At 32.0% G+C, this 55,351-nt stretch overlaps 1 protein-coding gene across 3 annotated transcripts; it reads right to left on the reverse strand.

Annotated features, from left to right (window-relative positions):
• Positions 1-11,035: 11,035 nt before the first annotated feature.
• On the reverse strand, positions 11,036-39,032 carry LOC111312207 (uncharacterized). 3 transcript variants are annotated; one of them, XM_022912271.2, is made up of 8 exons: positions 38,388-39,032; positions 14,801-14,879; positions 14,059-14,210; positions 13,904-13,936; positions 13,034-13,157; positions 12,751-12,936; positions 12,503-12,574; positions 11,036-12,386 (listed from the first exon to the last, which is right to left on the reverse strand). In XM_022912271.2, exons 1-8 carry the CDS (start codon positions 38,780-38,782, stop codon positions 11,559-11,561), a joined length of 1,869 nt encoding a protein of 622 aa, XP_022768006.1. In that variant the 5' UTR covers positions 38,783-39,032; the 3' UTR covers positions 11,036-11,558. The 3 variants fall into 3 exon arrangements, with proteins under 3 accessions (XP_022768006.1, XP_089620004.1, XP_022768007.1); XM_089763878.1 differs by having other exon boundaries at positions 26,922-39,032; XM_022912272.2 differs by lacking the exon at positions 13,904-13,936.
• Between the last annotated feature and the right edge of the window lie 16,319 nt (positions 39,033-55,351).

Raw genomic sequence — 55,351 nt, forward strand, 5'->3', positions numbered from 1 at the left:
AATCCTTGCATCTTATAGAGAAATGTAAAGCCTTGGCATCGCCTCTACCACTAGGTGGAATCTCATTATCACTAAATGATATAAAATTTTCCACTATGATGTTTTCTCGATGAGACCAAGTTTTTTTATTAATATATTATTAGGTGCATAAGCCTCGTTGAGTACTTTAAGTAAGGTATTTCTATGATGCTCAAAATTTAACCATAATGAGAGCATAGAAATTTGAGCTAGTAAGTGATTTAATTGCTCCACCACACTATATTCACTGTGTTTGATAAGTTTCAAGAACTCACAAGCTTTTTTTTTCATAACTGAATTCTTATGTTGTGGTCTAGGATTAGGGTTGGGTGAGTTTTTTAATTGTTGGGTAGTCTATCTTCTTTTTCTAAGCTCATTTCCTTTTTTTTTTTTTTTTTGTGTTCTTGCAAGTGCTTATGGGGTACAACACTGCCTAATTTGAGTCATGTCCTCTGCACTAGTTATGTTTGTTGTACTTGTATCACATAAGCCAGATTGAAGGGATCCATTGTCTAAACCTTATGATATGATATTACAATTATATTTTCAAGGAATTACCTTATCAGTTTTGCACAAGAATGGGCTAGCGACCTCAATTATCTCCTTTGGCATAATTGTACAAATTGGTTTATCAATTTTAACACTCAATTTTTCATCATAAAAGATGGTGACAAGTTCAAAATTCATATAAACTGGTTTTGAAACTTAACTTTTTGTTTCTCTTCATAAAAGATGGTAATAGGCTTGAAATTCACTCGGTAATACCTGCTTTTGGATTAATCTTTAGTCACAATATTCACTGAATTGTCTTGATGTTCCTTGTAAAATTTAACCAAGAAACAATTCGTCATCCTCTATAATTTTTGTTTAAAGGCTTCACAATCCTGAAGCGAATGACCAACCACCCTTATTTGGAATTCACAAGTGTGATCAAGATTATATGTGAAATTCTTATAATTTGAGTTTCCAGGTATTGGATGAATTATATTAACTTTTACTAGGATAGCAAATATTTGATCCATAAGGGTTCTAATCTCCTTTACTTCTCTTTCAATATTTCAAGTTATCTCACTACTTAAAACATTTACTGATCCCCCACCATGATTGATAATGGATTAGCTTCCATACTTAGTCTGACCTTTATTGTGAAATTCAAAATTTTATTATCAATCAAGCTTTACACCTTACGTTTGACAGTTATATAATTTTCTAGAAAGGCATTAAATCCCTTAATGATAGTCATAGGAAGCTTCTGGATCATTCCACTTCGAATATGAAGGTTTTAAAGGCTCTATTGGTTGTTGAGCCACTAAGTGTTTTTAAAATAACTGAGGGACTAGTTTCGTGTAAGTCATAGGAAGTTGATCAAATTGTTGTTGCTCTTGATTATTTTGAGGTTCTTTTCAATTAAAGTTTATGGTACTTGATTGAGAAAAAAGTCGTAGTGGAGGTACTCGATGACAAAAATTAGTTTGGAAGGTAAGTATATGGGTTTACACTAGCTGGTAATGGTATGGGTTTTGAGAAATGTTGGAAATGGTTGGGTAGGAAGGTTGGTATACAAGATATGAATGGTATAGAGTCAAAAGTCTTGGTTTTGGTGTTTCAGTGGTGATAACTTGCACTTTTGCTTCTTTCTTCTTAGGTAGTCCTTCTTTCTTTGATCGAGAAATATCCACCCTTCAATTTTTCCATTCTTAATGACATCTTCAATAATCTCACCTGTAATCACCATATCAATAAAATTTTTCCTGGCATGACTAATAAGCCTATCATAGTACAAGGCTTGAAGGGTATTGATAAGTAGAATAGTTGTGTTTTTCTTGGTGAGAGAAGGCTAAACTTGGTAACAATATTCTTAAAGTTTTTGTTAACTTTCTTTTCCATGTTTTGCAAATACAATCTATTTGGAGCCATACTTGTGACATGCTTTTATTGATTAATAAATTTTTTAGCTAGATCTTTCCATGAATGAATATGGCTCATATATAATTGAATATACCATCTGGCAGCTGACCTGGTAAGACTATCCTAAAAATAATGGATAAGCAACTTGTCATTGTTTGTATACCCGATCATTTTTTGGCTAAACATGGTGATATGTGCCAGAATGCATTTGATTCCATCATTTTTTTCAAATTATGGTATTTTAAACTTTGGTGGAATTATCATATTTGAAACCAAACTGAGTTCACTCGCATCAATTTTTTAAAAAATATTCACACCTTCAATAGTTCATAGCCTTTCTTCCAAAAGATTTAACTTCTGTTGTACCTTTATATTCATAAATTGTTCTGACATGATTTTATTTAGTTTATCTTGTTCTCTTGGATCATCTAAATCTAGGACCATAGTAGGCTCCACATGACTTGCCCCAATGTTCAGAGCAACGTGTCCTTGACTCTATGATTGAACCATGAAGAAAGGTAAATTAAACTGAGCATGTGGCTACCTTTCAGGCTGTGTCATTTATGGATGCACTTGATGAGAGGCTTGAACACAAGGTGGGGTGAACCTTGATAGATACAATGGATCTTTTCTATTACTGGTGTTTTTTTAGGCTTGGGGCTCTTTCTCGGTAGTCAGTTCTTCAACTACCCCTTTTTTGTAGGTCATTTTCCTTATTATGTCCATCATTGCAGCCATTTCTTTTCGAGTCTCTTCTTAAGACCTAGTCATTTGTTCTATCAACTTCTATTGAGACCTAATCATCTGTTCTGCATCTCAAATTGAGTTTTCTCTATTCTTTCCATTCTAGATGCTTGTTTATTTTTTATGATTTTGATTTGTAAGCGAGTGTTGTAATGATGACGAATGGTCTGATCTATGTTTCTTGATGGCCTAACTATCTTTGCACCTGATTGAGTTAAGGGAAACTTTTTTAGATTTGTTATTTCGAGGCCCATTACTTTTAGTCATGATTTTTTTTTTAAATTTAGCATTTAATGAAACACACGTATGATACATGAATGCATGAATGCAAAGGATGTGCTTGATATATATCTAATATTTGCAAAAGATTTTAAGTCTAAACTTGAACCACCACATCATAACATCGCATTATTCTTATTGAAGACTTCTTACACTATAATATTAAAATTTTCAAAAGAACATACTTGTACTGTTTATAAGCATTATCTAGGAAATTGGTCAAATGTTGACTATGCTGTTATAGGTAAAGTTCTTCCTTTACTTATTTAGCTTCTTAGGCCATGTCTCTTGCTTTGAAGCTGACTTTTCTTATTTATTCTACCAGGCGAGTGGCTTTAGATTCTTTTGGCAGACATTTTTAATTCCAATATTGGGCTTCATTGGTTTTAAGTTTGAATTGATCTCATTCTTCTTTCAAGACTTGAATGGCTTTACATTGATAGTGTATTTGCTGCTTCAAGTCATCCACGAGACTTTATAGTATTTTTTTTCTCTATAAACTGGCTAAGCTTTTCTTTTTTAAACAACAAATTGGATTGAAGCTATTATGCATTCTTTCTGAATTTTTTAAGCTCGATGGTCATCAAAATGATGGATTTATGCAAGCTTTCAGACACATTTTCTTGTTCTCTTTCAAGTTTTTAAAATTTTGTTTCACTATCCTCAATTTTATTTTTCCACTCATTAATCTCATACCAAAGCCTCTTTTTTTCAAGCTCTCATATTTCTTTTTCTTCTTCAAATTTGTGCTTCATAATCTTTATGTCTTTAGAAATCTCTTAATAATGGGCATCTTTTTGGTGGCACAGTCTCTCATCTATGAGACCAATTTTGCTTGTGATACGTTGACTCATCCATATCAGATATTCAACTATGGCTTTGTTTGTATACACCCTTACAATCCACTCTTTGGGTCTACTTTCATTCTTTGATAATCTCTTTCACTTTTTCAAGAAATCATGGCTCCTTAAAAGAGAATTCTAATTCTCAAAACCCATGAGTCATCGAAATGAATTGCTGTGATCCCAATTGTCAATGAACCATTGTCGCAGCATAGCTTATACCTTCTTATGGCTCTAAGAGTGGAACCTATTGCTTGTCACCACACTTGTACAACATGGCTTCTCGTGGCATCCATGGAGCCCTCCATATAACCTGAGCATTGGTGAGATTTTGCAATATCGATATCCAATCTTCTTGGACTTTAATTTTAGCCACTCAATATTATAGAATTCTTTAATTGGCCTACTTTTATTACTATAAATGGGATGAAATTTATCCATAATATGCTGAAGATGACTTTTTGCCTAAATGTAGAGCAATTATGCAGACCCTATGAAATGTCCTTCTTTTGTTCGATAATGATTCAATGATTTAAAAGTTTTTACCAGTGTACAAGAAATATGATTGATTTTGTTGTCCACCTACTTGAAAAATTCAATCACTGATACCTCAATGTGCCCTAGGACCTTCGAGAAAATGATCAAGCCATAAATTGCCAAAGCTATCAATCTCATGCCTCGCTAATCTTTTAAATGTTTGACGATGTAATCGTGCAAAATTTCTCATGGGATATAATCACTTTTGCCTTTTGTTTGGATATATGAGTTCGTATTTTCAGTGGGAACCTTTATCATACAAGCAAGTTTCTTTCAAGATCCAAGTTGTTAACCTTGTTAATAGATTTTATCTAGATTTGAAAGATGCAGCCATAGCAATGTAGTAGACTCTTCGATCATCGGGGTCATACATATCTTGTTGAATATGAAACATTTATAAGCAGGGTCCTAAAACTAAACTAAAGCTTTTATTAACTAATTTTCTATAGGCATTTTAAGGAGTAAAGCAATATGAACATACTTTTTCTCGAAAGCTATCTTCCTAAGAGTTGTTACATGGTGCCAGATCTCGACCAATTTAGAGATGTCATTTTGTTAAAGCCCCAGTTTGATTTCTACAAGCACAATTTCCTATTCAAATTCTTTTAGACTTTTTTTTATTCCACTTTAGGCTTTTAACATAGAGTTATTACCACATTAGTCTCTTCACACATGGTGAGCTTTGAAGTTGAGAACATCATGATGGTATTTCTGAAGTAAGACTAAAAACCTTTTAACTGATATTGGCACATTAACAAGAACATCTCATATGTAATATTTATGATGATGCATGATCATGAAACAAAAAGAAACTAAAACAAATCAGGGTTAGTAATTGTATTACAATAAATATTCCCTTATGTGTTCTAATTTAGGGGGTAATCTACAAATATGATATGGCTCTATCTAAGGTTAGTTTCTTAAGGTTCAATATATGTAGGGTTTGGTATTTAATAAAGGCTAAAAAGGTTTCCACATTAATCTTCATTTTTGTCCACTTTGGACTAGTAAAGCCTTTGATCCTCACCCATAATGGGTTGCCGATGGAAAGGGTTTAACTTGAGTGGAAGTATTTTGCTAGCCCAAGTGAAAACATTATAACCTCACAAAAGTGTAAGTATTCTACTCTGTCCTAAAAAATGATAGATTTGGTAGCCCAAATATAGAGCTTGTGCATGAATGTAAATGTGCACATGTGCGAAGGAACGTAACAATTATTAATTGAAATAAAATTAACAATAAAATTAGCAACAATATAAAACAAGTAAATAACATAACAAAACTAAATGAAACCATCAAATTTTTACCTTTTTATTTTTATTTTTATTTTTATTCTAAGATGAGACAAGAAATTAAAATTAAATATAAAAAAGACTCTAAAATCAAAGTTTTGATGACATATGTTTAATTTTTGGCTTTATTAGCATTTCCCTAATAGAGTTACCAAGCTATCATAATGATTTTTTGTTCGAAGGGACTCGATTGCTAGACTTGATAAAAATTTTCAAAGTCACCACCAATCTCCTTTTTGTAGGGTGTGATTGGACACCTAAAAATATCATCTTTTAATAAAATCTTAAAATTAATTAAGATTTACTTAAAAGGCGTTTAGGTTTGCAAAAACAAGGTTGAGTGCGAAAGTATGGTTACAAATGAAAAAGGTATTAGCATCATCATGTTGTCTATTCGAAGAACAGTATCAATTAAACAAGTGTAATCCTTTAATTTTGATGATATGGTCTTCTTTATATTTAAATTTAATTTTTTAAAATTTATTTATGACAAAAAATATTTTTTTATACAATTAGAATTATTATTATTTTTGTATTCTATAAAATCTCCAATGCTTTGGAAGAATTTATGAAAAATCTTTATTTAGAAAAAAATTAAAAAATTGATCATTCATAAAATTCTCGAAATTTCATCATAAGATATTTTATTCATTTATTAATTTTATTACACTGATTTTAGAATTCTCTCGATTCTTTGGTAAAGTCCTAAAATTTTAAATAGATTTTAAGATTATCCCAACCTTCTTATAAGATCCTAAGTAAAATCATTTTTTATTGATGATAATGAAGAGATTTAATTAAATATTTAATTAATTTTTATTGTTATTATTTTTTCCTCGTTATTTAAATAAATCTTTATTTAGTAAAATAATTTTTTTTAATTATCCCAACTCATTGGTAAATACAAGAATATATTTTTTGTAATAATTAAGAAATTTATTTGAAGAAATATTTTTATTATTATTATTATTATTATTATTATTTAATAAATATTTATTTAGTGAAAAATAATTTTTAGATTATCCCTACTCATCGACGAAATCTAAAAATATTTTTTATTTTTTTTACTTGCATTAATTAAAGAAAATTGACTCTTTCAATTTTCTTTAAAAATTACATTTTTCAAAGATTTATTCAAATAAATAAATGTTATTAGTATTTTTATTTTTTAGCAAAAATAATTTCTTGAATTATTCCAACACCTTGGCGAAGTTTAAGTAATATTTTTACTTATAAAATTATGGAAAATAAAACTCATTTTATATTTTGTTAATGATATTATTATTTTGTTTATCCTTTTATTTTTAAATTAACATATTGGTATTTATTTATTGTTTATTGTTATTGATAATTATTTATTTTTAGTAAAAAATATATAGTATTATAAATCATAAATTGTAAAAAAAACTTAAACAAATAACAAAAATAAAATAGAAAAGGAAAAACTTACAAACAGGTTGAGTCCTTAGTGGGTGGAGGCGCGGGTTTACGCAGGTTGCTCCATAGGTCAAGATGCCAAAACAGCGTCGTTTTGGTGCACCTAGAAAAGGCCCTTTTTTATTTTTATTTTTTTCGTTTCCCTTTCTCTCTTTAAACTTTAGAGCTTCTCTTTCTAAACCTTATCCCTTCTTTGTTGGTTACTACAGCTAGAAAATTCAATCGACATCAGAAAACTTAAACTTTTTCTAGATTATGGCAAGTTTCCTAGATTTTGGTGGGCGAAAAATTCAATGATCATTAAAATTTTCAAAGGTTTCTCAGAATTTGACAACCCAAAAAAGTTTTCAAAAACTTTTCAAAAATTACCAAAATATTGCTTTTAACCTCCTAAACCCCTTTCCCAAAATAGATTTTTTCAAAAAAATTCCAACCCTCACAGATCGAGAATTTCATTCTTATTTTTTTGTTGTGTTTTAGATTTTTTTTTTTTTTTGTTGATGGTTCCTCCTCTAAGATGACTGTGGTGTGTGTTTTTTAGTGTTTATTTGTCTTTTTCTCTCTTTTTTTTGGTAGAACCCCAATAGCTGCCAAAAAAATCTCTCTATTTGTATATATTTTTATGGCAATATTCTTCGCTTTAGGTTTTTCCTTCCTTTTTGCTTTGCAAAAATTGGCTCTATTTACAAAGTTATTTAGAATTCAAAATCTTAGATTTTTTGGGATTGAGATCCCAAATTTTTAAGATTATGCTTTTTTTTTTTCCAAAGCCCTAAGGACTTTAAAACGCCATTGAAGACTTCTTAGTTCTTTTTTTTTTTTTGCAAAATTAGGTAGTGACAAGATTTTCAGTGCATTAAATACACTGACTTTAGGGAAAAGATGAAGAAAACAAAGAAAAAATGTCAGAAAGAAAAGAAAAATGTGTCAAAAAAGGAAATGAAAAATATATAATAATAATAATAATAATAATAATAATAATTTTATGAGACTAGGTAAAATGGTATCGGCAATATGAATAAATCATAAATAATTACATAATAAAACCATCAAAGTAAGGCTTAAGATAATATATAAGTAACTAATAGCTTGACTCTCTAATGTCTCCAGTGGAGTCATCAAACTGTCATAACGTATAAATTGGAGAATCTAAGCATTAGACACAAAAAATCATGGAGTTATCATTAATTTTTTTTATCTAGGTATGATTGGCTATCTATGTGAATATATCCTTTTTAAGGTTATCCTAAATTTAAAATAAAGGTCCTTAAAAAGAATAAGTTCTGACAACAGAACTAAGATTTGAGAGTCGATTGCGTGCAGGGAAGGTTTAAGCACCCCATTTCTAAGTCTTAATCAAAGATGATTTTTATCATGCAAATAAATAAATTCCAATCCTTTTATTTATTTACACAATATTGTCAAACAAAAACTTTATCAAAACACCATGCAATCATGTAATCATGCAAATATCAAAACAAATATCATGCTAATATAACAAACATGCAAAAAAACCATGTAAAAAATTCATGCAATAAATATAAAAAACACTAAGCAATCATGCAAAATAATAAATAAACATGCAATGATATAAAATATCATGCAAAAAATTATCATGCAACAATCATTCCAAAAATGTTATACTAAATCATGTAAAAATAGTCATGCAAAAATACTATGCAAATAACAAATCATGCAAATAATAATGAACCTTACAAATATATTATTAGTCATGCAAGCAAATATATTATTAGTCATACAAATAATAAATAATCATAATTATTCATGCAAAAATAAAAATCAAACAAAAAACATAAAAATTAATATTAAGCATTTTTTTTTCTTTTTCTTTTTCCCCATCACAGTTAGCTTAATTACAACTAAACAAGAAAATAAGAAATAAGAAATAAAAAAATAAAAGCAAAAAGTAAAAATCAAAAAATAGAAAATCAAAATTAAAATCAAAATCAAAAAAGAAAATAAAAAAAGAAAAACCAAAACTTGTGATCAGGTTAGGTCCAAGGCAAGTCAATGCATGGGTCACATGTGAGTTTGAGTTGTAAAAAATGATGTCGTTTGCTTCCTGGTATAAAAGCCAAAAGTTAGCTTTGTTCTTCATATTATCTTTCTTTTTTCTCTCTCTAGCCTTTATGTTCTCTGACTTCTCTCTAAACTCCCAACAAAAAATTCAACCGACTAAAAAATTTAAAATTTTTCAAAAAATCAAAGAACTCAAAAATCGACCATCGTGAAATCCTTTTGGCAATTGTGTACCTTGTTGAAAAACTTAAACTTCATCGAAAAAATCAATTCAAACTTAAAAATTTACAGAATTCAATTAGAACTTAAAAAATTTTTAGCTAATTTTCAAAAATTCAAATGAAAATTTCAAAAGTGTAAAAACCTAGATTTCTAAAACTTCTTCAGAATCTTTCAATAATTCCATAAATCCAAACAAAATTCCCTAAAAACCCTAGAAATCTAAACCCAAAATTGTTTTCAAAACACCAAGAATTGAATTCTAGCATTGATTTCCAAAACGCCTAGAATTGAAAGCCCAGAATAAAAAACTAAGAACCCAAAAAATTTTAACAACTCTAATTGCTTAATTGCTTTTGTATACTGCTTGATTGCATGTTTTTCTCTTGAATTACTTTGTATTGCAAGAGATTGCTTCTTTGTTGAATTGCTGGTGATTTGCTGAAAACTATTTCTATGCTAAATGATCTTTGATATTGCCGAATTCCTCGCACCCCACTTATGATAATAGATCGAAAGCCTTTTATAGGGATAAAATCCCAATTCAATTAAAAAACCTTTAATTTCACTAGATCTAGGAAAAATCTTCAAAATCTAATTTTCTATAATTTTTTCCAATGAATTGATGTTCAAAAATTTTCATAAGCATTTTTAGAATCCAAAAAATTAAATTCAAGATCGAATCTAAAACTGAATCTAAGATTTTCTGTATATTTTCAAATAGCATGTTCAACCATTTTTTTGACTTCTTTTTACTTTTTTGACTTTTTTTTCTCTTTTGACTTTTTTCTTTTTTGACTTTTTTTTTGACTAAAAATGAAATTAGATCAAAAATAAAATTAAATTAAATTAAAGTCAAAATAAAAATTAGCATTAAAGTTAAAATTCAAATCAAAATAAAAAATTTTGGCTTTTAATGTTTGGGCCTAAAATTCATTTTTTAAGTGAAGATTGAATTTCAAATCAAAATTCAAAACTCAATAAATTTCAAAAAAAAAAATTGAATAAAATTGAATATTTACAAATTGCACCTAAAACCTTAAAGAAAGAGAGTGTGCATAAAATAACCTAAAGAAAAAATAAGACTTAAATATGCCAATTCATGCCATGTTGGCTGATCCAAGTTCTTTTTTCTCTTCATTTCTTCTCGACTTCATAATTTTATATACTATATAATTACACGATACAAACAAAATATAAAATAAAATCATATTTGAATTTAATATAATCATATTTCATGTTTTAATCATTTCAACAAGTTAAGACAACAATTTTTATGTTTTAAACATTTTAAACATGCTTTACAATTTTACAATACAATTAACACATTTAATTAATTCATTTATATTACCGTCACCGCATGTAATATATGGCATGTTTGATATTGATAGATTTATTTAAAGATTGTTAACATGTTTTATGGATACTATTATTTTGTTGCAGTTGTTTTAAAATTTGAACAATAAGAATTATATTCTTTTTATATATGTTATTAAATTATTAATAAAAATTAATTTTTGACAAATAAAAAATTATAAATAAATAAATAATTGTGTTAGCTCTAATTAATTGTGATAAAATCGTGTCATATCACAAAATTTAAATCAACTTATTTTAAACATGTTAGTTATGTCACACATATAGATACAACATGATTACTATATGGAAAATATGAATTGAGGGATTTAATTTTCTCCTTTAATTTCGAGCCTAAAAAACAGAAAAAATGAGTTTTCACTGAACTCATTCTTTATTAATAATTTATATATGTGTATATATAAAAGTACGTCGCCAAGAATGTTTCTATTCGTAATATTGATCTCAAAAACTTAATCAACTGGACCAAAGTGAAGAGCTTACCGGAAAAAATTGCGGCAAGAATACTTGATTCTAACATTTCCCCGCTGAAATGCTTCCCTCACAAGCAGCAAATGCAAAGCCGAGGGAATGCCCATTTGATCGACGAAAGGAATGAGATGATCCTTTTCTCTCGTTATTTAACAATTAACATATGAAAATTGAATTAGAATGGCAAATACACAACAGAACCTGAAACGTTGAAAACCAGGAAAACAACCTCTTCTCATTGGCCAAAGTTGTGACCAAGCCAGCAGGGTTTACCACAGCTTTTTCTTTCTTTCTTCTTACTTTCATTTTTCTATTTTTTTCTTAAAATTTTTTTGTTCCGCCATGTTCCCCAACACCGGGAACACAAAGGATCCCTGAGATCATTAATATACGTTCAGACTATACTAGGAGGGTCTCCCACCCAATTACAAACAGCACGATGCCAGCGTGTTCTAATGCAGTCCACCAATGGTGCATGCTGAGGAGGAGGTTCAGGCTTAGGCACTTCAGTGTCTTTCCCACTTGATTCACTCCCCGCGGAACCAGGGGGAACCACTAAATTTGCCATGAACTCCTCTGGGCTCCACCTAGGGGGTACTGAAACCCTCAATTTCGTAAGCCTGGGTCTTTGTACTGGAGTCTCACCTCCAGGCGTAGCTTGACTGCCATTCAAATCTGATTTTGCAATCCCATTAAAATGGTAAAGTTCAAATATCTTTCTACCCATCTGTCCAGATGAATCCTTAAGACCTCCCAAGCTCTTGTCTAAGTCTAAAATAACCTGCCAGAACTCACTCCATACAATAAAGCCCGAGCTGCAAAGTCTATCAAGTTTCTCAGATGGAAGTCTGATATTTGTCTCCCTGAGGACATGATGGAAACCTTCCACGCTAATAAAGCCACCACCTCCACTCTGATCTTGGGCATCAAAAGCTTTCCGGATCTGTGATTCCCTTTCTTCCAGTTCATTCTCATCTTGAACAGCTGTATCCAGAGCAAATAGGACCGTATAATGGGACTCACTTCCAACAACCCATATGGGCCATTTTGGGCATTTTAGATTTTGACCAACCTTACAGAAATTAAGGGATTCTAGAAGAGTGAGGAATCCAACTTCCACACTTGTAGATATACCCTTCAGAAACATGCCACCACCTAAATCCATCCTCCCATCAAATACATTTGGAACAGCTTGCCCACAGAGCAATAGGTTCACAATTTCCTGAAATAATTTTGTATGAAATGCAATTACAATGCAAGAATGTCTCAAGGAGAGCAGTACCAATTTGAAGATATTGGAGCCCCATCCACCCAATGGATATAAACAATGTTATGTACCTGAGAAGCATGGCCAAATGGTGCAGTTACTAGAGGTAGGCTGGGATCATCCCGGTCTGCTTGAACACAGTCCTAAACAATTAAGGAAGTACAGATAAAGTTACATCCCCATGCAAACAAAATCTTAAGTTAACTATCTGGACTTACAGGTACATGCTTCCTATGAATTTTCTTTTCTTAAAGGTATAGCTACAAGAATATTGATGAAGATGAAGATAAAAAGGGAGTATTCAAGCCAACAAACTTACCAATCCGCGAGAAAGTAACGCAGAGATGAGGAATAGCAGTGCTCCCATGCGACTTTGAAAAACAGGAATCATTGCTTCAAGCCTCTTAAAGGCACTTGTAGGTGTCATGTATGTGTCAACTCTTAGAACTTTCTGCAAATCAAAAGCTGATTCAATTGAAAGACCTTCAAGTGCTTGTGCAATGATCTGAAAGGTAGAACAAACACCTATCAGCAAGTAAGAACATATAAAAGGGCATAGCAGTAAATAATTAACATACTCAGGCCAACCCAATTCCACTAACCACATCCTTTGGATTGTCTTCAGATCCTTCAATGCCATTGGAAATAACACTTAAAGTAGCAATTACAGCCCTTTTGTTATTTCCACATAAAAATAGTATCTCGCCCATACTTTTAACCAGGGCTCTGTGTACGGAAACAAAAATTTTAATTGAAATAGAACAGAAAAAGCATTTAACGAATTGTGAAACAGCTGCAAAACTTAAATATTAAAAAAAAAAAAAAAAAGAGAAAACTTCTTCCAATCTGGTTCTTGCAGAAATAAAGCAAAACGTAGACTACTAGCAGTCCACATCACAAACAATCATAAATGTTATAATGAGATTTTATACTACTTCAGAACATAAAACTCTTGGTTGGGCATTAATGAGAACGAGCCATTCCTTAAACAAAAGACATTGAGCAAATATACAAACATATCGCACATCCATAGTTTTTGATAGAAATAAGTGGCACAAGAAGGTTCAAAACTATGACCTAACATGATTCCTTTTTTGGCCTTTCGTATAGCCGACCTCAGAGTTATCGGATATAAAGCTTAGTTTGTTGTTGTTGTTGTTGTTGTGGTTATCGCAGACTCATAGCCTATTAGCCCATATTATATATGCACATGCACCTTAGCAAAGACAACTACATAAGAGAAATTGCACATGCCACTTAATTGCATCTATTGAGATCAGGCATCATACCTTTTTCCAATTTCCTGATCTCAAACAACAATTTTAATAGTATTGATTATATCATTCAAAAAAGCAAGCAACTGCATGAATTTCAAGGAAATCCAATAGAAGGAACCACTGAGACATGTGAGAGATAATTAGATGAGTAATAAAACAAATACAAAGACAACAATTAGTAGGAAAAGGATTTACACTGTTGGATAAATTGCAACAAAAAGTGTGCACCTGTTTAATCCTAATAAAAGTTAGAAAACTTTGAAAGATGACTGATAAGTTAAAAACATGTGTCCTTGTGCAGTTTAGTGTTTAGAATGTATCATACAATTTAACATGCAAAATTTAATCACCTTGCTTTAGTGTCTTCAGAAAAAGCAGCAAAATTATCTGACACAACACATTGAGTTTTGGATAATCTCCTGGAATGCATACTCTGTGGCATGTTTGCTGCAACTTTACTTAATTCATCCGGAAAGAAAAGAATATATTTGAGAACAAATGCCTGTATAGAGACAAATTATAGTCAGCAATCACAGAATTGACTATTTATCAAGTGACAAACATCAGAACAGAAATCACATTAGGTTATCTACGGAGGCCATTCTCAAGAACACAGGCCAAGGTCCAACATAATAACTGTACAGTTTTTCATCAACTTAACATGAATTGATGGATGTTTTCTTAACAATGAACATCCCAAACCAATTGCATAAAAATAAGAAAAGTGCAGCATTGACGTAAGTAACATTTCAGAGGTCACAAGTTTAAGTAGATTTAATTATAGAATGGATTCAATGTTCCATTGTATTTGAATAACCATTCAATAATACAATTACTCTATTCAAAGACCAAAAAGTACGAACAAGCTATCCCAAGGAAGTAATATTCTTAATAAATTTTGGCAGGTTTTCTAACGCCAGTGCATGATATTAGCCCACTCAGAAGATAAAATGATAATGAAGTTCCGGTGTACAAAAGATCAAATAATTGTTGAAAGCATAAGGAACTTCTTATGGCACAATACCATCAAAGGACAATTCACAAGCTCCATGGTACATGAAACTCATATACACTGAGAAATAAAGGAATTACTTGTATGGTTGCTAAGACACCACAGGGCCCACCTTCATGCTGCACTAAACCCATAGATGTTTCTGGATCAGGGCTAAACCTACATAATATTTTGACATGTAAGCAAATTTATGAAACTTCTAATAAAAACCACTGGTACTTCACTAAACTTACATATTTTCATGAATATATATAAACCAAAAGGCAAATAAAAGAGAAGAAATTACGTGGTCGACAAAGAATAAATAGACTACCAACAAAGTCTGCTAAACAAGTAATTATCAGGCTAGGTTCATAACATATAATCATAATACATACTGATGAGGCAGTTTTAAGCACAAAGAATTGCAAACATCAATAGCCTATTAACATTCCAGATAACTAGAAAGATGCTTGTGCTGGAAATTTATAACTCAACATAATATACTCACAGTTACCATCTTGTCTAATATCCTTCAATTTAAGGTTTTCTAAGCCTTTTCATGCTTCTTACCAGTTTGATCACCAATCACCGTACAATAACATAATCAAAGTGGATCCTGTATTTATGTACATTGAAGGTGTGAACTATTGCAGTAAACTTGATGCAAAATGGAAACCTAGTAAAGTCCATAGGAGGAGGGGCGAGGACATCAATGCAAATATTATAATATGACAAGATTCTAAAGCAGAACTTGCTTAGCTAGATGGCATTCACAAGCTGCCACCTAAGTAAAAACCCTACACATAAAGAGAATGTTGGCTAATAATCGTTAACATGCCTGCTGCCACTTAAGAAAGGCCCTGTACATCATACTAAGACATTATGAAGATGTTGGCTGTCTTCTAGTTTTGTCTATAGTCAGGCTGCCTAAGCCATTATCTACACGTTGTCAATCATGACTACAACAGGTTGCCTAAACCTTGACTACCCATATATTTGAGAGATTTTCGTGTGTTTGGTAGAGTTATGTGGAGAGAAATTAATTAAATTTGAATGTTGAATGTGTGATGCATTCCTAGGGAGTGCTTTCCTAATCCTAAGTGTGCTTTTTGAAGTTATTTTCTTGATTTTAGTTTTCATAGTTCACTTAAATTCCCTTTGTTTTCTCCTTCGTAATTTTCTAATTGTTTATGTCCACATATGATACCGGACTAAGAGAATGAAGTGAAATTAATCTCTTAATCAAAACTCACAAAAAAATGTATAATCTCACTCCATTGAGGATGTAGGTTTCACCACTCCAAACAAACAAGAAAAGATAATTCTAAACTCTAGGGATAAAATATTTCACCACCCTAAAGAAAGAGCTAAACAAGCTTAACCCTCTAAGGAAATCCACCACAGGGATATAGAACTTAGGAAAGAAAAACACAGGATTTGTTTTCACTCAAAATACAATCTGTCAAGTTATATTACATAAGGAGTATTTATAGTTGAAATTGGAACATCCTTCCAAGAACAAGAAAAGTTAAATCAAAAGAACAAACACACTTGTGTTGTTTAGAATTATCATGGCACAAAAAATATTATGTTGCTAAAAATTATTAAGGACACAAATTCTAAAAGCTCATAGGGTTCTCATAGGGTGTTGGAATCAACATTATTGTAGGAACTTAATTCCAACAGCTATTGTGGAATCTAAGAGGCATCCAATGATCAATAGTGTGGGCTGAAACTTAGATAAAATATTTCTCCCTATGTGAAGTTAAGTTTTCTAGAATTGACATTGTGGAAAATTGAATTTGGGCCTCGCTTTACTTTGATGAATTAGGCTGGTTGGCGGATTCTTGTTCATTAGTTTGGGCTCTTGAGTGGATAAACTCAATGGGCTTAGATTGAGATGCTGCTCCTGCACCATTGTCCCCTGATTTAAATGGACTCAACCTCAAGTCATCACTGTCTTTATCTTCATGGTATGAAGATAAGTCAAACTATTGAATGTGGCTGAAACTCAATCTCCTGATAGCTTAAATTTGTATGCATTTTCTCCGATATAGAGAACTCTAAAAGGTCCATCAGCTTGTGGCAAACACTTATAATGTCTTCTCCCCCAACAACCTTTTTTTTCTCAAATGAATCCACATCAAATCACCCTCCTTGAATGCAATTGACTTTCTATGTTCGTTGGCTTGTAACTTGTACTTCTCTGTTTGCTTGATAATTTTTTCTCTAAGTTGTTCATGTAGTTTTTTTTAATATCCTTAGCTCTTTCTTCAACATCTCCACTAAAATAAGGCTTGGTGGGGATTGGAGCCAAATCTAAGGGACTGATTGGATTTTGTCAATACACAATCTCAAATGGACTAAAACCAATAGTTTGACTAGTGGATCAATTATAAGCAAATTCAGCATGTGCAAGAAAAAAATCCCACTCCCTAGTGTTCTTTATCAAGCTTCTGAAAAGATTTCCCAAACTTCTATTAACAATCTCGGTATAGCTGTCGGTTTGTGGATGGCAAGAAGGGCTAAATTGAAGTTTAGTTCCTAGTTTCCACCACAAAGTCCTCTAAAAGTGATTTAAAAACTTGGAATCACAATCTAAAGTGATGGATTTTGGCACACCAAGCAATTTAACAACTTCTCTAAAATATAAATTTGTCACGAGAGACATTAGATGTTTTGTTGCAAGGAACAAAATGAGTCATCTTGGGAAATCTGTCAAAAACAATCAAAATGGAGTCCTTATTCCATTGAGTTCTTAGCAACCCCAAAACAAAGTCCATGCTTAAATCCTCCCAAGGTGAAGATGGAATTGGAACTTGGAAGTCAAGTGTTTATCCAGTATTCTACCCATTAGCTTTAGCCTTCTTGAAGAGAAACCCATTTTGTTGAAAGAAATGGTTCTTTGGACCATTAAAGCAATCCTCCCAAACATAATTGAAATCTGGATGATTTGGATAAAGGCTTGTGATCAAGTCCAAATGCAACACATTTGCTTCCATTGTGTTAAGCAGTGAATCTCTTGGTCAAAGCATTAGCCACTTGATTAAGCTTCCTTGCTTCGTGCTTAATAAAGAAGTATGATTATAGGAGTTTAACCCATTTGGCATTCCAACTGTTGAGCTACTGTTGGCTATTTAAATACTTCAAAGCTTTATGATCAGAATATCGATCAAACTCCTTAGGAAGTAAATAATGGCTTCTATGATCTAGAGCTCTAATAATGGCATAGAACTCCTTGTCATCCATAGTGTATCGCATACAACCTTCATTTAGTTTTTCACTAAAGAAAGCAATGGACCTTCCTTCTTGGCTCAGAATTGCACCAATTTCCACATTAGAAGAATCATAATCAACTTCAAAGATCTTATTGAAATCTGGAAGAGCAAGAATGAAAGCTTCTGTCATCTTCTTTTTGATAAGCCCAAAATTTTTTTGTGCAGTATCTGACCATGAGAATGATCCGCCTTCAAACATTCAGTTACAGGTGCAATAAGGTTACTGAAATTCTGAATGAACTGGCAATAGAGACCAATCCATGGAAGCTTCAAATGTAATGGAGTGACTTAGAAAATAGGCGAGCTTAATATTGATTTGATCTTGCTAGGATCCACCTTGATTCCATCCCTTGAAACAACATAACCCCAAAACACAACATTATTGGAGAAGTCACACCTCTTTTAAGTTGGCATAAAGCTTCTGATCTCTAAAAGTTTGAAACACTATTCTCAAGTGCCTCACATGTTGTTCTATTGAATTGCTATAGAACAGAATATCATCAAAATAGACAATAAAAAGACCCATAAACAATTTAAAGACATAAGTCATAAGTAGCATAAATGTACTTGGAGCATTTGATAGTCCAAATGGCATGACCAATCACTTAGAGAGCCCATTTACGGTTTTAATGTTGTTTGCCACTCATCTCCCAACATCATTCTATTCTGGTGGTACCCCTATGAAGAACAATCTTGGAAAATATGGTTGCATCATGCAATTGATCAAGAAGATCATCAAGTCTAGGAATGGAAAATCTATACTTGAGGGTGATTTTGTTGATGGTGAGACTATCAACACATACACCATGAACTATCTTTCTTTAGCACCAATAATGCTAGAACAACACAACTCATGCTTTCTCCCACCATACCTCTGGGAAGAAGTTCATCCACTTGCCTTTGTAATTTTTCATGCTCCTCAATATTCATTCCATATGCTGTCTTGTTGGGAAGAATGGATCCAAGAATGAGATCGAAACAATGTTGCATGTCCTTCATTGGTGGAAGTCCATTTGGAATCTCATTGGGCACAACATGAACAAATTCTTTCAAAAGCGGTTGAACTAAAGGTTTACAACCTCCATTTAACTTCTTGTATCTTCAATCATCACAAGAGCCTAAAACACTTTACTAGCAACAAGTACCCTTTGCATTTGCACTAAAGATAATAAGGCACTAGTTTCTTCTTGTGTATTTGCAAGTAGGTCATAATTTCATGAGAGCTAAAACAATTCTCACCTCATCTTTTACAAAGGTATAAGTGTTTTCATAACCATCATGAACAACTTTTCTATTATATTGCCAAAGTCTTTTCCAATAAAATGTGATAAGCATCCATTGGAATAACATCACACCACACAACATCATGATAGTGTTTGCCAATTGATAACTGAATTAAACACCTCTTTGTTACCTTTAATTCTTTTCTTTTCCACCGCCATTGAATCTTATAAGGATGTGAGTGCTCCTCGCGCTTTAATTGCTGCTTCTCTAGCATTGTTGTAGCAAACACATTTGTGCAACTCCCTCCAACAATAATGACTTGAGACACCTTATCACGAGAGGTGCATCTAGCGTAAAAGATAATGACTTGAGAGACCTTATCATGAGAGGTGCATCTAATGTGAAAGATGTTTTCATGCAACCATTTATCTTCACTGGCAGCAACAATAATGAGGCTTTTTTGAATGACAAAATGTTTGCCCTTCATCAGCATTCTCCACAAATTCCTCATATTCGTGGTCTGATTGCTCCATTATCTCATTAGAGGTGTCTTCACACTTCTCTATCAAAGTTTCAATTTTTTGGTTAGGACAATCGATGCAAATGACCAATCCATTGGCATTTGAAGTACTTAAGTGAGCTAGAACTAGAAGAAATTGGCTGTTTGAGTTGGTTCCCATCTTAATCTTAGATGGAGCATTTGATGTTGAAGCCTTTAAAGAAGTACTGTAGAAGAGGTAGATGCACTGTTACAAGTAATAGGATTTAGACAAAATGTTGGTTTAAAACTACTCTTTCGTACCTCTTGTTGCTTCTCTACGTTTAGAGTAAGCTTCCTTACATCATTAAAGGTCCAATAAGGTTGTAGAGGCACTGGATGGTTGATTTCTTCCTTCAAACCACTCAAATAGCAAGCTATTTTTAGCTTTTCAAGTTCGGCCACATCATATTTTTGGAAATCTAATCTTCATTATTGCTTGATTAGTTGACTTTGTCTATTTTAGTTAAGTCTCTTATTTTTAGAATAAGGAGCGTGGGAAAACACTTATTTGAGGCTAGTTATAATCTTGTAATCTGTATATTTATATTTGTATCCCTAGAATTAAGGACAAAAAATTAGGATAGACAATCCCTCAATTATAGAATCAATTTTAAGAAGATTTAATTTCCTAGTTTACCCACTAATTAGTTGTATATATACCTAAGGTACTTGTATAATTCTTAAGAGCAATTTTTCAATATACATTCAGTTTTACTCTTAGTATTTCACATAGTTTTATTTTTTTAGTTTTTTCACATGGTATCAAAGCTTTAGGCTTTTCTTGGGAAGCAAAATTGTTAGCCTTCATTGCTGACTTCTATTTTAGGCCTTCATTACCGACTTCTTTGGGCTTTCATAGCCAAACCCTATTACTGCCTTCATAGCCATTTTATTTTTCCCTTCTTTAGCCCTCATTGCTAAGAGTCATTTTTGGTTATATCTTAAGACTTGTTTCAATTCAAAAAAAGATAAAAATGTCAAAGATAACAGAATCTACTATCACTAGCACCCAATTTGAAGAAGTGTCAATAAGTAAAACCACCGAAATACTACAAATGTCTTAGGAACAAAGAAAGTTCAACAGAGAAGAGATTGAAAAGTTGATAAGTCTATTGAAAACTCTTGAAAAGCCTATTGAGGTATGTTTCTTGGGTAAGGTCTCAAGTTCAGGTAAAGTCTTTGATTGTCATGGATTAAATGTATCGGTTACGCCTATTATAGGTTCTTGGGTCATTGACTTAGGAGCCACAGACTACATGAGACATTTCTCACAGAAGTTTAGTATATTTACCTTGTGTCCCAGTAATAAGAAAATTGTTGTTATAGATAGTTCATTTACTACAGTGACAGTATTAGGAGATGTTCAAATTAATTCCTCATTTGTTCTTAAAAATATTCCTCATGTTCCTCGATTGTCTACTAATTTGATATCTATATAAAAACTTACTAGAGACATGAATTGCAAAGTAACTTTTTATCCCTCATATTGTGAATTTCAAAACCAAAATTCGAGAAAAAGGGTTAGACTTGCCAAGGAAAAGGATGGAGTATACTATCTTGAGATATCAAACAATACAAGTAATATCAAGAATAATTTACCTTTGTCATTTCTTGTTGAAAAATCTCCCAATAAAGAAAAAATTTGGCTTTATCATTTTTGTCTTGGACATCCTTCTTTTGGAACTATGAAAAACATGTTTCCTTCTTTATTCAAAGCATTAAATGTTAAAATTTTCATTGTGATGTTTGTGAACTTGCAAAACATAGACATGTCTTTTCCAATTAGTAACAAAAGAAGTTCTACTCCTTTTTACTTGATTCATAGTGGCATATGGGGTCCCTTTACAATTCCTAGTATTTTTGGTGCATGGTGGTTTGTTTCTTTCATAGATGATTGTACCAAGGTCCTTCGGATATTTTTACTTAAATCCAAATCAAATGTGAATAGTGTGTTTTTAAGCTTGCAAAACATGATACAAAATCAATTTGGAGTGGAAATCAAGAGATTTAGGTTTGATAATACAAGAGACTATTTCAACTAGAGTCTATCTACCTATTTCCAAAAAGAGAAGATTATCCATGAGTCTTGTGTCAATACTCCCTAGTAGAATGGGGTGGTAATGAGGAAAAACAGCCATTTACTAGCCACAACCCGAGCTTTACTTTTTGAAGCAAACATACCCAAATCCTACTAAGAGGAAGCTATTCTCACTACAACACACATTATAAATAAGTTACCTTCAAGGGTTTTGGGATTTAAAACTCCTATAAAACTACTCTCACAATTCTATTCCAACTTTAATACTACAAACAACATCACACCTAGGATATTTAGTTGTACATCATTTGTTTATATTCACAATCATAATAGGGAGAAATTGGATCCCAGAGCCACTAAGTGCATTTTTATGGGATATTCATTAACTCAAAAAAGGTATAAGTGTTGTCATTTTCCTATCAAAAAATTCTGTGTTTGCAAATGTCACTTTTGAAAAAAGTAAACCATTTTTCACTCAACGTTATTTTCAGGGGAAGACTTCATTCATTGAAGATAAGGATAAAGACTTCTTTTTGCTTTACTTGTCTTCTTTTTCAACATTTTCACCCATTAATTCTTCTGGGTCTAAACCTGTTTCTTCTGAGTCCAAGTCAAACACTGAATTTGAGTTTGACCCTATTCCAAACATAAAAGATATGACAAAGGATAATATTGTTCTTGATTCAATGAAGGAATTACAAGTGTACTCAAGAAGGAAAGTTCCAACTCCTAAACTGGTGCAAGTCCAAGAACCTGATCCTAACTCTGGAAATGAGGTAACTACAGTCTTTGACTCTATTTCTCAAAATGAGCATGAATCTTCTAAAACTATAACTAGTGATTATGATCCAACTATTGCCATTAGGAAAGGAACCAAAGACTGTATTAAGCATCCACTATACCCAATCTCTAATTTTGTGTTATTTGAAAAACTCTCATCCCACAAAAATTTCCTTATGAGCCTAAACACTATTTATATTCCAACTACATTATCCGAGACATTATCCAATGAGAAATGGAAGCAAGCCATAAAAATAAAAATGGAGGCCTTAGAGAACAATAAGACGTGGGAACTAGTAAAGTTACCTAAAAGAAAAAATCCACTTGGGTGTAAATAGGTTTTCATTGTAGAATACAAGATGGATGGTACTTTTGAAAGGTATAAGGCCAAGTTGGTGGCTAAGGGTTACACTCAAACTTATGGAATGGATTATCAAGAAACTTTTGCTCCAGTTGCCAAGATGAATACAGTTAGGATTTTGTTATCATTGGCTGCGAATTACAATTGACAGCTTCAACAATTTGATGTAAAGAATGTCTTTTTCTACATGGTGATTTGGAAGTAGAAATATATATGCAGGTTCAACCGGGATTTAGAGGTCATATAAAAGCAAACAAAGTATGCAAACTGAAAAAGGCTTTATATGGCCTTAATCAGTCTATTAGGGCTTGATTCAGGAGATTTGCCAAAATGATGCTAGCAATAAGATATAAGCAGAGTCAAGGAGATCACACATTATTTATCAAATACTCAAATTTAAGGAGACTCACAGTTCTATTAGTGTATGTTGATGATATAATTATAACTGAAAATGATGATAAAGAAAGAATCTCTAAAAGTGTTTGGGTGGAGAATTTGGAATAAAAGAGCAAGGGAGATTGAAGTACTTTCTAGGAATTGAAGTCGCTCACTTACAACATGGTATATTTATCTCACAATAGAAATATGTGATGGATCTTTGAAGGAAACTAGGAAGCTCGCATGTAAACCTGCAAATACCCTTATAGATCCTAATCATAAACTTGGAGAAGCTAATGAAAATATTACTGTAGATAGAGAGATGTACTAGAGATTAGTTGGAAGACTCATTTATCTCTCACATACTAGAGCTGATAAAGCATATGCTGTGAATATGATAAGTCAACTTATGCATAGTCCTAAAGAAGTGCACCTACAAGTTGTCTACCGTGTATTACACTATTTAAAGGCCAACCCTGAGAGAGGTATGTTGTTCAAAAGAAATTTGAGGCTAGTTCTAGAGGCATAGACAGATGCGAATTATGCAAGTTTGATAATTGATAGAAGATCCACCTCAAGTTACTACACTTTCCTAGGTGGTAATCTTGTGACTAGGAGGAGTAAATAACAGAATGTGGTGGTAAGATCAAGTGCTAAAGTGGAGTTCAAAGCAATGGCTCAAAGAATTTATGAACTACTATGGTTAAAGATTATCCTAGAAGACTTGAAAATCAAGTGGGACGGACCAATGAAACTCTATTATGATAACAACTCTGCGATAAGTATTGCACACAATCCTATGCAATATGAAAGAACAAAACACATTGAAATAGACCGACACTTCATAAAAGAGAAACTAGACAGTAGGTTGATTTTTTACACGTGTATCAACCAATGGCCAACTTGCATATGTGTTGACTAAAGGTTTCAACAGTGCAACATTTCAGGAAATTATTTCCAAGCTGGGAATGGAAATCAACTATTCACCAACTTGAGGGGGAGTGTGAAAAAACACTTATTTACAACTGATTGTAATATTGTAATATGTATATTTATATTTTTATCTCTAGAATTAAGTATTTGTATCCCTAGAATTAAGGACAAAAAATTAGAATAGACAATCCTTCAATTATAGGATCAGTTTTAGGAAGATTTAGTTCCCTAGTTTACCTACTAGTCAGTTTTATATAAACCTAAGGTACTTGCATAATTCTTAAGAGCAGTTTTTCAATATACATTCAGTTTTACTCTTAGTTTTTCATAATTTTATTTTTTAGTTTTTCTACAAGGATTGATTTGGGTAAGTAAACCAAATCCATTAGCTATTTTCATATTATGTGTAGATAATAAATTATTCATTTGATTAGCTACTTTAATGCATGAAAATCTCAGGTTTTAAGGCTTAGAATATTCAGTCTTTAGCCTATAGGTTTTCATGCAATTATAACATTGTAATAAGAAAAATATAGAAGAATAAAGTAGTTTTATTCTAAAGATTTCTTCATGTTATCAGAGTACAATCTAAACCTTTGAAATTTTGCACTTGGAGTCCAACATGACCAATGAAAGAGGGAGAGCTAGGAATCGGAGATTACCTCTAACCCTGGAGCTAGCATCGCCAACAACCCTTGTATACCGGAAGGATTAGTCCTTCAAATTACAGGGCACAAACTCAATGTGCAAAACTATATTCAATGGCCCTAGTCTATTATGATATTCATGTGTGGAAAGGGAAAGGAAGATTATCTTACTGGAGTAGCTGCACCTCCAAAAGAGGATGATGTGAGGTTCAAAAGCTAGAAGTTGGAGAACAGCATGGTGATGTCATGGTTAATCAATTCTATGACCAATGAGACTGGAGAAAATTTCATATACTATAAAATAGCCGAAGAGATTTGGGATGCATCAAAGGAAACATACTCCAATGTTGGCAACACTTTAAAAATTTTCAAAATCAAGAGTATTCTTCATGATCTTCGACAAGGTGAACTTTCAGTAACAAAATAATTAAACCTTCTGATCTAACATTGGCAGCAACTTGATATTCTCAAAGAGGCATTTTGGAAGTGCCCTGACGATGGAAAGTAGTACAAGAAGTTGGTTGAGAAGGATCGTGTCTACAAGTTTCTACTTGGTCTTGACAAGAACCTTGATGCAATCCAAGGAAGAATCCTTTGCACCAAGCCTTTGCCGAGCATTCGAGAAGCTTTTTTAGAAGCTTGCAAAGAAGAAAGCAAAAAAGAAGTAATGATGGGAAATCAAACAGTTGCTTCAACCCCTAAAAATTTAGACCTAGCTGTCCGAGGATCCTAGTTGAACAACAATGATTGGCAAAAGAAAGGCAAACCTAAGTGTGACCACTATCAAAAAACTGGACACACGAAGGAAACATGTTGGAAGATCCACGAGAAACCAACCAATTGGAAACGTTCGCGGTCTTCACAAGACCGAGATAGCCATGGCAACTTAGCTAATACTGAAAATTCAATCCTAGTCAAATGCAAAAAAAACTGGAGCATCTCCAAACAATGTTTCAACAATCATTGTAGAACATTACCACTCTTATTGGAACAGGTTCTTTAGCACAAAAAGGTAATTTTTTAAGTGCCTTGAGTGCAAAACTAGAGAAATCAAGTTCATGGATTGTAGATTCAAGAGCTGTAGACAATATGACTATGGATGCATATGTATTTAGTAAATACAACCCATGTCATGAAAACTTCATAGTTTGAATTGCTAATGGGTCACTTTCAAAAGTGGCCGGTACAAGTTCTATTATTATTTTTAAAGAGATAACACTTGATTTTGTTCTATTTGTGCCAAATCTATGTTGCAATCTACGGTCTATAAACAAACTTACAAGAGACCTTAAGTGTGTTACTAAATTTCTTCCAAATATGTGTGAATTTTAAGATTTAGACTCGAGGAAAATGATTGGCAATGTTAGGATGTGTATAGAACTTTATATCCTAAGAGCTAATGATTCTGAAAGACAATATCAGAAGATCTCGTATGGTTTCATTTTTCAGTAATAATAAAGATAGTACTATCATGTTGTGGCACTATCAATTAAGTCATTCATATTTTTTGTACCTCAAAAGGTTGTTTCACTCATTATTCAATAAAAATTATAACAACTTTCAGTGTGAAGTCTACTAACTATCCAAACATACTCGTACCACATATCCTAATCACTTTTCCAAATCATCCCATCCTTTTTCAATGACACAATGACATTTGGGGTCTTTCCAAAGTAAATACCATTACTAGCTCCAGATGGATTGTCACATTTATTGATGATCACACCAGAATTACTTAGGTATTCTTTATGAAGGAAAAATCTGAAGTGGGCCAGCTATTCTAAAACTTCAACAATATGATCCAAACTCAATTCAAAACCAAAATCCAAATGTTGAAAACCGACAGTGAGAGAATACTACAATTCAATCCTTAGATCATATCTAATAAAGCATGGTATAATTCATCAAAGCTCATGTGTTGATACTCCTCAGCAGAATGGCATTGTTGAAAGAAAGAATTGACAGTTGTTGGAAGTTGCAAGATCCCTCATGATGGTTGCCCATGTATCTAAGCATTTTTAGGGTGAGGCTGTTCTTACCTCAACATATCTAATAAACATATTGCCTTTTGGAGTCCTGAAATTTCAAAATCCTTGCCAATCCCTTCTCGATTCCTATCTTCACCTTCAAATTATCTTGTCTATTCCCATTAACGTGTTTGGATACACTACATCTGTTCTTACCAATCAAAACCAAAGCAAGTTAGATCCCAAATCCATCTAATGCCTATATCTCAAATACTCCCCGCATCAAAAAGGATACAAGTGTTACTCACCAGTAACAAAGAAATTTCACCATTTCATGAATGCTACCTTTTTTGAAAATCAACTTTACTTTCCCAAAACTGCCATTTAAAGGGAGAATCCAATCATACGGGAATATCAACTTTGGGAAGATCTTATTACCGAATCACGATACACTTCTCAAACTCCCTTTCACGTCCAAAACATCCAACTAGATCTTTCAAGCTCGAAGTCCACAAAAGGGAAAACAAACAAAGAATTGATTGTCTATTCAATAAGACATAAAACTCAAAAGGATCCAGGAGAATGTACACCTTTAAAGCAAAACCAAGAATCTGAACTGATTCTAGAGATACTTGAAACCAAAATAGGTAACACTCTTACTGATCTAATTCTATTGAATCTTTTGATGATCTTGATCAATCAATTGCTCTAAGGAAAGGTGTGAGATCATGTACTCAACATCCAATCTGTAATATGATTTCTTATGAAGGTTTATTACCTAGTTATTGGGCTTTTGTTGCCACACTAAACAATATGTAGATTCCCAATAATATTCATGAAGCACATATACAACCAAAGTGGAAGATGGATGTTTTGGAAGAAATCAAGGCCCTAGAAAAGAACAAAACATGGGAGATTTCAGAACTACCCGAAGGGAAAAATCCAATTAGGAGAAAATGGATTTTTACTATCAAGCACAATGCAGATGGAAGTATTAACAGATTCAATGCTCACCTTGTAGCAATAGGATTTACTCAATCCTTTGGTGTTGACTAAGAGGAGACATATGTTCCGGTTGCTAAACTTAATTCAATCTGGGTGTTATTATTATTGGTAGCAAATCTAGATTGGCAACTCCACCAACTAGATGTCAAAAATGCATTTCTTAATGGCAACTTAGAAAAAGAAGTTTACATGGAAATCCCTCTAGGTTTCAAAAACCAAGACAATTTTGGCAAAGTATGTAAACTTTGAAAGTCTTTATATGGTCTCAAAAATGTTAGTGTATGCGTGTGTGAGTTGGAATATTATGGGAATATTCCATGGGAGACAATATAGGAGGGATTGATTGGGAGCATTAATGTGTAATTTGTAATTGATTCTCTTTCCTTAGTATTGTCTATCTAATAAAAGGCTAATCCAAAGGATTAGCTAGTTGTTCTCTAAAGCCTTAATTTTAACATGGTATAAGAGCCAACAACAGCGCAGTCCTAGCCGCCGCTACTACTGCTGTTCCCCTCTCACTCTTTCCCTAAACCCTTCTGCGATAACCCATGCCGTGGCACGTAAGCCGTCGCTACTACAGATTTTGATCTCGTAGCCCTAAAGTTACATACTTAAAGCTTTTCCTGCCTCTTCAACAATCCCTCATTAATTGAAAAGGGGTCGCCCCCTTATTCTAAAAGACAAGAAAAAGAAAGGATTGCAACCTATTGATCGATTAAAGGAGACAAGTTCTTCTTGGTGTAGAGCGTAGCTACAGAATTAGGGACGGAGTTCGTAGTTGTTGATTAGGGGTTGTGTTCCCCGATTGAAGGATTACTAGTTGTGTTTTGGAGGAAAAAGGTTCTATGCCCATGGCTAAGGAAGAGGCAACTGCATTAAAAGTGATAACTAAGGAGATTATCATAGGCTCACAGTTGTTGGATGAGAAACTTGATGGCTACAACTACTTGTCATGGAGCAAAAGTGTGTTGGTGACATTACCAGGTCTTGGGAAGGCTCGGTTTCTAACAAGTGAGCTACAAGCAAAGGAAAGCTAAGAGTATGCAGTGTGGGAAAAAGAGTATAATCGAGTAATTGGACAATTGTTGAACTCAATAAAACGAGGAGTCAAGGTGATGTTAAATCAACACCTCACAATTAAGGAACTTTGGGATGCTTTAAAAATTGTTTTTGCAAATTCTGAGAATTGGAAGATCTCACATGTTATTAAGGCATGGACTAGAATGGAGTAGTCTAATAAGAGCCTGAGGGAATATTTTGTTGTGTTCAAAGAGGTATATGATGAGTTTAATGAACTCATGCCCTTGTCTATCGATCTAAAGACAAACTAGGAGCAACGAAAGGCTCTAGCTGTAGTGTTTTTCTTAGCAGGATTGAGGAAAAAGTACACCAGTACTAGTACTTGGACGTTAGTAGGTAGAAATCCACTTTCTTTACTAGATTCTTATAAGTGCCTGAGCAGGGTCACCCAACATGATACTCCACAAGAAGACAGGGCAGTTTTGTGGCCCTATAGCATGAACACGCAGAAGACATGGAGGACGAGGTAAAGTACGTGGAAGTGGTAGAGAAGACTATCATTGTGGACAATATGGACACTTACATAATGTTTGTCTACATCTTCAGGGCAATTTTGGCCCACCAGCAGCATATGTAATTGATGCTACGCTTTAGCTCCAATAGCAAGAAGAGAAGGAAGTTCAGTTATCCTAGGATGAGTATGACAGGCTTATTTAGATGCTTCAAAATCAAACTTCGATCTCCTCTTCGACAACAACTTTTATACAAGGTAAATCTACTACATGCCTACTACCCCCTTCCAAGAATTAGGTGATTGATTCAAGAGCTTTGGATCACATGACGGGTACTACAGGTACTCTTTATTCATATACTCCTATGACGGGGAAACAATCTATTTTGGTTGCTGATGGAAACTCTATAGAAATTGTGCAAAATGGCAAGGCTCAACCTGTATCCACGTTACCTTTACATTTCGTGCTGCATGTCCCTTTTTCTCTTTTTAACTTACTTTCAATTAGTCAAATTACAAGGAATTTGAATTATAGTGTCTCCTTTCCTACTTATTGTGTTTTTCAGGATTTGTTGATGAAGCAAACTACTAGTCAGGGAAAGATCAAAAGAGGTATTTATGTGCTTGATGATATATAGAAGATACAATCTGGACAAAAGACATACTTGGGAGAATTGTCATCACTTATCTCATTGTCGTTTTGGTCATCCATCCATGTCAACTTTACGAGCTATGTGTCCCCATTTATCGTCTTTTAGTTTTGATTGTGAATCGTGCAAGTTTGCCAAATTGCTCAGAGTGTCTTATCGACCTTGAATTAATAAAGAGAAAAGTTTCCTTTTGTTGTGATTCATTCTGATACATATGGGCCTTGTCCTATTATTTTGAAATCTAGTTATAGATAGTTTGTGACATTTGTTGATGATTATTTATAAGTTTGTTGGTTGTATTTGTTGCGAAGCCACTCCGAATTATTCTTTGTCTTCACTACCTTTCATGCAAAAATAGAGAATCAATTAGATAAATCTATCAAAATTTTATGAAATGATAATGGGGGAAAGTATTTTTCTACAGAGTTTATTCAATTCTTAAATACAAAAGGTATTATTCATCAGTCCTTGTGTACAGATACTCCACAGCAAAATGAGGTTGTTGAAAGGAAGAATCGTAATTTGTTGGAAGCGGCTAGAGCTTTTTTGTTTCAAATAAAGGTCTCTAAGGTGTCATGGAGTGAAGCTGTCTTCACAGCATGCTATCCTATAAATTGTTTGCTGTCCTCGATCCTTGAAGGAAAAGTTCCTCTTCAAGTATTATGTCCTGATTGTCCCTTATTTTGTATCTCTCTCGAGGTATTTGGGTGCACATGTTTTCTTCGTGACACTCGTCTAGGTCGCACTAAATTAGACCCACATTCCCTTAAGTGTATCTTCCTAGGTTATTCACATGTCTAGAGAGAGTATCGATGCTACTCTCCAAACCTGGGTCACTTTATTATTTTCACAAATATCACATTTCATGAGCCAGTTCCTTTTCCTTCGATACCACAATCTCATCAATTATCTATCACATCTGAAGAAGAAGATTTTCTCATCTGTTAGATACATAGTACACTAGTCAATGCATCTCCCATCGAGGCATGCCTCAATACTTGATTTGGTCATACATACACTAAAAGGACTTACGCCTACAGAAACTTCCCTTATTGAGATAGTCTCTCCGTCGATGGATCCACCTCGAGACACTATGGCTGAGGATGTACCAATTGCTATACAAAAAGGTATGTGAACTTGCAAAAATTTTCCTTTATACACACTCTCATACAAAGAACTATTTGCTCAACTTCAAAATTGTATTCCCATAATTAATACTATTACTGCGCCACACACTCTTCATGATGCTTTTCCAGATTTAGAATAGCATAAGGCTATGGAGGATGAGATGATGACCCTAAAGGCCAACTATACATGTGTCTTGGTTTCCCCACCAAAAGGGAAGCAAGCTATTGGGTGTAAATGGGTTTACAACACAAAATTGAATCCTGATGGTTCATTGGCTGGATTGAAGGCAAGGCTAGCAGCGAAGGGACATGCATAGACAGATAGAGTAGATTATTTTGATAACTTTTCACCAATGGCAAAGATGACATCTATTCATCTATTTCTTAGTTTTGCTGCTTACATAAATGGGCATTACATCAGTTGGATGTGAAGAATGCTTTCTTACATGGTAACTTGGCTGAAAAGGTATATATGGAGCAACCATCGAGGTTTGTTGCTCAAGGGAGTCTAGGAAAGTGTGCTGTTTGCGTAGATCTCTATACGAACTAAAACAATCTTCACCGCGTGGTTTGGCAAATTTAGTGCAACTCTTGCCCAGTATGGCATGCGACAGAGTGAGAAGGATTATTTAGTATTTGATATGCAGCAAAGTTCTGGCCTTATATTTTTAGGAATGTATGTAGATGATATTATCATCACTGGTAGTGACAGTGCAAGGATTGACAGACTTAAAATGTATCTCAAGTCCCAATTTGAGAACAAAGATCTTGGTCAATTGAAATATTTTCTAGGTATTGATGTGGCAAGGAGTAAAAAAGGAATCTTTGTATCTCAGAGGAAGTATGCGTTGGATATTTTGAAAGATGCAGGCTTGTTCCATGCCAAGCCGAGTGACACAATGATGGATCCAGGTATTAAGCTTTCTCTAGAAAATGGCACTTTTCTTAATGATCCCACACCTTACAAGAGACTAGTTGGAAAACTGAATTACCTAACCATGACAAATATATCTCTTCCAATGAGTGTGGTTAGTCAATTTATGGCAGCTCCCAAAGATACTCACTGGATAGTAGCGATGCACATCCTCTGGTATTTGTTGAGAAATCCTAGAAAGGGGATACTTTACAGTTCTACTAGTGATGGGGGTAATCAAGCCTATGTAGATGCAGATTGGGCAGGCTTTCCCATAGATAAGAAGTCTCCATCTGGTTATTCTATCTTCCTTGGAAGTAATCTAGTGTCCTGGAAGAGCAAGAAGCAGCAAGTAGTTGCTAGTCTAGTGCAGAAGCAAAGCATAGAGCCATGGCTTTGGCTACAACAGAGGTATTATGGATGATTCAATTTTTACATGAAATTGGGCTTTCAGTTCGGCCTTACAGAGCTATGGTGTGATAATGAGGCGGCAATTCATATTGCTTCCAATCCAGTATTTCATGAAAGAACCAAGCATATAAAAGTTTATTGTCATTTCATCAGGGAAAAGTTATAGAATGGAGCAATATTATTGAAGCATGTGCACATGGGGGAACAACTAGGTGATATTCTTACAAAATCATTTCTAGGAGTTCAAGTAGACAACAAGCTGAGCATGATTGATATATATGCTCCAACTTGAAGAGAAGTGTTAGTGTATGCATGTGTATGAGTTCGAATATTATGGGAATATTCCATAGGAGATAGTATAGGAGGGATTAATTAGGAGCATTAATATGTAATTTGTAACTGATTCTCTTTCTTTAGTATTGTCTATATAATGAAAGGCTAATCCAAGGGATAAGCAAGTTGTTCTCTAAAGCCTTAATTTTAACATAATAATCCCCACATGCATAGTTTTATAGACTAACAAAAGTGGTAAAGAAGTATGGTTTTTCACAATGCTAGATCGATCACACCATGTTTGTCAAATGTTCACCTGAAGGAAAAATAGCCATTCTTATTGTCTATGTAGATGGCATTATTCTTACTAGAGACTGTGGGAGAAATTAGCAACCTAAAGAACCTTTTAGTTAAAGAATTTGAAATCAAAGATTTGAGACACCTCAAATATTTTCTTGGCATGGGGAAGCTTGCTCAAAGACTGGCATCTCCGTTTCACAACGTAAGTATATCCTAAACTTACTAAAGGAAACTAGAATGCTTGGATGTAAATCTGCTGACAACCTTATGGACACAATAAATAAGGTAGGAAGGAATAAGGAAGTCCACCAATAGATGGGGACAAATACCAAAGACTTGTAAGGAAACTCATCTACCTCTCTCACACAAGACTGTATTTCAGTTTTTTGGTTAGCATGGTAAACAGATTCATGAGCAATCCAACTGAGGAACACTTGAAGGCTGTGTATCGAATCTTACAGTACCTAAAGAAAAGTCCTAGCAAAAGGTTATTTTTTAAGAAGACATCACGCTAAAATGTTGAAATTTACATTGATGCTAATTGGGCTGGATTTGTTACTGACCGAAGATCAACTACTAGTTATTGTACCTATGTGTGGGGCAATTTGGTTACTTGACGAAGCAAGAAGCAATCTATGGTGGCTAGAAGTAGTGCAAAAGTTGAGTTTAGAGTTATCTCTCATGTCATAAGTGAGTTGGCTGAAAAAGTTACTAAGGGAGTTAAAGGTCTTTGCAAAAAAATCCACGAAGATATTTTGTTACAACAAAGGTATCATATTTATAGCTATTGGAATTCTCTTTGAACTTAAAAACTCTTTCAACCATGTAAAGCCAATCAAGGAACTGATCCGATTGCATCTTGCATTCAAATTCTGATATGTCAAGTTTGATATCATTGCGATGATAATCACGAGCTTTGTGTTTCCGGTGATGATGGGAAGAATCATCACAAAAATTACTGCTTGCGTGTTGATAAAAAGAGTTATAATCATCCCTTTAATTGTGGGACTAGTTGCTGTTAGCACTTCTTGAAGCATTACGACAGTCACAAAATTCAAGATGTTTCTTCAGTTCTTGAATTGTTTGTCTCATGTCATCAAATCACTGATCAAGAATTTCCTTTCTATGTGCTTCTTCGGCAAACATTTTTCCATGAACATGCTTTATAATTACAAAGCTTTTGATTACACCAGGTTTAGCACAGTCCAAAGCTCTGATACCAAGTTGATACCAGACTAAGAGAATGAAGAGAAATGAATCTCTTAACCACACTCATAGATAAATGGATAATCTCACTCCCTTGAAGGTATAAGTTTCACCACCACAAAGAAATAAGAAAATATTATCTAAACTCAAAGGATGCAGAATTTCACAGCCCTACAGAAAAGAGCTAAACAAGTTCACCACTCTTAGAAAATCTACCCAAGAGATACAAAACCTAAGAAAGGAAAAACACAAGGTTTGGTTTCACACAAAATACAATTTGCCAAGTTACATTAATGGGATGTATTTACTGTTGAACTTAGAACATCCTTCCAAGAATAGGAATAGCTAGGTCCAAAGAACAAACTTATGTTGATCGGAATTATTATGGCAAAAACAATATTATTTTGCAAAGAATCATTAAGGACACAAATTCTAAGAGCTCCTAGGGTTCTCATACATTGCTAGAATCAATTGTAGGACCTTAATTCCAGCAACTATTGTGGCATCCAAGAGGCATCTAATGGTCAATAGTGTAAGCTAGAACTTATGTCAAATATTCCTTCCAATGTGAAGTTGGATTTTCCAGAATTAACCCTGTGAAAGATTGGATTTTGTCCTTGTTATATTTTGATGAATTAGGTTGGCGGGCAAATTCTTGTTCATTAGTTTGGGCCCTTGAGTGGAAAAACTCAATGGGTATAGACTTAAGATATTGCTCCTGCATCAACATATCAACAAAGTTTTAAAGTTTAATTCTTATTATTTTTATTGTTTGAACCTAAACTTTAAGTACTAAATCAGCCTCTATCTAGTCTAAGTGTGCTGTTTATAAAGATCCTACATCAAAACTGGTCTGCTTGTGCTTTTTGATGGGTAGATAAGAATTTCAAAGGTTAATTTCTAGGATTGTTAAAGGTAGACAGAAAAAGAATTTATGTTAAAGATTCATCTAAAATCAATTGACAATAGGTGGTTCAACTTAAATATAAAGTCATAGCAAAATTAGACTTAACCAAAGTGTCATAGCACCACTCAATACTCCCCCTCACATGTAAGCTCAATACTAACAGCCGAAACAAGGCCTAATATGTGGGCAAACAACAATAATAACAAACAATATAACAAACTTGGGCTATGATACAGTCTTAACTATCCAACCTTAAACCAATTAGCAAAAGGTGGAGAGGCTCCTTGACTATGAGCCATAGCAAATTCAAGACTTGGCCAATGTGGATAATGCTACTCAACAGTTTTAACTTAAAGAAAACAAGAGAAAAAAACTAAAACTCAGCTTAAGCATTAAAACAACCGTTAGTACAACATTAGAGCTGCTATCAATGTGCTCAATCATCAAGTATTCCAGCCTTCTACAAGTTGTTTCCATTTTAATAGACATTTTAATTTAGCTACAAAGAATGTATTGTTATTTTTCTTTGCCAAGGAAAGCTCCATAATATCTTTAAGAGGCATTTCTTAATAAGGCAAAATGCTGTATTTTAGGGCTTTATCAGTGATTCTAAAAGTGTTAAAGTTAACGTGAAAAAAAATTAAAGCTATTCATAAATGGCCAGATTCTACCATACAAAGTTAAACCAAAGTTTTTATGGTTTAGCAATATTTTACAGGCGTTTGATTGGGAAATGTAAGCACTAAAACATAGTCATCACCAATTGCACAAATAAAGGTCATTCTGTTTGAATGAGACAGCCTCTACAGCTTTCAAAGAAATCAAGGAAAATATGGCAGTCCAATTTTACATCTTCCAAGCATCTCTATGGCATTTGCAATAACATTCCTTTGCTATCAAGCACAAGGCCAAAATTTAGAAAAAGGAAATTGATGCATTGAGCAAGCTGGTCTAGACCCTGATTGCATGGCTATCCAAGTTATGGGCTTTGAGTTGCTTAAGAGAGTCTTACCATCTTGCAAAAATTTTACCGGTATATATGCACATTTATTAACAGGGCAACAAGCAGATTATAATGATTTTTTCCTATGTGATGGTTATCTATTCAAGGGAACTTGTCTTTGTTTACCTGACACATCTTTATATGGATAGACAGTTCGAGAATAGCATTGTTGAGCGGTACTGGGATATTTGGAAGGGATGAGAACATCCAAAGGATTGAGGACCAAATTTATTGGACTAGTTTGAAAAGGGAAATTTGTAAGAACATTGTCCATCGTCAGACTTGTCAAACATGAAAGCAAAGAAATCAAAATACAGTTTTATATATGCCATTGCCAAAACTATATACGCCAAAGAAGGATATACTTGTGGATTTCATACTTGGATAGCATACATCATAAGGGGTTAGGATACAAAATTTTGTGGTAGTGGATCAATGTCCGAAGATGCTTTTACTAAGCATCTTTAGGATATACATTCTTAAGTTCAAAGAAAGATAGCAATGACCAACGAAGTCTATAAAGCACAGGTTAATTTATCAAAAAAGTCTTTTAAATTCAAGTGGACATGCTTGTGGTGCAAATAAACCAGAAAGGTATCCTAAAGGTGGGCTTGGTCCCTAGATGCTTCTCAAGAAAATTATCTTATACCCTCATGTCCTTGACTTCTATGATGGTATGAGAATAAATAATGTCTTCAACATTGAATACTTTAACAGTGGACCATAGTCATAATCAAGAAATGGCTAATGATGCTATATACTTACATGGTTTTCTCCTATCCTACAACTTAAGGAAGCGGTTAGAGGCATTGTTGGTCAGCCAATGCTTTCCACTTAAGGGAGACGGCATTAGAAGTTGGTTCCCAAATGGAAAGGCAAGGCATCCATGTCCCAGTTGCATGTGAATCAACAATGGAGGGTTGCAGCAACATAAACTCAAAACTTATCAACAAGGTCAAGCTTTTCCAAGCAAGGGTGAGATGACAGAGCACCTTGTAACAGTTTCTAAAGCAGCTTGAAACAAGTATTAAGGCTGATTCTACTGCCCAAGCCATAATTTGGCACAAGTCAAATGATGAAAAGCTGAAAGAGAACCTTGAATAAACTTTATTGCTTGATATTGAGCTTCAATTGTATGGTTCCTAGAGTCAAAAGTTGTAGGTTTTATTTTCTATGTTCTTTAGTTTTAAGTGTCAAAGGTATTCCACTAATTTCTGGCTTTGATCTGAAATTTTTGGATTTTTAGTCTTCAAAAATTGACATCTACCTTCTTTCAATTAACAGAGAACAAGTTTGGCAGATATTTAGCAGCTGTTATGATTTCTTTAGGTTGAGTGAAACTACCTAACCTTATACATAAAGGGCTAGCAATCAAGCCGAAAAAATTCTTAGTATGAAGCAAGGATTCTTCTTATTCTTTAATTTCCAGCATTATCTGATCTAGACTGGGCTTTGAACCCTTACAAGACTTTAACCTAAGTAAAATATGTTCACCATCAAACTCAACTTTGAAACTGCTAAATATAGTTCCCAACAGTATTCATGGGTATTGTTTACAGTAGTAGGACAGCTCCAATGTGGCTTTCTAAAACCCCAATTTCTACCCCAAATCTTAATCCCATGCAGAACCAATTGTAATTATTAGTTAACTTTAACGCAGTTTTCGCATAAAAAACCCTAGAAATTAACCTTAACATCCAAACCTTTTGAAATCAGTTTTGCTGTGAGATAAACATGTGCATATTAGAAGGTATTAATTTTTCCAGCAATTCATTTGAAAAGCATTATTGATTGTCTAAAGATACCAATGAAGAAAACATTATGCATTTATTCCAGCTAAAAAGCTTTTACCTCACAAACTGAGACTAAACTTTCCAACAACTGCATTATGCATCAAAGATCAAAATGAAGTACAACAATTATCCAAATAATAGACAAAAATGTCCATCAAAGTAGATATGCGGAAAACCCCCTACAACATATCATATTCCACTAAACCCTTATAACAAAAATGCCCATCAAAGTTGCAATTTCATGCTAATTTAGCAGATTTAAATTACAATTTGGGCCACCAGTTTGTCCTGGGCTCAATTTCTTAACCACCATATTTAACGAAAATTCAATTCAGCCATCAATTTCAATTCTTTTAATAACTCCCAAACACCTAGCAGTAAACTTAGATTTCTTTAAAAAAAAATCTGAAATAGTTTACCTTATACCCTGATTGCTCCACTGAGCAAGTATATCCTTTGAAACGCTACTTCCAAACACCATCGAAAATAATTGATAGGCTTCTTCCTCTGACAATTCATTGTCTAAATTTACTTCTTTGGCTTTTATCTCTGCCTCTTTCATTCTTAAACCCCCGCTTCCTTCGTTTTTCGACGGGAGACTAGAGGACGGAGTGCTTTTAGCCGCTGCCAGCATGCGTTTTTCAGCTGCGGCTGCCAGGAGCTCGCGCTGCAACCGTCTGCTCTCCTCAGGCGTCGTCGTCGCTGGTGAGCCGGCAGCTTCTCTCGGCTTGCTCCGTTTAGGCTCTGGCGGCAAATTCTGCATGCTCATCCGTAGAGCCATTCTCAAGTCCTCTTCTTCTTGTTGATCCGCCATGTGATAGCAACCGATCAAAATTTAGCAATCCAGGGTTTCGAAACAGTTGAATTTACGTACAGATCAATTGAATTTAACAAAACTGTTATCTTTCAGATGGTTATGAATCTGACTTTGATTCGGATTCAATAATGATAAACAAAAGAAAAAGATTTAAGTTTTCTAAAAACCCCTAAACAAGAAATTAGGGTTTCAAATTTCAGGCCAACTGGAACAAGCTGGACGTAAAAGCGAGTGGAAATTCCGTTTCAAAAAAACAAAAACTACGGATTAAAAAAAATAAACTCCTCGTTAGGGTTAAAATAGGAAAGTGACTTATAAAAAGCAAAAAATTGATGACGTTTCTAAATATACCACAAAAAATTTTTTATACATCTGTTAAATTTTTTAAAAAAAATCAAATAGTAAATTTTAATTTTTATTAAACGATAAAAATATTTTTTTCACATATACTAAATCTTAAAATCTTGAAAATAACTTTTCAATAATTGTTTTACTTTTTTGAAAATAAATTTTGGATAATACAATATTATTAGCTTTGAATTAATCTTTATTTTGAAACGATAAAATATTAAATTAAATAAGTTTGATTAAAATTTTAAAAAAAATTATTTAACATAAGTTCGTAAGTTTTATTATTTTAGTATTAAATAAATAATATAATTTTTAAAGTTTAAACAAACTTTTTTTATATTTTCTTATTTCTTAAATCAAACTATCTTTAAACATTATTTATTTAAACTTAAATAAAAGTCTAATTATTGTTTTTAAAGTAAATTTATTTATTTTAAACTCAATACAATTTTGATAATATTAATTTTGAAAAATAGATTAACTTAAGAAAGTTATTTTATAATAACAAAGTTTTCTAATATTGAATTTGTTTTATTTTTCTATATTAATTCTAAAAGTTTTAATATTTTAATTTTATATGATTGGTAAGATCTTTAAGTTTTCTTTTTAATGGATTAAACAAAATGAAAATTTAAATATTTAAGAAGAGATTTTAAAATTTTACTAAACAGTTCCAGTTGTCTAAAAATGGTATAAAAGGTAGTTTTGAAATTTCAATATAATTCGAATATTATGAATTAAATGATGAATTTGATATAGATAAAATGTCTTTTAATTCTAGTTTTTAAATCTTTAAACGATTTTTGATTTGGAGTTGTATAACTCAAGATATAATCAAATTAGTAAATAGAGTATAAAACATGAGACAACAGCCTAGCTTGACTCGATCAATCCTCTAAAGGACAGGATTGATCCCCTGCTTGATAAGATCAATATCTTTTTACACAGAATCGATTGGGTATTTGTCCGAAAGGCCAAAATGTTGAAAAATGAGCAAATGAAATCGATCTCTACAAAAAAGGATCGTTTGAGTAAGGCACATGATCGATCATCTATCAAAACCAATGATCCCTTATACCTAGAAAAGCTTCAATAGCTAATTTTTCAAGCTTCAACAGGTTTTTTCAACTCCAAACCATCCCCAACGGCTAGTTCTTCAATTCTTCTATATATTGGGCATTCCAACACATTAAGAAGGAGTAAGAATCAAGAAAGCAAGTACCAATAAGCCATACATTCATATCTCTAAAAAAAATTAAGAGTTTTAGAGCTTTAAAGTCTATATCTTTGTATTTATTGTATCCAAATCATATTCATTATTTATTCATCATTTTTTTGTATTTAAACTTAGCAAACACCTAACCTTAGAGAGGTTATTCTATTGTTTACAAAATTACCTTTGATATATAAAAAGGAAAAATAGTAAGAGGTGAGGTATCTTCTTGAGAGCTTTGTAGTGAAATTGGGTAAAATACAATAAAAGGTAGAAATTTTTATCTTACGCCTTAGAGAAAAAAAGATAGGATTGTATTTTCAATTCAAGATTAGTGAATTAAAGCCTTGGTATAAATAACCAAGAAGAGAGGACGTAGATGCCTTGTGAGGAATTATCGAACCTCTATAAATCCTTATTTTTTATTTTTCTATCTCTATCTCTTTACTTTGCATTTGCTTTAAGATTATCAATTTATTATTACTTGCATCATCTTTTGATATTGATTTTAAGTTTTCATGTAATTATATTAAATCATTGTTTGGAAAGAATTTAAAAAAATCCAATTCACCCCTTCTTAGATCACCATCTTACCTAAAAAGCCAACAATTGATATCAGAGCTTTGATCTTTTTATATAGGTTTAACCACTTTAAGTAAAGATCCTATGGCTCAATTTAGGTTTCAAGATGGTGAGGAAGTCATCGAAGCTCATATGTTTAATGAATTTGAATTTTGTGAATGGAGAATGAGGATGAAGGTGTTCATAATGATTCAAGATTTTAGAGCTAGGAATGTGATAAAAAAAAGTGCTTAGAATTTCTTCAAATGATGCTAACTACATGAGGCAAATAATAGATAATGCTAAGGCCAAATACTTACTATACGGAGCTCTTAACTCTTACAACTTCAACTTGATCTCAAATTACTCCACCTCAAATGAAATAGGAAGGAAGTCAAAGGAAATACATGAAAGGCAAACCTCTAATCGAAATGCATCATGTCTTATGGCCTTGAAGAACCGAAGGTAATATCTAATTCTATTTATTCAAATTCATATACTTTTAATGAATTACAAGATGCTTATAATGAGCAACATATTAAATGTGAATCAATGAATAGCAAATATAAAAAAAATAATTTCAAAATTGAATGTTGAAAATGATTTTTTGATGAATGCAAAAAATATTTTGAAAAAAATAAAAAATTGAAAATAGATTTTGAATCCTCTCAAAGTAGAGATAAATTTTTAGAAAAAAATATTGCTTTGAAAAAGAAATTTGATGAATTGATGAATGAAAAACAAGAGCTTTTAAACAAGGTTTAAGAGCTAAAATGATTAAATATAATTTTTGTAATTTCATGATTATGCTCTACATATCTGTCCTATAAAAAAAATTCCATTTATCATTGGGCAAGTATGAGTTTCAAAAGGAACAAGAGATATTTTAACTAACTTTCAAGGACCCAAAGTAATTTTGGTACTAAAAATCAAATAAAAATGTCTCTTGTAGGTGTGCTAGAGCAAAGAGTTACATCGTGATTTTGAAGATTAAATATTCTAGACACATAATGGAGATGGATAACCTCTAAACTTTTATGAATTTGAATTTGGTTACCTATTGTTGATGAATTTTAAATGCTAAATTGTTATATGCTTTATTGATATATCTTGATTAATCTTAAATTGTTTTGAAGGAAATACATGCCTACATATACTTGTTGATATTGTGTTTAATGAGATATATTTTATATATGCTTGATATGAGTAAGTTATGTGCTTAATTGTTTTTATATTTATGCAAAAACTTAGGGGGGCACTCTAAGCTTAATGATTTGAAATTTTAAGTTTTACTTTGAAAATGATTTTTATTAGAGTCAAACTTTAAAATATGAAATATTGTTTTAGCAAGTTTTTAAATGGAAATGAATTTAAATATCTTGTGTTCAATGTTTTAAACTTGCTTAAACAAAGAAACATGATAACTTGCATTGGTTTTAATTTTTCATAGTGATAAATGCAAGTTATAAAGGATTTTGGAGCTTAAAATATCAAATTTTGTTTTTTGAACATTTATGGGCATAAAAAAAACATTTAGACATTTTCAAATTGTGAAATTAAACTTTTCTAAATGGTTTAATTAAATTTTCCTTGTTTAAAAATTAACTTTTTGATTTCCTTGCTTTTAAGGCCAAATTACCACATGAACAACCTTATTTTGACATTTGAAATTTGTTGAAATGATTCAAGTTGGTTTAAAATGAGCTTGACAAGTTTTTAATTTTTTTCATGGTCTTTTCTAAGCAAAAATAAGCTACAAATTTTTTAAAAATTAAAATCTTGGACATATTAAGCTTTGGCTGGTTCATTCTATTTTGTTTGGCATAAATGCATTTTCTTACATGAGTTTGATGATATAATTATGATTTTTATGGCTTTAGTTCATTTTGTATGGTATATATTGATCCTTGAATAGTATAAGGTCTAAAGAACCTGCTTAAGAAATTTGTTTATATTTCACATGTTTTATGACCAAATAAGTTTTCTTATTTATGAAAAATGTTTACAAACTTGTTCCAAAGTTTTTTGAATGGAAGTCATAAAGGTTTAAATGTTTCAAGAGTGTTTTGGGCATTATTCATGCATAAATGGAGTTTGGAACTTTGAAAAATTGAAATACATGCATTTGTTGAATATTTGTGCTTTCATCATATTTGTTTGATCATTCAAACTTGTTTGAAGTGGTTTCAATGCATAAACTTTGTCTAAACACATTTTCATACTTGATAAGTGTAAGTGGAAATAAAATGCTTTTTAAAACTTAAAAGATTTTTGAAAAGTTTAACCAATTTTTTCTTTCAAACCAAATAACATGCTATATTTCATTATTATGCAAGCTTAGTTAATTTGGCATAGATTCTCAAAGATTAACTTGAGTATGATATAAGATTGTTATGAGTATGGTAAAGCTTGGAATGAATTCTAAAGTAAGCTTTGCTTTGGATATGATTTTTGTGCATGTGATTTTATTATCTTTTAATGAAATGCTATGATTCTTATGAAAGTTTAGTGAAATGTTAAGTTACATGGAAGTTTGAGGATATGAATATTACTTTAGAATATACCTACTCAATCCTAGAGGTAAAATTTTAGATTGTATTTAACTCAAGATATGATCTAAGTATTTCTTTGGACTGGTTGATCTTTTTTCAAGCTCACCATTTTGATGCATCCTTAGTAACTTTTATTTTGAGCCTTTATATATTATCCGTTTTCTTTGTTTATTTTAGCCACAATAAAAAACCCAAGCTTTTTTTTTTAAATATTATCCCTTCTTTTTTTTGTTGTGACCTAACCAAAATGTGCTTACTCATATTGTTGGATACATTTGTATAGTTAGGAGAAAGAGAGGCACAAAGAATGAAAAAAAATTGGTAAAAAAAAAAAAAGAAAAGCAATGCAAAGCCTTAATGAAGTCAGAAATGGCTTTAGTGAAAAAAAATGCCAAAATTAAAATGATGTCCTAAAATTTCAAAAAGTTCTCAAATGTTCAATTCAAAGTCCAAGAAAATTCAAGAAAGTAAGCTAAGGGTTTTAAGGCTAAAATTTCTTTTTTCCTATCTTGACCAAGCTTTACATTACAAGCCTTAAAAACTTTTTGATTTTGAGTGAAGTATGTAAGTCTAACATTAATAGAGAGGGAAGGGGAAAGTGAACCTATGAAATTTATTATGTCTTTAAGTTGAAATGTGATGAAATGTTTTACATTCTTTTACTTAAGTTATGTGTATGAATTGAAGATGGAGTGTTTTCATATGTATGGAAAACATAAGATATTGAGAGTTTGTTTTTTGAAGGAATTTCTTGTGGATCTATATTTTAATGAATTTTGTATTATGCGATAGTACATGAATGAAAGTTTGTGAAATTTTAACTTTGTGAGTATGTATAATAATTTTTAGTATTATTGATTTGAGAGTTTTGCTTGAGGACAAGCAAAGATTCATATGTGAAGGGTGTGATAGCACCTAATTATATAATGATTTTAAATGTTAAAATAGGTGCTAAATTTTAAGTTTTGATGGATTTTGGGTGCCTTAATGTTGATTTTGTGATTTTTAAGGTTTTAAGACCTTATAACGTGATAACCATGCAAGCTATGCAAGGTAAGAATATAGTCAAACCCTATTAGCCTTCAAACACTTGATCCATGTAGCTATAAATAAGAGTTTGCATGCTCAAAAGACTTTACCACCATTCGACTAAGTGAATCCCATAAAGATTGCATATACATTCAAAGAGTTTTGCAAGCATAAGAACTCCAAAACCATTAAGCTAGATTAAGTTCCAAGAAGATTTCAATCACTTTTGAGGAATATCAAGCTAACATGGAAACTAGGGCATTCAGCCAAAGGTGTTTGTACTCGACCATGACTTTATTATGTCATTCTTCGAAAAGTTATATATAAAAAAGGACTTTAACTATTTGAATTATAAGAGTTTGGATTAACTTCAATTACATTGTCTTGCAATCCAACTTTATTTGAACCCACCAAAGAGATTGAAGCTAGCATGATAAAATAACCAATATGAAGCTTCAATAGTGCAATTTGGCCAAGCTTCTCCAAGCATAAAGAGACCATGATTGGCCAACTATTTGAAGATGAAGATTAGTTTGACCCTTTAGCATTTGAATAGGATTTAAACTCTTGTAATCTTATCCCCCTATAGCTTAACCTATGCCTATAAATAAGCAAGGCTTCTTCATTTGTTCATCATCGTTTACACCATTCTTCTCTTCTCTTCTTGAGTTCTTAGTTTTCTTATAGTTTCTTGTTATTAGCTTATGTGACAAATTTGATAATACAATATTATTTTCTAAATTCTTCAATACAATTGTTCTTTAAAATTCCTTTCAATACAATATTTCTTTTATTTCCAAAATCAAGTTTTCTACAAGCTTTCTTTTCTTTTACAAGTTTCGATTTAACAAGTGTTCTAAGCATTCTATTTTTTAGCCATAGTCTTTTATGTATACGAGCTTTCAGTTTTTGCATGATTTATTCAATCATTGTTTCTTTTATACTTTATAAGTTTTAGCCTTCACTACTTGTTCTTATTTTTCAAGTTTCCAATTTTTATTTCTCTAGATCTAGTATTCAGCCACAATCTATTGCTTGCAAATGATAGTTTGTTAAGTAAGATCTAAGCCAATACAATCTTTGTTTCAAGTTTCCTTTACTTCTTTTTACAATCAACCTAAGTTTATATCAGTTTAGATATAAAAGCCTAGATTGTTGCCTTTGGTACTTGAATCCATCCAATAATCAATTCTATAACCCTTGTGGGAGACGATACTCTAATACTTGTCACTTTATTACTTAATTCGATTTGTGCACTTGTAGACATTGTGAAAATAGGCATTAAAATTTACTAATGATGAAAATAAAGTAATGCCTCAAAGTTTCAAAAAGTTTTTAAATGTTCAATTTAAAGTCAAAGAAAATTCAAAAAAGTAAGTTAACGGTTTTAAACCTAAAATTTTCTTTTTCCTATATTGACCTAAGCCTTACATTTTAAACCTTAAAGAACTTTTGATCTAGAGTCAATGATGTAAATCTAACATTAGTGAAGAGGGAAAGAGAAACTGAACCTATAAAGTTTATTTTGTCTTTAAGTTGAAATGTAATGAAATGTTTTACATTCTTTTTACTTGAGTTATGTGTATGAATTGAAGATGGAGTAATTTCATATGTATAAAGAGCATAAGATATTGAAAGCTTGTTTTTTGAAAGAATTTCTTGTGAATCTATATTTATAATTAATTTTGTATTATGCAATAGTACAGAAATGAAAGTTTATGAAATCTTGATTTTATGAGTATGTATAGTGATTTTTAGTATTGTTGATTTGAGAGTTTTGCTTATGGACAAGTAAAGATTCAAGTGTAGGGGTTTGATAGCACTTAATTATATAGTGATTTTACATGTTAGAATAGGTGCAAGATTTTAAATTTTGATGGATTTTTGGTGCCTTATGCTAATTTTGTGATTTTTAGGGTTTTAAGACCTTGGATGTGATAACCCTGCAAACCATGCAAGGCAAGAATATAACCAAACCTTTTCACCTTTAAACACTTGATCCATTTGGCCAAAAAGAAAAGTTTGCATGCTCAAAGGACTTTACCACAATTCAGCTTGGTCATTCCCATGAAGATTGCATGTCCATTCAAACAGTTTCATAAGCACAAAAACTTTAAAACCATTCAGCTAGATTAAGTTTTGAGAGGATTTTAATCATATTTGAAGAATTTTAAGCTAACATGGACACTAGAGCATTCAGCCAAAAGTGTATGTACTCCATCATGATTCTTTTGTGTCATCTTTGAAAAGTTATATATCGAGAAGAACTTAAGCTATTTGAATTACAAGAGTTTGGATTAACTTCAATACATTGTCTTGCAATCAAACCTTAGCCAAACATACTAAGAAGATTGAAGTTAGCACGATCAATAGGCTAAGATAAAGTTTCAAGAGTTTTATTCGGCCAAACCTCTCCAAGCATAAAAAGATCATGATTGGCCAACCACTTAAAGATGAAGATTAGCTTGATCTTTTAGCATTTGAACCCTATAGCCGAACCTATGCCTATAATAGGTAATGCTTTTTCACTTGTTCATCATCCTTCACACCATTCTTTTTTTCTCTTCTTTAGTTTTTAATTTTCTTATAATTTTTTATTATTGGCTTAGGTGACATATTTGCCAATACAAGATTGTTTTCTAAATTTTTTTAATATAATTGTTCTTTAAAATTCCTTTTAATACAATCTTTCTTTTATTTCCAAGATCAAGTTTTCTACAAGCTTACTTTTTTTTTACAAGTTTTGGTTTAACAAATGTACTAAGCATTTTATCTTTTAGCCATAGTCTTTTATACAAAAGCCATTACCTCTACACATTTGCTATCGATGATAGCCCCATCTTCTCAGATGTCAAATACAAATGTTACGTTACTAGCTTTACAATCTTTGTTACACAAATTTCAGAAGGTGTTTGATGTTCCTCATGGCCTTGCTTCTTCACAGCCTTATGACCACCATATTCATTTACTGTCGGACTCCAAGCCAATGAATATCAAGCCCTACAGATACCCACATGCACAAAAAAAATGACATGGAGAAGCTCATGACAGAGATACCACATGATGGTATTATACGGCCCAGCACAAGTTCCTTGTTTTCTCCAGTCTTACTAGTTCAAAAAAAAGATGGCACTTAGCATTTTTGTGTTGACTATAGAGCTCTTAGTGTTGCTACTATCAAAGACAAGTTTCTTATTCCAACAGTTGATAAGTTGCTTGATGAATTGCATGTTGTCATTATATTCTCCAAGGTTGATCTTCGTGCGGGCTAACATCATATTCGTGTAGCTTCTGAAGATGTGCATAAGACTACTTTTCGTACATCATATGGCCATTTCGAATTCTTGGTCATGACTAAGGATTTAAATAACAGTGGTTGTCACATTTTCGATTGCGTCGCATTTATCGCGTTTTTGGATATAATAGAGATCATTACGATCATTGCGGTTATCACGGTCATGAATTTTTTTATATAATTTATTATAAAATGTAATAATTATAATTATAAAATTTCTTATTTAATGATTTTAAAAATAGTTCATGACACTCTATTTTTTTTATTTTCTAAAAAAGTTATTCAAAATTTTATTTAGATTATAATAAAGCATTCATATTTGGTTTATCTACAAAATTTTTCTTGGCCAAGTTCATATTCAATATTAATTTTAGACAAATCAAATGTTAACAAAACATAATATGTTAAATACCAAGCGTCTACATTTAATAAAATTACAAACTTAAAAATATAATAATTTCAAATTCTATCAACTACAATTATTTATATATATTTCAAATTTTATCTCATGGTAGAATGACAAAGAGGATTAAATTCTCTATCTTCACTTTGAGAGCCAAGTTGATTCCATCTTTATCCCTGTGGCTTTTGTTCTTGATACATTTGAGGTGGATGATATATTTAAGGATGACACATTTGTGCTAGGAGATACATTTATGGTAAATGATACATTTGAGGTGGAGGATTCATTTGAGGAGGTGGAGGATACATTTGAGGTGGATAATAACCATATAGAGGTTGATAACCATAAAGAGGTTGAAAATTAAATTGTTTCGATGGATACTAACATCCTTGAGTACTAGTAGATGATTCACTATACTCAAAGTTACTATAATTTGGTCTCCCACCTGAAGATGAAGAACCTTTAGAAATATTATAGTGGTGCATCTTGGCTTTTCCTTTTGATCGAGCTACACGTGCACTTTGACCCTCACTAGATTCAGCAAATGGATTTACTCCGTATTTTACCATATTAATGAAAAGTTTACCAGTAGCAGTAAGCCCAAATTCTTCTTCAAGTGGGTTGTAAGGTCGATTTGCATCCATATTATCACCAAAATTCACACCATCACCATCACTATCACCATCACCATCACCATCACCATCATCATCATCATCTAGACTTAAACCCCTACCATCATCACTCTGATTTGGTGTTCAACTTCAACTTGAATGAGACATTCTTTTTTTGAGATTAACATGATTGTTCAACATTATTTTTATTGTCAGAATTATCCGCGGGCAACCAATCAGAGTTTTGACTATCTAATAGAGGATTTTCTTTCTCTTGCAGCCATTCTATTAGTGGATCATCATTTTCAAAAATATGATCAATGCTAATAGTATTAAAACTATTATTTATCTTATCAATGCTCATTCTTTTCTGATGTCTCATCTTTAGCCTCATGTTGTAGTATATATATACAAGTTTTTTAAGTCTTTCAAACTTCAATCTATTTTTTGCTTTGGTGTGAATATAGCTAAATGTGCTCCAATTATGTTCACAATTTGATGCAGATGTTGTTTGACTAAGCACTTTGATTGCTAGTTTTTGTAATTTAGGAACACAAGTGTCATATATCATCTACCACTCAGCTGTATAAAATTATTTAAATTAAATTTGAATGTGCTATATAATTAAATAATATAAATAAATTATAATTATTTAATTGACTATTTACTTGGATTCATTTGCTTCCAAGCTCTTTGTGCCTGTGGAGTACCAAAGTTTCATACTTTTCTCGAAATAATAACAACTATATCGATTGAAAATACAATAATAAATGAATAAATAAAAAATAATTTAATTTTTAATACATAAAATAAGTGTTAAAGTTATAAAATAGTATTAAATACTAACCTGATTAATCACTCAGATTTGAGTATCTATCAAAGGTTCTAATCTTTCAATAATTACTTTTATACCTTCTAATGTTTGTTTAAATACATTTGCAGAATGTTCCACTCCAAATTGAAATTGTGGATTTAGATAGTAACCTAAACATAATTCATAATGATATTATATTAAAGTAATAAAAAATAAATATATAAGCAATTTAAATATAAAAAATAAACATATTTTTTAAATAACATCTATATTCTTGGTTTATTTACCAGTTGAATGTAAGTCAAAGTGCATGAATCTCCATCTATTATCAATAATCTTTTCATATTTAGTAAAATAATAATAATTTTGCTGAATTGCTTGTTTAGCCTTATCCATGGCCTCGTAATAAAGCCTATTGTTGGTTTTTCATTACAAGGCATGGTACTTTTACCAAAAGTTTATAAACTTTTATATCGCTTGTTTTTTCCAAAAATCTTTTCTCAAAATGATTTTTTTGGCTTCATAAGCAGGTCCTGATTTTTGTTGTCCCCATTTTTATTCTTTAAATTCTTATATATTCATCAATAAATTTTTAGAGTAATATATTTTAAATTAATATTTTAAATAATGATATCATAAAAAGATGCTAGATTTAAATAGTTGTACTAATTACTAAGTACTAACCTTTGAATTGAACATCTCTCTCAAACCTTACTTTTGCCTCATTTTTTCTTTTAACTATATGAAATAAGTGGCAAATCGGGTAAGAGTAGGATGAAGTATTTGCTTCCCTTGTGTATATTTCTTCATCAAATTAACAATCAAAATGTGATTGTATATAAAACAAGTCATTTTTTTTGTATCATCCAAAACCTTTGCCATATTTTTTTCTTACCAATATCTTCAAGGTATAAGTCCAAACAATGAGCTGAACATGTTGTCTAATGCAAATGTTTTCACTTCTCTATTAGTCTTTTTCCTACGACCTTAAGTGCTACCTCATTATCAGTGACTATTTGAACAATGTATTTTTTTCCAATTTCTTTCATAGCTTCATCTAATAATCTGTAGTAAAAGTTTACATCTCTACTAGGAACACTTGAGATATTTACAGATTTCCAAAAAATAGTCCCTTTACTACAATAAATAAGGAAGTTAATGATATGCATTTGATTCAAATTATTGGTCCAACCATCACACATCAAAGTGACACCTAATTCATTTTAATGAGCTTTTAGTCCATTAACCCATTCATGAACTTATTGATACTCAGACTTTAAATACACATCTGAAACCTCATAAGGTGTTAGAAATTTTACATGTTGGCTAACCTTTGCTGCCACAAAAATCAAATTATACAACCATAGAGAATTTGCTAACTGAAAAGGAAGTCAATCATATACCAAAAATTTTGATACTGATTCATCCATATTTCTTCTTAAGGTCTTTAAAAATGAATCACTTACTTTTGGTTGCCTTGAACTCTTGCTTCTAACCAATTTAGGTATAGCTCCCCTTAATGAAAATTTAGACTCATTTGGAGTTGATTTTCTTGTTATTTCTTCAAAATATTCAGCAACTGAGCCATGAGAGCTTCATCCCTCTTCATATATGTTACTCCAACCACTAGTTCTTTGTTTGAATTTTTGTTTTCTATACTACTCATGTTGTGATTGGATATTATCTCGCATGGCTTGTCTAGTAGCGATGTCTTCATCAATAAATCCTTCATAATCATCTTCCCCTCTTAACTGTGATAAAAATTCTTTTTTTTCTCATTTTGTTGTCAGCTTTTTTTTATTTGCTTTCTTGAAGAAATTTCATTACACTTTCTTTTACAATACATTTTAATAATATAGTTTAAAAAAAGAGAAAAATTAGTTGCACATGCTTATGTAATTTTATAATTTTTATTGAAAAATTAACAATAATATTTTCAAATGAATTATTAAAACATAACATACCAGTAACATTAGGGTATGGTGCAACATTACCATTTTTATGAGCAATGTGTTCCCTGAAACGTGTTATTCCTCTTTTTACAATTTTACCATAAAGTTTACATGAAACATTTCTTTTTGTATTGGCACAGGTGTTCCAAAATGTTAACCGATATCGTCACTTGGCGTGCCCTCTACTCCTTTACTTGAGAACTCTTCACGTAGTGACATATTTGCTATTTTGTATAAAAACAAAATAAACTTATATTTTAAAATATTAATATTACTTATTGCATCATTAAAAATTGAATTTACGCTAAATTTTTTAATTTTTAATTTTTAATCTTAAGAGTAATAGATCATAAAATGCTAAATTATTAAGTAACTTAATCTTTTTGATACACTAATTGATATAAATTTTTTTATCACAAATAACTTTCAATAATTATATAATAAATATAATCTTCAATGATTACACAAAAATAATAAGAATTAATCTAATATTAAAAGAACTGACAACAATATAAATACTAAAATAACAAAAAAATTATTAAATTTCAAACACAAAATTATAAATTAATATATAACACAATCAAAATATAATATTTAATTTTAATTAATTTTCATTTAACTTATACAAAAAAATTTATCAAAATTTTTCAGCTAAAATCTCTATATATATCATATTAAATTATTAATCTCTTAATTTTTTAATTATAAATATTTAATCCCTCTAATTAGATTTTATCTAAAAAAATTTCAAAAATTAAAAATTTTCAAACTTATATTTTAATAAAATTTTCCAACTTATATTTTTTAATTTTTAGTTTTTAATCTTAATAAGAGTAATAGATCATAAAACACTAAATTTATTAAGTAACTTAATCTTTTTGATATACTAATTGATATAATTTTTTTTATCACAAATTCTTTCAATAATTATATAATAAATAAAATCTTCAATAATTACACAAAAATAATAAGAATTAATCTAATATCAAAAAAATTGACAACAATATAAATACCAAAACAACAAAAAAAATTATTAAATTTCAAATACAAAATCATAAATTCATATATAACAAAATTAAAATATAATATTTAATTTTAAATATTTTTTTATCTAACTTATACAAAAAAATTTATCAAATTTCATCTAAAATCTCTATATATTATATTAAATCATTAATCCCTTAATTTTTTTAATTATAAATTTTTAAAACCTCTAATTAAATTTTATCTTAAAAAATTTTAAAAATTAATTACAAAATTAAATAAAAAATTCATCTACCAACACTCCCTCACCCCTCCCACGGCCCTACCCCCCACTTTATCCCACCCTACCCCACCCAATCCTTATCCACCCACATAGTCCAAATAGTCCTCAATTTTGCCTAATCCCCGTAGACTTAGGCACCCAGCTTGCTCTTTTCTATTCATTTTCTTCATGTTTCTGGAGTCTAGCCTTCGAAAATCTTTTTCTTCTCTCTTTTTTTTTCATCTCTCATTTTCTCTCGCATCCCCTCATCACTATCAGTTGCCTAGTGCCTACAGAATACCTCGTTTGTCTCTTTTAAACTCTCACAAAGATAGACATCATTTTACAAAAATATTGCAAACAAAAAAAAAAGTAGTTTAACTTTCTCTTCTTACAATATTTGATCTTGATTGTTGATTGAGAACTTGAGGCTGATTTGAATTTGGGTAATTTACGGATTGAGCTAGGGTTGCTGTTGAAATGCCGATTGAATGGTTAATAAATAATTTGTCTGTTTTCTAATTTATTTTTAGATTGATTTTGATACTGAGGATCTGAGATTCTGAGTTTTATTTTTTGCTTTTGCTTTTACTTTTACAAGCTTATTGCTTTATTTTGGCAATGCAAAAATTTTGTTTTTTTTCTTATAACATGAACTATTGAACCGTGAGTAAAAAAACGAGAATAACGGTAATAACGGTCCATTATTGTCGTTATTTTGTGACCATTACGTACTATTTTGACTGTGAATAAATTTCTTAATTGCATTTCCTCCAATAACAATGGTGCATGGTGGCGCTACCTTAATTTTGCTGCCGCTATTCTGCTATTAAATCGCTATTTGATTCCTAAGTCATAACATTTGGCTTGACGAATGCTCTTCCATATTTCAAACTACCATGAATCACTTATTTTGGCCTCTACTTTGAATATGTGTTTTGGTTTTCTTTGATGACATTTTAATCTATAGTCCATCCTGGGATACTCATATCTTTCACTTATCATAGGTCTTACAATTCTTACAAGATCAATAGTTTTATGCTAAGCTCTTTAAATGTTTCTTTTGGATATTCTTCTATTGATTATTTGGGCCATGTCATTAGTGGCAAAGGGGTGTAAGTTGACCTTTCGAAGATTGTAGCTATTATGGATTGGCCTCCTCCATAATCACTCAAAACATTACAGGGATTTCTTGGTCTTATTGGATACTACCAAAAATTTGTTCATCATTATGCAACAATCGCAACACCACTTACAGACTTGCTCAAGCACGACAAATTTTAGTGGACTCTTGAAGTTACCACTGCCTTTTGAATTCTCAAAATGGTTATGACTACATTGCGTATATGGTATTACCAGATTTTACCTAACCATTCTCCTTGGAAATAAATGCTTCTAATGTTGTTATTTTTGTTATTTTGTCACAATAGGGTCATCTATTTGCCTATTTTAGCAAAAAGTTGAGTCTCTAAATGCAGATGGCTTTTACTTATGCTAAAGAAATGTTTGCTATAGCAAAAACAGTTCACAAATGGCAACAATATTTGATTGGTAGGCCATTTACCATTTACACAGATCAATAAAGTCTCAAGAACATTATGTCTCAAACCATTCATACTCTAGAGTAGCAAAAATGGCTTGTCAAACTTTTGGGATTTCAATATACCATTCAATATCACCCTGGCAAACATAATCAAAAGGCTAGTGCTCTCTCTCGTTGCCATACTTCCAATGCCAATTATAATGCAATTACAAGGCTTGTTTTCTTATTCTTGGATGACCTTTGACAATATTATCATTCCTCTATAAATGGTAATGCATTAATGAAAAAGGTGGAGCAAGACAATAGCTCACCTTTTGCACTTTTTTCTTATAATGGACTCATTTGGTTTGAAGGCAATGTTACAATACTTGATGGGCATGGCTTACAACAAACCTTACTCGAAGAGTTTCATTTTTCCTTAATGAGGGGATATACCGGTATCTCAAAGACTCTCGCTTAATTATTTGTAAACTTTTACTAGCTAAATATGCAAGAATTAATTAAGACATTTATCAAAGAATGTCACACATACCAGTAAGCAAAATATATAACCTTAAAGCCAAGAGGATTGTGTAACCACTGCCCATACCTTCTCACATTTAGCAAGACGTGGCAATGGATTTCATCACACATCATCCAGTGTCCCAAGGCAAGTCTGTTATTTAGGTTGTAATGGATCATTTTTCCAAATATGCCTATTTTGTGGCCATTCCTTCTTTGATCAGAGCTCCACAATTGGCTGAACATTTTGCTAAGGAAATTGCACAACTTCATGGCTTACCACATTCAATAGTCAGTGGTTGTAATCCATCATTAACCAGTCAGTTTTGGAAAGAGTTTTTTAAGCTGTAAGGGACCACATTATGCCTTAACAGTGTTTACCATCCACAGATTGATGGATAATCTGAGGTTTTTAGTTACTATTTTAAAACTTATCTACGTTACTTTGTTAGTGAACAACTACGGCACTGGGTTCGCATTTTACACTGGGCCAAA

This window comes from Durio zibethinus, chromosome 1 (assembly GCF_047325235.1).
Source record: "Durio zibethinus cultivar Kanyao isolate XHJ-2024 chromosome 1, ASM4732523v1, whole genome shotgun sequence".
Taxonomy (NCBI): domain Eukaryota; kingdom Viridiplantae; phylum Streptophyta; class Magnoliopsida; order Malvales; family Malvaceae; genus Durio; species Durio zibethinus.

What these genes read in the sequence shown, in the direction of transcription:
- LOC111312207 (XM_022912271.2), bottom strand. Translation starts at nt 38,782, where the DNA reads ATGGCGGATCAACAAGAAGAAGAGGACTTGAGAATGGCTCTACGGATG. An exon ending in TGGAGCAATCAGGGTATAAG is followed by an intron (nt 14,880 to 38,387) that starts GTAAACTATTTC and finishes AATATTATGTAG; the next exon opens with GTTTAGCCCTGATCCAGAAA. An exon ending in GTGTCTTAGCAACCATACAA is followed by an intron (nt 14,211 to 14,800) that starts GTAATTCCTTTA and finishes GTCTCTATACAG; the next exon opens with GCATTTGTTCTCAAATATAT.